The sequence below is a fragment of the Trematomus bernacchii genome, unplaced genomic scaffold (assembly GCF_902827165.1).
Source record: "Trematomus bernacchii unplaced genomic scaffold, fTreBer1.1, whole genome shotgun sequence".
Taxonomy (NCBI): Eukaryota; Metazoa; Chordata; class Actinopteri; order Perciformes; family Nototheniidae; genus Trematomus; species Trematomus bernacchii.
Genome location: NW_022987658.1, coordinates 174064 through 246152, shown reverse-complemented (window position 1 = coordinate 246152; position 72089 = coordinate 174064). Strand labels below are relative to the sequence as shown.

General features: G+C 41.1%; 3 protein-coding genes and 1 long non-coding RNA gene across 4 annotated transcripts; 2 read left to right on the top strand and 2 right to left on the bottom strand.

Moving 5' to 3' along the window:
* The first annotated feature begins 22487 nt into the window (after positions 1-22487).
* LOC117486823 (E3 ubiquitin-protein ligase TRIM39-like) lies at positions 22488-51260 on the top strand. The gene is made up of 2 exons (XM_034135395.1): positions 22488-22508; positions 49200-51260. The coding sequence occupies exon 2, from the start codon at positions 49287-49289 to the stop codon at positions 50673-50675; it is 1389 nt and encodes a 462-aa protein (XP_033991286.1). The 5' UTR covers positions 22488-22508; positions 49200-49286; the 3' UTR covers positions 50676-51260.
* LOC117486832 (putative nuclease HARBI1) lies at positions 38752-39651 on the top strand. The gene has a single exon (XM_034135402.1). It carries the CDS (start codon positions 38752-38754, stop codon positions 39649-39651), a length of 900 nt encoding a protein of 299 aa, XP_033991293.1.
* Positions 41016-42334, bottom strand: LOC117486824. The gene is made up of 2 exons (XM_034135396.1): positions 41745-42334; positions 41016-41519 (listed from the first exon to the last, which is right to left on the bottom strand). The coding sequence occupies exons 1-2, from the start codon at positions 42282-42284 to the stop codon at positions 41175-41177; spliced, it is 885 nt and encodes a 294-aa protein (XP_033991287.1). The 5' UTR covers positions 42285-42334; the 3' UTR covers positions 41016-41174.
* Positions 44300-45743, bottom strand: LOC117486826. Its single transcript, XR_004556328.1, has 3 exons — positions 45606-45743; positions 45152-45236; positions 44300-44688 (listed from the first exon to the last, which is right to left on the bottom strand). It is a non-coding gene; the product is annotated as an uncharacterized LOC117486826 (long non-coding RNA).
* Positions 51261-72089: the final 20829 nt, after the last annotated feature.

Here is a 72089-nt window from a genome sequence, read left to right as displayed (position 1 = left end):
TGCAATAGCAATGCTGATTCGGAAGCGAAGGCGGTTAAGAAGGATTGACAAAAGGATTGGACGACGACATGCACGCGCTATGCTACGTGTGAAATGAATAAACTGTGCCAGGTGTGTCGTATGCACACTAAATAGGCTCAGCAGCTAACACACCTTTATTATATATCCTCCTGAGAGCAACTGCATCCGTCTGCCATGAACCCTACAGAAACCTACGTGTTAGTTTTGGCCCATAGTGGCCTCCATTTGTGTCGTGTAAAATGGGGGAAATCAAAAGTTAGCAAATCCCCATGTCATGTTCATAAAAACATTTAGTTTTAGGTCAAATAATTATTACACTGCTCTGAAACTCACTACACTAACTCCTAAGATGTTCCCTTACTATAATTAATTAAAAATATTGAACTCACAACACTGGTAATAACAAACTTAACCATTTCTCTTTCTATAAATAAATAGTGCTTGTGTTGGACGCCATTTTGAAATACAATGAAATTATCTTTTTGAAAGCCACAATAAATAAAGCTTCGCCAGTTTATAACCGATGAAACATGATGGTATCAGAATAATCACTTACATGTGATGTATAGGATGCTACACAGGTCACTGTAAAGATAAAGTGTCAGAGGAGAAATAAGCAAGCTTAGTTACATGAAATGTAATGAAAAATGTAAGATACAGGCTCTGTTTAATCGCCATGTAGGTTCTCTTTTATTGCACACTCAAGACAATATCAATAACAGCATCACGCTGTCCCAGGTGTGTCGTACTGTATGCATGTAAATATAAGTTAACATTTTCAATATAAAATAAAGTGTCAGTAGTATCAAAACATATATATATATATATATATAATAACAATAGGTAGGCTCAGCAGCAGACACACCTTAGTGCAAAGTGAAGTGTCAGTATTAATAACAGTGGCATATATAATCACAATAATACAAAATTAACTGTCCCAGGTGTAGGCAATTTGGGGTGAAGTGTCTGGCCCAGGGACACAACGACATGCTGACTGCAGTGGGGTTTGAACCTGTGCTCCCCTGATCCGAACACCAACGCACCAGACCACTGCACCACACGCCTCCCAACAAGTCATTGTACAGTTTATCAACGACGACAAGTTTTTCTTTATTTTTTTATTGAAGGCCTGTTGGATTTAATCAGCTCGCTTTGCACTGCCAGAAGCCCAGCCTGAAAGGTATTTTGTTGCTCCACCTGGCGCGCCGACACCTCCACCTGGCGCGCCACCGAGTCAGCATGGCGCTGCATCACCATGAGCAGCTGGTTGTCCGATTCCTGGGCCTTGTGTGAATGCAGCAGCCGTTCGTCGTGCATCTCCTTGGCACGCAGGTCCTCATTCGCCTTGCTGACCATGGCACGGCAGTCCATCGCCATGATGGTGTCAAGGAAGCTGTCATCGCGTGCCCGCTTTCCTAAGGTGAAATAAGCAAGATACAAGATCAGTTTAATCGCAACAACGAGACAACATTGTCCAACATTGGACATGGTGCAGGCAGGGACAGTGTACAAAATGCAGGTGTAAAGTAGAAGATAAGATAGGATCAAATAATATCAAATAAAGAATAAATATCAAAGTGCCCTTATTTATTGTTTTGTGCTTAATGTATGCTTGAACTTTGTTTTATAGGGATTAGTGGACATCAGTTAGATGTGTAACCTTCTTTCAAGGCCAGAGTAGTTACAGTGTAAGTGGATTGACATCTAACATAACATGGCTGAGTACAATTATAACAATCAATAAAAAAAAGGAAAAATAAATAGAATTTCAATTACATTTCTACTTAAATGTGCAAAAATATTAGAACATCAGTCTTTGTGGCATGCAGGTAATCAACTGTTTAAGCTTTTACCATTAACATGTAGAATTAATGTTGCAAATGACTTGAAATTATAGCAACTACAATGTATTGTTAGAGGTAGCATTATGTCCAGCTAGCATGCTAATTGCTAACGTTATATTATCGTTTTATCCCGGAGGGGAAAACTAGTTTCTAATCCAGAGAGAAACACCTCGCCTGAAACACACGATTAGTGCCATGAGTTAGTGAAGCAAATTACAGAACATTGCACACTTATTCACAAGTCAAAACGTGTTCATAGCGGGCACGGCTGAGAATAGCTAGCTAGCTAGATGTTGTTAGCCAGCTTGGACCTATGATAGCAAGTTCTAGCATGGCTAGCTCGATCTACTGAGCAAATAAAAGTACATCTGAGACCAGTATTGTGCAGATTAAAACAGTGCAGTGCATGTATTTTATTTTACCTTCGTAGTCGTCCCGACATGACTTTGCCAGGTCTGCTAACTTTGCTGAGCCACGGAAACTGCATTCAGTAGAAGCTTCTGAATGCGGCGCTTCGCGTCCTCCGAGTAAATTGCCTGAAGCGCAGACACATCCTCATCACTCCACCGCTCCGATGATTTATTTAGTGTTGCTATAATAACTGCTTTCACAAAAGTAATCTCTTCGAGTGCGCTGGCCGAAGCGAGCAAATACAATGGCCGCTTACAAAAAAAAATTCAGAGTCAAACGGGCGTGGTTTGCATTCCGCACAGCCAATCAGACGTACAAACTATTTTCTCCCACAACAGTCCCTGCTCTCTAGCAGGGACTGAAAAGCGGGTCAGATGAACTTTCAATGAGCCCTTAGCAAAGACGGACTAATGCTATTTCTGCTCATAACTCACAAAAATGATCATTTATAATTCATACTTTCTGCACAAACAACACATCATCTGAAAGCTGAGATTCCACAGATTCCATGGGTATACACCCCATCACTGCAGGCAAGAATTCACTGAGCTATCAGCCAGAACATAGCAAATAAACAACATCAGTTTTCAAATCCATGACAATAATTAGCAGGTTAAATATTTGTATTTATTTTTTAAATTCTTTTTTTTTTTTTTTTTTTTTCTTTTGATGGAATGAATAACTATAGTGATGATTCGATGTTATAAAATGATTTTTACAGTCTGGTACCTGAAAAAGGTCAAATGGCACTGATGGAACCAGATGTGCCCAAATGTGCCCAAAGCTTAGTCCGCCTAGACTTTTTTTCCCTAAATCTCTCTAAAAAGAGATTTTTCACATTTTTCACATGTTTTGCCTCAATCTTGATACAGGGTACTTATTATATGTTATTCTCTGGATTCCTAAAGCTTTTAGTCTACTAACCCATCATTCAAGGGTGGTTTTCACTATAAAGGCCCCTACACACCAGGCCGATATCGGCCGTCTTGCGTTGTTGGGCGAAAACGGGTTCCTTGTCGCCCAAAGTCAATTTGGTGTGTCCCGAACCCTCGGCCGTAACACGCCTTATTTGGCCTTTCACGGTCGACACCCGGCCGATTCAACATGTTGAATCGGCCGGGTGTCGGACACAAGCTATCGGGCCAAGAAACCACTCTGATCAGCTGTTCAGCTAGCAAATGAGAAGCGAAACGGAAGTGAGGGACGTAAACAAACGATTTGGCACAAGACAGCAGCTAAACACCAGCAGGTGATACTTAAAGACATCAAACATAGCCCTTAAATGTCCTCTCTTACCTCCCACACATAGCAGGGACATCTCTGATATCGGCGGGAGCGTCCCCGGCTGTCCTCTGCTGAGAGCTCCGTGATTTGTTTGGTCAAGTCCGGTTTTTCATCTCATCGTAAATTTAGCAAGAAGTGGCCATTATTACATTGCTGACTCAATAAACTACACACCCGCCAGAACACTGCGATCATCAGATGCAGGTCTATTAACTGTGATTTGATAGTATGTCTGCACTTTATGTGCTCATTTCATCATGCATGTATTTTTATATTCTAAAACATGTTTTCGATGGACGAGAGGGAAAATGGAACGCACATGCTATTTGTTTGTTTATATCAGTCTGTTCTTCTTCTCTGTCTTCCGGTTGTTGCCTATTTTGAATGACGAATACACACTACCGCCGCCTGCTGGTAAGGAGAGTTATTGCCACTCACGCATGCGCAGTTCGTACGTGCTCGGCTGAAGTCTTTGCGGTGATTTCCAGTGCGACACACGGCCAATACGCAGGAGAACTCGTCGATGGAACTGTCGGTGTCGGGTGTCGGCGAGTTCTCTGGTGACTGCCTGGTGTGTCAGGGCCTTAAGTAATGGGGGTTTTTTAGGCGGAGGTAAGAATTTACACTTTTTTACTATGTTCCATCTGAATTTACTCTGACACAGAAACATCTATATTGATTCTGATACTTCTACATCCAACTCACAGATGTAACCTTGCTTTGAGAAAAAAGATTATTAATTTAACCCTTTTAGAAGTGAAGTTATAGTCATTTGTTCTGGTCATGTCATTTTCGAGCCTGAAACCTGAAAAACAGGCTTGGGGTCTAACAGGTATAAACCTAAAACAACCTTAACCCTTTGTTTCCACACAGCTTTGTTTTGTGATTGTAATTCTGTAAAGTATACAGAGAGAGCCCCTTAGTGTTCAAGGCAAGGAACCTGAAGCGTTGCAGAGACAAACACAGGACCAGAAGATCAGAATAATAGAATCATTACATGTATATGAAAGCTTCCTGTTATTAAACGTTGCTTTAAGAGGTGCAGGCTGTTAACAGATACTTTAGCTAAGTACAATTATTCACCATGTGCTAAACTACTCAACAAGTTTATTTTTACTTATTAAATTACACAGTTTCACTTTCAACATAGTCGAGCAAATGAATGGACTGAAATAGCATGTTAGGTTATTCGCTAATTTAGCATATAAAGCTGACTTCCTGTGGTGTACAGTGCACTCATCGGTCTGAAATATGCTGCTAAAGTAAAAAAACGTTGAAATACTTGAAGCACGTTCTAGACAGATGTTCCCAGAGGAATGAATAAACTTCAGTTTGATCACATTCGTACACAAAGCTGTGAGGAAACAAGGCGTAAAATAACCTGAAACAAGATATTAAAAAGAAGATAATTAAGTAAAGGTTTTGACAAGATTCACAAATGTCATGATTTGTTTTAATTTATATTTATTATATCCCTTAGGTTGCAGCTTTTGAAATTAATCATAAATAGTTTTTTCTTCGAATAACATATGTTCATGGTAGAGGATTACCAGACTTAATGAAAGTGTCACCAACCAAGGTTTTTCTTTAGTGTGTGTGTGTGTGTGTGTGTGTGTGTGTGTGTGTGTGTGTGTGTGTGTGTGTGTGTGTGTGTGTGTGTGTGTGTGTGTGTGTGTGTGTGTGTGTGTGTGTGTGTGTGTGTGTGTGTGTGTGTGTGTGTTAACCATCAGAGAACACAGTAAAGGTCTCACCAACATCTACATGAGGCAAAAACTGGTTCATAACCAGTTTGAATTATTTTCCGTCCAATTTGTTTGACATAAATCTGAGCGTTGTGTGAAAAGGCCTTTAATATCGATCAGAAATATGTCTAAAATGTAAGTATAAATATTATAATTGTACTTTTGTTTTGTTAAGAGTTCCCTTATTTTAAAAAGACCTGCATCACTTTCAATGATAAAGCAAAGAATGAAGAAATGCTGATGAAGTAAAGATGAGGGACATTAATATCGTAGATGAGAAGAAACACTTTATCAGATCTGGGTTTGTTGTAAACATGAATAAAGTTAAGGGGTCTCTGTGGTTCTCTGTGGGTTTGTAATGAGTTTCCCCAAGCACTTAAATGTAAGGTCAAGTAGATTTAATTTGCTTTAAACTCTCGTATTGTTTCAGTTTGACGTCTCCTCATAATTATCTCTTACATTTTCCCTGTTAAAAAATGTCCTGTAAATATTTGAGTATTACTTTTGTCTAGTTAGAGTTTGCTTATTTTAGAGAGACATGAACGTTTCTGCCGGGAAAAACTCTTGCTAAAGTAAAGACGTGCCTTTTTATGGAATATATTTGTATGAAACTCATGTTTTGTTAGTTGACGTGTTTTAAAAAGACATGCATCACTTTCTATGATAAAGCAGAGACTGAATCAGTCAGAAATGTTGCTGATGAAGGGAAGTTTAATGAACAGCCTGTTACTGGTATCGTGTAAAAACAGATATCTGTCTTTTTTTATTTTTCTTAAATGATCTTTATTTGTGTGCATGGAATGTCCATCACAAGGTGGTGTCTGGTTGATTTGAGAAAATGTCCTAAGTTTATCTGTTCTTTGAAAATTAAATCTTTTGCAATTTATAATTGTTTTGTCATTCTGAATTTGTTATTTGATTGATGTGCTAATGAATGTATTAAATATACGTATACAGGTCTGGGGATTATTTAACTGTAAATCATGTCGTTACACCACAACACAAGTTTCTCTCCTCAGTGAGAATTATTGAGGTGATTTCTTTAAGTTTCAGCTGAAATATATATTCTCTGTTTCTCTTTTCTTTACTCTCACACTGTGTAAACTAATGCTCCTGAACATATTATAATGTCAACATGCTGACTGTATTATCTGCCAAAAATGAACCTGTTATTGTTGCTGCTGTTTATAATGCCTGATGCACATTTAAGAAATGCACTTCTGCTTTTGTTAAGACAACTGAATAGGAATGACTTAACCCTGTACCTGTGTTATGTGACTGCACGTGTGTTTCATGTTTTATTGTACTGTGTTTGTTCCGATGCAACACCTGTCTCACTAAAGACTTTACAGACAAATGTAATGAATTTAATTGAGTTCGGTAAAACACAGTCATTAAAGTAATTGACTGTTTTTCAGTAATGTAGTAAAAACAAAACTCTGAAGACATACTCACACAATCTGTGTAAGATTTAAGCGTTTTGAGATACATGGCAACCCTCACATTAATAATAATAATACACTTTATTTATACCTTTCATGCAACATGCAGCCCAAAGTGCTTTACAGAGACGACACAAAGAGTGAGGGACATTATTAACAAGTTATAAACAAACAGAAAGGGTTATATTTCATTTAATTTGTTCCGTTCATGGAATGCAAAACTTCATGTATAATAATTGTTAACATAACTTGTCTCTGTAAACACACCGTTAACCTAAAAGGAGCAGGGAGAAGAAGATAATCTCATATGACCTGCCCCTTTCTGTCCTTCATATTTCTTTTTCAAAGCCAAACATAACAGTATTTTAGGAGAATAAGAGAAACACAAGAAAGACTGATTTCCCACTTGACAGTTAACGGAAAGAAACAAAACACACCAACAACGAAACCTCACATGAACAAGGAAAAGTGCAACCCCCTCATCTGAGTCCTGCTGGAGGAGAAGGGGGAGAGCGGCGCATAATAATAATAATAACAATAATAATAATAATGGGACCTGCAAATAAAGGACAGACATCACATCAAAGACATCAAACATATTTACCGAAGCAGGACCAGAGTACATCGACTTATTCACATTCTGCTTCATATAGTCTCATTATTCTTAATTTATACAATTCCTTTAACTGAAAAATACAGTTTGATATCACAGAGCCATCAAACATGATCAGTGAGACCAATACAATGACCCAAAACATGGGTCTTTAATCTACTTTAAAAACTCTAATGGGAAGCTGCTCCATAGAAACAGAAAGCAGCCTCCCCAGATCTCTGTGAATATATAAGGTTAGGAATAATAAGGTTACACTGAACATCCAGCACTCTATCTGAGCCACAGCCGCCCTAGTTGTTGATAGGCGTAAAATAACCTGAAACAAGATATTAATAAGAAGACAAATTAAAAGGTATTTTGAGAGCACAGGCTTTAACATTATGGCAAAACATTCTTGAAATATGTTTATATTTTATGGAGAAATATTAAAATATAATTTGTATTTTTAATTTGCAAACACCAACAAAGCAGATGTGTCCAGAGTGTTGTCTCTGTGTCTTCTCAGATGTGCTTCATTGTGTCAGGTTGATTTATTGACACCACAAACATCAATATATAAACGATGATACCATACGACTGAATGTGTGATTAATTTACAGCAGTGAAAATAGAGAACTACCTGAATGAAAAGTGGATAGTATAAATAAAAGCATCAGCTGAGTGATAGCGTTACATCTGATGTAAAGGTGTGTGAACGATCTGAGTTTCCTGAGTGTGAGGACATTTAGACCGCTCCTCAACCTGGTACAGACCTTTAAAAGCCTTTCTGAGGGGTTAAATTAGACTTAAGTTTTGTAGCTCCTGGTGCATTGGCTCAGATATTTAATATTAAACTCTCTAAACCCCACGGACCCGCCAAAGGGTCCGAAAATGCTACATCTGCTAGCACCAGTGTGATCTCTGAAGTGTCATTTATGAAACTGTTAATAGGCGCGTTCACACCAAGTAGTTCCCACAATAGTTCATGAGAACTTTAGTTCATGAGAGCTCCTTTAGTTCTGATGAACTAAAGCAGATCGCGTTCACACCAAAATGAGTTCCTGGGGGTGGATTAGGCAAATGAACCGCTGACGTCACTTCTTCTTCTTCTGCTTTGGGTTTACTGGCAGGCCGCAAACAACTTCACGGCGAGTACAGTAGGTGGCGGTATGCACCTTAAAGTTGCAATCCGCCAAAAAACCGAGAGAAAAAGAAGAAAAAAAAACTCCCGCGCCCACTTGCTGTAAATGAGGCGTCTGTTTACCTTCCGACCTCAGACATGAGCTTCGTCTGAGTTATTTAAGCAAACACAAATACAGATCGTCGACCAGTCAAATGCAATAGCAATGCTGATTCGGAAGCGAAGGCGGTTAAGAAGGATTGACAAAAGGATTGGACGACGACATGCACGCGCTATGCTACGTGTGAAATGAATAAACTGTGCCAGGTGTGTCGTATGCACACTAAATAGGCTCAGCAGCTAACACACCTTTATTATATATCCTCCTGAGAACAACTGCATCCGTCTGCCATGAACCCTACAGAAACCTACGTGTTAGTTTTGGCCCATAGTGGCCTCCATTTGTGTCGTGTAAAATGGGGGAAATCAAAAGTTAGCAAATCCCCATGTTCATAAAAACATTTAGTTTTAGGTCAAATAACTATTACACTGCTCTGAAACTCACTACACTAACTCCTAAGATGTTCCCTTACTATAATTAATTAAAAATATTGAACTCACAACACTGGTAATAACAAACTTAACCATTTCTCTTTCTATAAATAAATAGTGCTTGTGTTGGACGCCATTTTGAAATACAATGAAACTATCTTTTTGAAAGCCACAATAAATAAAGCTTCGCCAGTTTATAACCGATGAAACATGATGGTATCAGAATAATCACTTACATGTGATGTATAGGATGCTACACAGGTCACTGTAAAGATAAAGTGTCAGAGGAGAAATAAGCAAGCTTAGTTACATGAAATGTAATGAAAAATGTAAGACACAGGCTCTGTTTAATCGCCATATAAGTTCTCTTTTATTGCACACTCAAGACAATATCAATAACAGCATCACGCTGTCCCAGGTGTGTCGTACTGTATGCATGTAAATATAAGTTAACATTTTCAATATAAAATAAAGTGTCAGTAGTATCAAAACATATATATATATATATATATAATAACAATAGGTAGGCTCAGCAGCAGACACACCTTAGTGCAAAGTGAAGTGTCAGTATTAATAACAGTGGCATATATAATCACAATAATACAAAATTAACTGTCCCAGGTGTAGGCAATTTGGGGTGAAGTGTCTGGCCCAGGGACACAACGACATGCTGACTGCAGTGGGGTTTGAACCTGTGCTCCCCTGATCCGAACACCAACGCACCAGACCACTGCACCACACGCCTCCCAACAAGTCATTGTACAGTTTATCAACGACGACAAGTTTTTCTTTATTTTTTTATTGAAGGCCTGTTGGATTTAATCAGCTCGCTTTGCACTGCCAGAAGCCCAGCCTGAAAGGTATTTTGTTGCTCCACCTGGCGCGCCGACACCTCCACCTGGCGCGCCACCGAGTCAGCATGGCGCTGCATCACCATGAGCAGCTGGTCGTCCGATTCCTGGGCCTTGTGTGAATGCAGCAGCCGTTCGTCGTGCATCTCCTTGGCACGCAGGTCCTCATTCGCCTTGCTGACCATGGCACGGCAGTCCATCGCCATGATGGTGTCAAGGAAGCTGTCATCGCGTGCCCGCTTTCCTAAGGTGAAATAAGCAAGATACAAGATCAGTTTAATCGCAACAACGAGACAACATTGTCCAACATTGGACATGGTGCAGGCAGGGACAGTGTACAAAATGCAGGTGTAAAGTAGAAGATAGGATAGGATCAAATAATATCAAATAAAGAATAAATATCAAAGTGCCCTTATTTATTGTTTTGTGTTTAATGTATGCTTGAACTTTGTTTTATAGGGATTAGTGGACATCAGTTAGATGTGTAACCTTCTTTCAAGGCCAGAGTAGTTACAGTGTAAGTGGATTGACATCTAACATAACATGGCTGAGTACAATTATAACAATCAATAAAAAAAAGGAAAAATAAATAGAATTTCAATTACATTTCTACTTAAATGTGCAAATATATTAGAACATCAGTCTTTGTGGCATGCAGGTAATCAACTGTTTAAGCTTTTACCATTAACATGTAGAATTAATGTTGCAAATGACTTGAAATTATAGCAACTACAATGTATTGTTAGAGGTAGCATTATGTCCAGCTAGCATGCTAATTGCTAACGTTATATTATCGTTTTATCCCGGAGGGGAAAACTAGTTTCTAATCCAGAGAGAAACACCTCGCCTGAAACACACGATTAGTGCCATGAGTTAGTGAAGCAAATTACAGAACATTGCACACTTATTCACAAGTCAAAACGTTTTCATAGCGGGCACGGCTGAGAATAGCTAGCTAGCTAGATGTTGTTAGCCAGCTTGGACCTATGATAGCAAGTTCTAGCATGGCTAGCTCGATCTACTGAGCAAATAAAAGTACATCTGAGACCAGTATTGTGCAGATTAAAACAGTGCAGTGCATGTATTTTATTTTACCTTCGTAGTCGTCCGGACATGACTTTGCCAGGTCTGCTAACTTTGCTGAGCCACGGAAACTGCATTCAGTAGAAGCTTCTGAATGTGGCGCTTCGCGTCCTCCGAGTAAATCGCCAGAAGCGCAGACACATCCTCATCACTCCACCGCTCCGATGATTTATTTAGTGTTGCTATAATAACTGCTTTCACAAAAGTAATCTCTTCGAGTCCGCTGGCCGAAGCGAGCAAATACAATGGCCGCTTACAAAAAAAAATTCAGAGTCAAACGGGCGTGGTTTGCATTCCGCACAGCCAATCAGACGTACGAACTATTTTCTCCCACAACAGTCCCTGCTCTCTAGCAGGGACTGAAAAGCGGGTCAGATGAACTTTCAATGAGCCCTTAGCAAAGACGGACTAATGCTATTTCTGCTCATAACTCACAAAAATGATCATTTATAATTCATACTTTCTGCACAAACAACACATCATCTGAAAGCTGAGATTCCACAGATTCCATGGGTATACACCCCATCACTGCAGGCAAGAATTCACTGAGCTATCAGCCAGAACATAGCAAATAAACAACATCAGTTTTCAAATCCATGACAATAATTAGCAGGTTAAATATTTGTATTTATTTTTTAAATTCTTTTTTCTTTTTTTTTTTTTCTTTTGATGGAATGAATAACTATAGTGATGATTCGATGTTATAAAATGATTTTTACAGTCTGGTACCTGAAAAAGGTCAAATGGCACTGATGGAACCAGATGTGCCCAAATGTGCCCAAAGCTTAGTCCGCCTAGACTTTTTTTCCCTAAATCTCTCTAAAAAGGTCATTTTTCACATGTTTTGCCTCAATCTTGATACAGGGTACTTATTATATGTTATTCTCTGGATTCCTAAAGCTTTTAGTCTACTAACCCATCATTCAAGGGTGGTTTTCACTATAAAGGCCCCTACACACCAGGCCGATATCGGCCGTCTTGCGTTGTTGGGCGAAAACGGGTTCCTTGTCGCCCAAAGTCAATTTGGTGTGTCCCGAACCCTCGGCCGTGACACGCCTTATTTGGCCTTTCACGGTCGACACCCGGCCGATTCAACATGTTGAATCGGCCGGGTGTCGGACACAAGCTATCGGGCCAAGAAACCACTCTGATCAGCTGTTCAGCTAGCAAATGAGAAGCGAAACGGAAGTGAGGGACGTAAACAAACGATTTGGCACAAGACAGCAGCTAAACACCAGCAGGTGATACTTAAAGACATCAAACATAGCTCTTAAATGTCCTCTCTTACCTCCCACACATAGCAGGGACATCTCTGATATCGGCGGGAGCGTCCCCGGCTGTCCTCTGCTGAGAGCTCCGTGATTTGTTTGGTCAAGTCCGGTTTTTCATGTCATCGTAAATTTAGCAAGAAGTGGCCATTATTACATTGCTGACTCAATAAACTACACACCCGCCAGAACACTGCGATCATCAGATGCAGGTCTATTAACTGTGATGTTATAGTATGTCTGCACTTTATGTGCTCATTTCATCATTCATGTATTTTTATATTCTAAAACATGTTTTCGATGGACGAGAGTGAAAATGGAACGCACATGCTATTTGTTTGTTTATATCAGTCTGTTCTTCTTCTCTGTCTTCCGGTTGTTGCCTATTTTGAATGACGAATACACACTACCGCCGCCTGCTGGTAAGGAGAGTTATTGCCACTCACGCATGCGCAGTTCGTACGTGCTCGGCTGAAGTCTTTGCGGTGATTTCCAGTGCGACACACGGCCAATACGCAGGAGAACTCGTCGATGGAACTGTCGGTGTCGGGTGTCGGCGAGTTCTCTGGTGACTGCCTGGTGTGTCAGGGCCTTAAGTAATGGGGGTTTTTTAGGCGGAGGTAAGAATTTACACTTTTTTACTATGTTCCATCTGAATTTACTCTGACACAGAAACATCTATATTGATTCTGATACTTCTACATCCAACTCACAGATGTAACCTTGCTTTGAGAAAAAAGATTATTAATTTAACCCTTTTAGAAGTGAAGTTATAGTCATTTGTTCTGGTCATGTCATTTTCGAGCCTGAAACCTGAAAAACAGGCTTGGGGTCTAACAGGTATAAACCTAAAACAACCTTAACACTTTGTTTCCACACAGCTTTGTTTTGTGATTGTAATTCTGTAAAGTATACAGAGAGAGCCCCTTAGTGTTCAAGGCAAGGAACCTGAAGCGTTGCAGAGACAAACACAGGACCAGAAGATCAGAATAATAGAATCATTACATGTATATGAAAGCTTCCTGTTATTAAACGTTGCTTTAAGAGGTGCAGGCTGTTAACAGATACTTTAGCTAAGTACAATTATTCACCATGTGCTAAACTACTCAACAAGTTTATTTTTACTTATTAAATTACACAGTTTCACTTTCAACATAGTCGAGCAAATGAATGGACTGAAATAGCATGTTAGGTTATTCGCTAATTTAGCATATAAAGCTGACTTCCTGTGGTGTACAGTGCACTCATCGGTCTGAAATATGCTGCTAAAGTAAAAAAACGTTGAAATACTTGAAGCACGTTCTAGACAGATGTTCCCAGAGGAATGAATAAACTTCAGTTTGATCACATTCGTACACAAAGCTGTGAGGAAACAAGGCGTAAAATAACCTGAAACAAGATATTAAAAAGAAGATAATTAAGTAAAGGTTTTGACAAGATTCACAAATGTCATGATTTGTTTTAATTTATATTTATTATATCCCTTAGGTTGCAGCTTTTGAAATTAATCATAAATAGTTTTTTCTTCGAATAACATATGTTCATGGTAGAGGATTACCAGACTTAATGAAAGTGTCACCAACCAAGGTTTTTCTTTAGTGTGTGTGTGTGTGTGTGTGTGTGTGTGTGTGTGTGTGTGTGTGTGTGTGTGTGTGTGTGTGTGTGTGTGTGTGTGTGTGTGTGTGTGTGTGTGTGTGTTAACCATCAGAGAACACAGTAAAGGTCTCACCAACATCTACATGAGGCAAAAACTGGTTCATAACCAGTTTGAATTATTTTCCGTCCAATTTGTTTGACATAAATCTGAGCGTTGTGTGAAAAGGCCTTTAATATCGATCAGAAATATGTCTAAAATGTAAGTATAAATATTATAATTGTACTTTTGTTTTGTTAAGAGTTCCCTTATTTTAAAAAGACCTGCATCACTTTCAATGATAAAGCAAAGAATGAAGAAATGCTGATGAAGTAAAGATGAGGGACATTAATATCGTAGATGAGAAGAAACACTTTATCAGATCTGGGTTTGTTGTAAACATGAATAAAGTTAAGGGTCTTCTCTGTGGGTTTGTAATGAGTTTCCCCAAGCACTTAAATGTAAGGTCAAGTAGATTTAATTTGCTTTAAACTCTCGTATTGTTTCAGTTTGACGTCTCCTCATAATTATCTCTTACATTTTCCCTGTTAAAAAATGTCTTGTAAATATTTGAGTATTACTTTTGTCTAGTTAGAGTTTGCTTATTTTAGAGAGACATGAACGTTTCTGCCGGGAAAAACTCTTGCTAAAGTAAAGACGTGCCTTTTTATGCAATATATTTGTATGAAACTCATGTTTTGTTAGTTGACGTGTTTTAAAAAGACATGCATCACTTTCTATGATAAAGCAGAGACTGAATCAGTCAGAAATGTTGCTGATGAAGGGAAGTTTAATGAACAGCCTGTTACTGGTATCGTGTAAAAACAGATATCTGTCTTTTTTTATTTTTCTTAAATGATCTTTATTTGTGTGCATGGAATGTCCATCACAAGGTGGTGTTTGGTTGATTTGAGAAAATGTCCTAAGTTTATCTGTTCTTTGAAAATTAAATCTTTTGCAATTTATAATTGTTTTGTCATTCTGAATTTGTTATTTGATTGATGTGCTAATGAATGTATTAAATATACGTATACAGGTCTGGGGATTATTTAACTGTAAATCATGTCGTTACACCACAACACAAGTTCTCTCCTCAGTGAGAATTATTGAGGTGATTTCTTTAAGTTTCAGCTGAAATATATATTCTCTGTTTCTCTTTTCTTTACTCTCACACTGTGTAAACTAATGCTCCTGAACATATTATAATGTCAACATGCTGACTGTATTATCTGCCAAAAATGAACCTGTTATTGTTGCTGCTGTTTATAATGCCTGATGCACATTTAAGAAATGCACTTCTGCTTTTGTTAAGACAACTGAATAGGAATGACTTAACCCTGTACCTGTGTTATGTGACTGCACGTGTGTTTCATGTTTTATTGTACTGTGTTTGTTCCGATGCAACACCTGTCTCACTAAAGACTTTACAGACAAATGTAATGAATTTAATTGAGTTCGGTAAAACACAGTCATTAAAGTAATTGACTGTTTTTCAGTAATGTAGTAAAAACAAAACTCTGAAGACATACTCACACAATCTGTGTAAGATTTAAGCGTTTTGAGATACATGGCAACCCTCACATTAATAATAATAATACACTTTATTTATACCTTTCATGCAACATGCAGCCCAAAGTGCTTTACAGAGACGACACAAAGAGTGAGGGACATTATTAACAAGTTATAAACAAACAGAAAGGGTTATATTTCATTTAATTTGTTCCGTTCATGGAATGCAAAACTTCATGTATAATAATTGTTAACATAACTTGTCTCTGTAAACACACCGTTAACCTAAAGGAGCAGGGAGAAGAAGATAATCTCATATGACCTGCCCCTTTCTGTCCTTCATATTTCTTTTTCAAAGCCAAACATAACAGTATCTTAGGAGAATAAGAGAAACACAAGAAAGACTGATTTCCCACTTGACAGTTAACGGAAAGAAACAAAACACACCAACAACGAAACCTCACATGAACAAGGAAAAGTGCAACCCCCTCATCTGAGTCCTGCTGGAGGAGAAGGGGGAGAGCGGCGCATAATAATAATAATAACAATAATAATGGGACCTGCAAATAAAGGACAGACATCACATCAAAGACATCAAACATATTTACCGCAGCAGGACCAGAGTCCTGCGTGTGGCGCAGTGGATAGAGCCTTGGTGTTGGGATCAGGGGAGCACAGGTTCAAACCCCACTGCACTCAGCATGTCATTGTGTCCCTGAGACACTTCACCCCAAATTGCTCCTGTGGGGATTGTCCACAGTATTGAGTATGTAAGTCGCTTTGGATAAAAGCGTCTAACAAGTAACATGTCATGTCATGTACATCGACTTATTCACATTCTGCTGCATTTGAGCGGCCCTTAAGAATTGAATACTAAGCGTAACCATGGTTACGGTATGGTTGGAAAAATCATTGTGACGCTATAAACATCCAATTAATTTTGCTGCCCTTCTAAATACAAATGGAAACATGTAGCTCCTTTATATGTGGCCTGTGTGTGTGAATTTGTGTCTCTGCTCATGTTTTCCCTGCTCCATTTAAGAGCGTAAAACACCATGAGGAAGCAAGGAATATTTGACAAGAAATTAAGGATTTGTATTAGTCTTTCAGATCTCGTATTTAATTACCGATCAGGATAAATCTCAGGTGATGTCTCTGAGCAGTGTGTGCTGCAACTCCTGTATATTCAGTTCACATTAGTTATTGTTTTTACGGACATATCTATCTTCTTATTCTTTGTACCTAGCTAGCCAATAAGAATGATTTGAGTGGAGTGCAGCCTAATCATTCCCAATGAGCTCCATTTGGTTACTGGATAATAGGACTGCACCAGCGACGTGCAGGGGGGCAGAGCCTCACCTGTCATACTCCAATGTAACAGAAAAACAACTAAAGAAAAACTAAATAGTAATAATAATAAAATGTCTCCACTGATCTGTGTTGTAAGTGTGATTTCTGTTTGATTCCAATCGCTTTTTATAGTCAAAATCAGCAAATTGGCCGAGCTCCGCTACAACTACATGGGAGCGATGAGGAGTGAGGCAGGGACGAGCTCTGCCTCTCGTAAGCCCACAGTAACTTGCTGGAGCGCGGGCACTAATTTAGTGAGCGCGCTCAAGCCAGGCTCATTTGCTTACTTATGCTTACTTATTACTGTGGGGTGAGGTGAGGCACAGATGAGCTCTGCCTCACCTCAGAATGCGTCACCCCACAGAAACTGGCTGGAAAGCGGGCCCTAAGCGCATGCCTGTTCCCATCTCACTGTAGGTCACCAATGTAATGTTTGTAGATCCCTTTATTACATTTATCCTCGCCATCCATAGTCTCTAAATAACTTATTTCACGTATATATGATATTTAGGCTCGCTGGTCTCATCATACAACGGCAATGAAAATGCACCAGGGGAGGCAGCCATAACCTCTGCCGCACTGAAGGGGGCGCACGTGAGCCCACAGGTTCTTGTTGCTACTGTAATTCTACGCAGAGACGGTAGACGTAACAACAAACTAGACTTTTGAAACTACAGGAAGATAAGGAGGACTTTTACAAAACAGTAATAGAGATTGTTGTCCAGAAGGATAGCATGGACTTCATCTTCAAGTCAAGGTAAGACCACAACTGTAATGAAAATGGGATCTTACTAAGAAAGAACAATCCAATATTTAGATTTTGGGTATCCTTTTGTTGAACGGTCTGTTTGAAATGAATCGAAGCATCAGACTAAAAAAGCTTTTGAAAATAACCGAATATTTCGATTAAGGTCAAAATATAATATTTGTAAATCTGACTCAGTGCCTCACCAGCCATGAACCTCACCGCACGTCACTGGAGTGCACCATTATGGCCAAAATGATAATCACGATTATTTATTATTATTATTATAACAACATTAACATGACAAGTAGTTATCATGATTTTTCATTGATTTAGCAACAATATATTGTTGTATTGCACCTTCACATTTAAATAAACAAAGCATGGCTTGCACTTCTGTGGTGAGCTACAGTCCTGCTCATTTAGGGTTGCACAATATAGTTGAAAGAAAAACACTGCAGTGTGAACACTTGAATGTATTTAGCTGGGTTTGAGATTTGCCTAAAGTGCTTCTGCCTTGGCATCCCAGTCAAAGTATGAGGACCGGAGACGAGAGCCATTTAACCATTCATTTCCTTCACAAGAGTTTGTTGACTGCCACAGATAAAGATGATTTTAAGGAGAGAATATAAACACAAAAATAACAATCAGGAAAAACAAAACACTAAGGATCAATCAAATCAAATGTTGCTTTTACATAGTAAGCATAGACAAAGCCATCAATAACTATAAGACATATTGACGACTGACGACTTACTCAAAGAAGTATTACACGTTCAAATTAGCAACTTCCATTAGTACACAGGTACAAATGGAATTTAGTTTGATGTTTATTAAAGCCGTTTTACAATGGCTGTTAGCTTGTAGCTGTAGCATCTGCCACGTCGTGTAAGAACAGGTTTACCCTCCCTCTGGTCACCTATGAACATGTTTATACACCCTGTGCAGCTAATGCCTGCCACCAAGTTTTCAAAATGATATTGCATGATAAATATAAACTAAATCGAATGACATGAGAACAAATAACATAAATGGCTCCTAAACTCTGTGTGACCTGACTGCAAGACTTTCTATCCCCTTTGGGAGAATAGTTCCTGTTATTACAATTGATCTGTTTTTGTATAAGTTTTGATGTTCTACCTGTTCACAGCTGCCACTCCAAAGCCATCTGTCAGGACTCTCACAGCCACCGCAGACTGGTCTTATCTGCAGTGTGAGGTTCCTGGTGCTTCTCTAAACACTAAAGCAGAGTGGCAAAACAGCGATGGAAACATCCTGGAAGCTGAGGAGGAACGAGTCCCAGAGGAAGACCACGTCTTCATCTCTCTCTACACTAAGGTGACCAGGACAGACCTCTACAAGTGTGTGGTCTCTCAGGAGGACATCAAGCATCGGGTCTCTGCTCAGACCTTTGTGTTCATCTGTGGTGAGATGAGTTTATATATGAAGTGATTTCAAATGTTGATGTGTAATTTAGCTTTAGAAGATGTAGATGCCTTGAGTGATGTTGTTCTGTCAGTGTCCTGAACATGTCGAGTAACTTATATATTTTGTATGATGTTTTTCAGAGAGCAAGTGTGAGGACTCATACAGCACAGGGGCCATGGTTATTGCTGGCATAGTTTCATTTGTTTCGGGAGCTTTAATTCTTATTGCAGTTCAGAAGGTATTGCTTGTACATGGGAAGCCATAATACCATACGACTGAATGCGGGATTAATTTACAGCAGTGAAAATACTTGAATGAAAAGTGAATATAGTATAAATAAAAGTATCAGTCAGACTGCTGATGAGAGTCTGATGGTCCTCAGGGTTCATCTGTCAATCACACATTCATTCCTGCTGAAGAACATTCAGTCAATAACTAACACACAATACCAACATGGACATGTTTGGTTTGGGTTAACAATAATATTTCTGCATTGTATAAAAGTTGATTTATTTAAAATATATGTTTTTATTTTCTCTGCCGCAGGTATTCCTCTGCAGGAAAGAGATGAGATCTACGTCGAAAAAAGTTCAGTTAGCCAGACAAACGGCTCTGTTATAGATCCTTCAGAGGAGCCACTGAGGTCAGACGAAAAGTGTTAGCGTTTTGCAAATGATCTTGTTTTGTAATTCTGAATTTGGTAATTGAATTACTGCCTTGTGAATGTGTTGAATCTACTTAAACATTATTTCACTGTACATCATGTCTTGACTCACACATTTTATTATGAAAAAAAAGCCAAAGATTCATTTACATTACATGTATATCGCTCTCCAGCCTCGCCCCGTGTGTATTATTGAGGTTTAGTTTTAAAAGTTTCAGCTGAAACCCTTTGCCTTTTAATATTCTCACTTTGTCAAACACTGTGTAAAGTTTGAACTGGAAGTTTTTTAAATGTAGGCTGAAAGAGATAAATGGGTTCAAGTGTTATAACTGGGGTTACATACTGTAACCCAGTTTCTATGAGTATAGTCGCAGCCCTCTAAGGCTATCGCTATTGGGTAATCCCACTGCACATGTGCAGCACTGACAGACTTAATCCACGCCCACCTATGACGTGGGCCCCACCTACGGCCTCACTTCCGTATAAATAGGAAGTAGGCCCGACCATCTGCTCCCACGCAAACAGCTTTTCTTCAGCTATTCAGGGAGCCTGTGGGGCCCGAACCTTAGAGGGCTGCGCCTATACTCATAGAAGCTGGGTTACAGTACGTAACCCCAGTTCTACATCGTATATGGCTTCGCCCTCTAAGGCTATCGCTATTGGGTTAAGGGCGAAGCAGGATGTAGTCCACGCCCCACTGGTCCGTCCGTTACCAGAAGTACAAAAACACATCTACTCAATTAATAACCCATGTCCATTGCGCCATGCGTAATGGAGCATCACAGTCCCTGGAAATGTAGCATTTAAAATGAATATTCTCCATGAGGGAATGAAGGTGAATACCTGTCGTTATAAAAAGTAGAGACCAAAGTCCCACTTGTTACAACGAAAAAAGAGGGGAAAAGGGCAGCTCTTTGAGTGCCGACAGGCAGGAGAGAGGGCACACAGTTGAGTCCCCGACATTACTCACTCTGACAGGACATTCAGTACTGAGTGTGTCAGAGAGGAATGGAAGACATTCCTCAAATAAAAACGAATAAAAGAACAGGGGGAAGACCAAGATGCAACAGTGCAAATGTCTTCCACTGTCTTCCAATTGTGCAAATAAACTTTTCTAAGCTTTTTTGTTCGTTTCACTTTTATTGGTTCAAGCTAATTTTTCTTTGTACAAATGATATGCTTTGAAAAGGTGATCCAGACAGAATCAGATGTTTCCATCAAGCCACTTTTAGTGACATCTCTAACTCGTTATCTTTTCATTGACTTGTTGTGATGACTTGTTTGGCTTCTGTTGATGTTGTGAGACTCGTGTTTAACCAATATAAAATGAAAAGCTTTCTACATATTGTGGTGGAAATTCTTGAAATAAACTAGTCAAAGAGTTGTCCTTCTGAGTCTTTAATCATGTTTTGCAAAAGAGGCGCACCGCATACAGAGAGCAATGTCTCCACAGCCGAGTGCAACTACTCAGACTGAAGAGAGGGCTTTCATACAGTTACAATGAATACGCTTATTCATGAGATGACTGACCCCTGACCCTATCAAAGTGCAATAGAGCCATGATCACTGGTCATCCCCTGTGTGGTCACATGACTGATCATTTACCTGAGTGATGAGACACAGAATGTTATTATTTATATGTTATATATAACGTCATATTATTCAATTCTCTGATAATCATAAATTCAATTACAATATAAAATAGGCCTTGACAACAGTCCAACAAATCCAAACAATGATGCAAAACTCAAATAAAAGAATAAACAATTTCTTTCTTTAACTTTGCATTATATAACTTTAACGGTTATAATCTCTGTCTTGACTGTCTCTTAAAAGGCAGGTGCCGTAGGAAATGTAGTCTTTTAAAGTCTATTGACTACAGAACTCACCATTACGGTCCGTCCACACAGCAGCGTTAAAAAAATCTTGGAGGTGGGCGTATCTGAAGCTTGGGGATTTTTTGCGAGCAAGGCACCAACAACCAATCACATGAATCTCCCGCCCCCGACATACGAAGCAAAAAAGTTTGAAGTAAACTGGATATAAACTCCCCAAACAGGCGAAAACCTACCACTGTCTCTGCCACCTCCCTCCATGCCTGGCTCCTCCGGTTTGTATCCCGGTAGGTAAATAGGGACTGGTCATAAAGCACCGGGTGATTCCCTACCGCTAATTTCTCCTCCATTTTTTGGAATATGAGGAAATGACCTGCGGTATGTCTCTCCCAGCATACACGCCGTTTGATTGGCTAGCGCTTGAACTGTCAGATTTGCATACACGGGATTTGATTGGCTGACGCTTCCACCTCAGCTTCAAAAGTTGAACATTGCTCAACTTTGAATCCTGAAAATCCTGAAAATCTCCGCTCGCCTGCCCACAATGCAGTTCGGCGAAAAGTGAGGCAAAGTGACGTCACCCCATTCAAAGTGAATGGGCAGAAGCGTTTCAAGATTTTTTAACGCTGCTGTGTGGACGGTCCGTTAGGGGTGACAGTATTTTCCCTTTTTCTACTAAAACAAAAGCCTGGCTGTAGCATTAGTCATTTCATAAAGTTGTGGCATCCCAGTGTAAATCACTTTTGTATTAATACAAAAAGAAATACACAAATTCAAATTCAAAGGAGCTTTATTGGCATCACCATATCAAACAACTTCTTCAGAATCAAGATGAAATAAGAGTTTGAGAAATAAATAAAAACTCAGTTATGCAAAAAAAGAATGTGACGACGTGATTCATCAACAACATTAAAATAAATAAACAACAATAAAAGAAAAATTAAGAAAAACCAGTGTTCCTGAACGCAGCACACAGAACGAGATTTGATCACGTGAACACAGAGGTTCCACGATATTTAAAGAGGAGGAGCACAGGGTATATTTCACACACACAGCCGGAGCAGGAGCACTGACCGCGGAGTGGAGGAGGACAGCAAGATCCCCGGAGAACCAGCAGCAGCCTCGGACTCTCAGGTGAGTGTTCAACGCTTCATCCGGGGAAAAATGACTTTAAAACTAAACTAAAAACACGAGGAGAGGAAACAGGAAATACGAGAAGCGTTTTATTTTGAAAGTCAAAGAAACGTTCCTCTGTTTGCTTCGGGTCTACTGGTCTGAATTGTGAGCATTATTTATTTAAAGTTAAATGTGAAACCTTCTTTTAAAATAATGATAGTAATTGTGCATTGTGAACACGTGCTTGTGTAGTATATTTGAAATTTAAGTCACGTGTGTACAACGAAAAAGACACAGCTAAATTCAACCAAAACAAGGTAAACATTTAACTTTATATAATATTTATATATAAAGTGTTATCAAAGCTGGTAAAGGTGCAGCTAGTTTGAATGACTTTGTATACTGCAGGCTACCCAGATAGCAAAAAGTCATTGAATCAACATTGAGATATGGTCACGCTGAAGATTGAAATCAACATTGAAGTCAGACATTGAAAAAACAGTGAATGTGCTCGCTTTGATTAGCATTGAAAGAACATTGAATTTTCAATCAATCCCAACAATGAATCAACCTTGATTTAATTACGATATGATAAACATTGAAAGAATGTAGAATTGCAACAACATTGATTCAACTATATTATGAGTTGCATTATACATTGAAACAATGTTATTATCAGATAGCAAAAAGTCTTTGAATCAACATTGAGACATTGTCACGCTGAAGATTTCAATCAACATCAATGTCAGACATTGAAAATGAACTAAAATGAACAAACAAAAAAAGAGCCATTATTTATTCAGTTAATTATTACGATTTAATTCAATTATATGAACATTTTGTACATCTTTTGTCCACTTTAGCACACAAAACATTCACACAAAACATTCTCTCTTTTAAAGGTCCCATGTCATGCTTTTCCGGTTATTACCCGTCCCCTTGTGTGTTATGTAGCGTTTTCTGCATGTAAACGGTCTGCAGAGTCACAAACCCTCAAAGTACACCCTGTAGCGAGTAAAACTCAGATAAGACCTGTCTATGCTGCCCCAGAACGCCTCGTTGGAGATTTCTCATTTTCCATTGTTTACTTCCCGAGTACAGTGATGTAACGGATTTCCACACACACACACACACACACACACACACACCTGGCTGTGAGTGTGTGTGCTCAGGATGAGTTCCTCTGTGTCTCGCAGACCCCATGCCATCATCATTTTCTGTTTAAAGCAGCTTTGATAGATGTTGATAACATGCATTCTTCACATGTTGAAGATATGGATTTGAAAAAATGCACGTTTTGCAACATAACACAAGTTAAGGACATTTCTTGACATAATAAACATCTAGCAAAGCTGCTTTAAACAGAAAATGATGATGGCCTTTGAACACAGATTCTGAGGATGGTTTCTGCTTCTGCTTTTATCCATCAGGTCAAAATAGGATTCACACACCTGACATCACTGTGATAAATCAGGCCTCAGCCTCTTCAGCACATCACAATCAAAGAATTTAAGAATAAGAGCAGGTTTTACATGAGCACTAACCACAATTGTGTAGCTCTTGTATCCTCTCTTGCACTTTATATGTCGTAGCTGCTATATTGCATTACCATGTCATAAATACTCGTGTATGCTGCTCTTGCTCTTTTGCACTTTTTGCATATCATGTATTTTGTTTTTGCTATGTTTGTAAAATGTAATTTTCTTAAATATTTTATGTGAGGAACTGCGGATGGAAATTAGCTCAAAGCTAAATCCGGCACTGTTACGCTTGATACATTTAAATGTTTTAAGTGTTCATTACCGTGCATTGTCCCTGCCAAATAAACGATTAAATGAAATGCACTAGAACAGGCGAAACATAGGTTAAAGTCATGTCTGTCTTCCCCATTAACATTCACAGCAAAAGCTTTGTTTTCCGAGACCTTATGCGCTGCGAGCATCGAGAGCCAAGCTCGTAAAAGATAGTCTAAATGGCTTCAAAGGTATACCTCATCTCCTTTGGATAATCAATGTTCATTGCATAAAGTAGGTCAAAGAGGTATGCAAAGGCAGTAGAGAGGTCTGGTAGGTCATGCAGTACAATGGTCCCTGTAATGGCAATTTCCATGTTCCAATGTCCTATATATTTGCCATTACTTTCACAGGAGGTTTTTAGAGTGATCCGGACGCAGACACGAACAGATGTATTTCCGGTCTTTTGCTGCAGTTTAGAATGATGGTTTATTTTGCATTTTCATACCAAGGGTTTATTACACTGTGTCAATGATTGTGGTATAAGCATCTGCTGGGCTGGTGCCGTTCTGTTCTTGCTGGTGGAATCGGTATGCTCTTCCTCCTGTGTCCACGTCATTTCCTGTCACCTGTGACTGCTTTTATACACCCGGTGCAGCTAAACCCCGCCACCAAGTGTTCAAAATAGTATTGTAGTATAAATATAAATAAAGTAAACTGACATAACAACACCCCTAAATGGCTCCTACACACCGGCCCCTAATTGGCTTTAGTATGAAAACAAAAACAATTGCCAATAAATAATAAAGGAGCTATGTAAAATACAAATGGTGTGTTCTATGTGTTGGTATTTAATTATTAATACTTTTTTTCAGTTTATTTTCTTTTCCCTTATTTTAAGGGTCATCAGTCTTTGCTGTCCTTTTATTTTGAGTCCTTCGGCCTTGTAGAGCACGTTGGTCCACTTGATCTTGTTCTCCATTTCTTTGGCCTTGTCCTTTTCCCTCAGCTCGCTCACTTTTGTTTTTTGAGGCTGGACGCGGCCAAGCAGCTGCTTGTAGTTTTCCCGAGCAGGGGAGTTATCTGGCCCTTCACGCTCTGCTTCTTCTTCTGTATATTGTCCACGTACTCCTCCTCCACCGTCTCCACCTTGTTGAAGACGAGTGCCGTTACATCTCTTTTGTTCGCAGCGGGGGCAGGTTCTTTCTTGATCTCCACTGCTGCTTCTTGGCTATTCTCTTCAGCCAGTTTCTTCTTCAGGATGAACTCTTTCCTCTTCCTCTTCTTGCGCTCCCGTTCTATCTTTCGTTTTGCTCGCTTTGCCAACACGGCCTCAGAGAGTGCGTTCTTCGGGGTTCCCTGTCCTCTGGACTCCTCGATTTTGAATTGTTTGTCTTCTCTGGACATTTCCTCTGTTTCCTTGCTTGTATTTTCATTGAAATCATGATTGTATTGTTTGACCAATAGCTTCTCTAGGTGTACAATGGATATCCGATTGACAGCAGCAGCAGGGTGGCCATTAGCATCTCTGCTGTCGTTGCTTCCTTTTAGGAGACCATATATGACCCACCCCAGTAGGGTCTTTACAGCGTACGGTCCTTCTCCTTGGCTATTGATCAGCTCCCAAGGTTCCAATACCTTAGGAGAATTTGTCCCAATGAGTAGGTCAATGCCAGAAGCAATTTCATTAATTTTGATGTCCTTTAAGTAAGGCCATTTTTCCACATCTTCTTGTAGAGGAATATTGTGCTTGGAAACAGGCATGGTCTTATGTGTGAAGACATCGGATAGTTGAAGGAAATTGTTTTCGTCCAGACTCGATATTTCCAAACCTGAGATATGACGACTAGACACAATTGTCTCCTGATTCATTGTCTTTAGGAGAATGTTAGTCCTTTGTCCTGTATAGGGTTGGGTACCGAGAACCGGTTCCAACATTTCGATTCCAACGGCATCATTTAGGAATGTGAATTTCGGTTCCGCTTTTCAATGCCTGAGGAAATGTTTCTCGCCGCTCTCCGTAGCCTACTGCGGCGGGGCGGGAAATGTAGTGTTGTACCTACACTTCCTACAGCGTAACCTGGGACCAGGGCCGGCCCGTCGCACTGGCGTTATAGATGTTCGCCTAGGGCGCCAGTTCTGGGGAGGCGCTGCGCTGACAGCTCTGGGAGGGACAACAACATTTTTGACCGTTGGTGCTCATACTAATTTTCGGCCTTGATGTAACAACATTCATAATTAAGTAAATGTAACACCCTTTTCATCCCGGTTACACTTTTCATTTGCCCTGTACGATGGGCGCTGTAAGTGATGAAAATGGGGGATGTTGGCTTATCTGGCACCCGCCGCTCACAGCCAAAGTGAGAGCGTGGGAGCGAGCGAGGGAGAGCGAGAAGAGCGCACCGGTACCGGCGCTGTTGTTATTAGAATCTGGTGCTAGCTGCTCTAATGGATATAAGAAGAAGATGTTTCTACAATGATGTGGAGGAGAGCTCTCCTGTCAGACTGAGAGGCTGATAACTACAGCTCAGTGAGGTAAAGGACTCTGAGGGTTTAGATAGTTCACTTTAGTCTAAGTTATCTCCGTGGGTCTCAAACGTTTTGATCACAATTTATGTAAACACATATTTCCAAGGCACTCCTTTATAATTATTGGGTTAAAACAGGTTTGAAATCATTCCAATGTATACTATAGGACAGTAAACCAGACATATCGTTTAAAACTGGAGAGATAAAAAAATATGCATAAATAAAAAAGTAAAATAAGATATGAATGAACAACAAAAATAAAATACGTTACATTTATTTGTTATTGGCTATGGGTTATTGGTTATGTTCACATACTTATTTGATTATTGAAATGTAAACCGATCTTTTTCATATGGGTGTTTAGAGTTGTACCCCCTAGATCTAGTCTCTAGTAATTCTGCTTAAAGTGCACCAGATGGGGGGGGGGGGTTTCCTTTAAAAGTTGCACTGTTGTAGCTTCAGTGGTTCTCAAGTTACAGTTACATAGCAGTGAATATAAACAGACTGATTAATGTGAATATTACTGTAAACTAACCTGTGTAAAGGTTTCTCGAATAAATGTAATTTTTTTTGGTGGAAGAAGCATGTATCATTTTTTTACCCTGCCCCTCAAAGAATCGGAATTGAGAACCGGAATCGAAAAGTAGAATCAGAATCGTGGAAATTCAAACGATACCCAACCCTAGTCCTGTAAGGTTTAGCCTCCTCATTAAACTTTCTGTGCAAAAGGTAGATGAACTTCCATGGTCCAGAAATGCATACGTTTGTAACACTTTGTCCCCTTTGTGGCTCTTTACTTGTACTGGTACAATGGAGAAGATGGAGTTTTCATCACCGGCCCCAATGTGCCCACATGTATGAGGTGAGACAACACTATTACTTTCCATTGGTTTCCCATTCTGTTCTGTGTGTTCTGCTTCCTCTCGTTTGCCTTTTTGTTCAATGTGGAGTACTTCAGGATGACTTTGATTGCACACATAACATGTCAAACGACTGTGGCAGTGTTTGCTCATGTGTCCTATTTTTAGGCATCCAAAACAGGCTCCCCTTTCCCTCAAGAAGTCAATTCTTTCTCTGTGCGTTTTCTTCAGGATGTGTGGACACTGCTCCAATGAGTGATCACTTCTACTGCAGAACAAACACAAATGTAGGGATTTGGTGGTTGATGCAGGTATCTTCAGTCCATTTGTTGTTGCGTCTTGTAGCACTGGTGTTCTTGGGCAGGTAACAGTTATTGCAAAACTACTTCCTCTTAGGCTTGATTTTTCCCTTGAGAAGGTAGAGGTTTTGACAGTTGTAGATGGTTTATCATCTTGGATGTTTCCAAACAGAGGATCTGACAGTATCTTCACTTGCCTCTCTATGAAGTCGACAAGGTCAGGAAATGTAGCTCGATGCCCACGCTCTTCCTGTAGCTGACATGCTCTATTCCTCCACTTGTCTCTGAATTTGTAGGGTAGTTTTTGAAGTATGCTTTTCATGTTTGAAACTACATTCATTTCATCCATATAGGTAAGATGTTCCATTGCATTGCAACAACCTCTCAAGAACAGGGAGAAGGCTTGCAGTGCTTTCACATCTTCTGTTTTGATTAATGTCCAGGTAAATGCTTTGTTCATGTATGCAGTTGCAATCTTGTGCTCATTACCAAAGTGCTCTTTAAGCAGCTGTTTTGCCCTTGGATAGCCTTGAGCTGGAGGCAGATGTTGGCAGCTGCGCACTAGGTCATTTATTTTCATTTCATTTAATCGTTTATTTGAAGAGGGACAGTGCACATTGATAAACATTTAAAACAAATAATGCTTTAAAAACGTAAACATGCCGGATTTGAGCTTTGAGCTAGTTTCCATCCGTAGTCCCTCACATACAACATTTAAGAACATGACATTTATATACATAGCAAAATAAATACATGATATGCAGAAAGAGCATGAGCGGCATATAAGCATTTACCGCATGGCAGTACAATGTAGCAGCTACGACATATAAAGTGCAAGAGAAGATAAAAGAGCTACATCAAGTGCAAGAGGAGATGCCCCTGTGTTAAAGGGCATTTAGCGGTGATTGCACGTTTGTTTGTTTCTCAACCATTCTTTTAGTTGACCTTTAAAACTGTTCAAAGTGGGACAATCCCGTATCTCAGTTGGGAGGCTATTCCACAAAGAGCTGCCCTTAATTGAGAGGACATTTTGACAGAAAGTGGTCTGTCTACGGTGGACTTCACAGTCTCCTCTGGTTTCTGACCTAGTGCAGCGTCCAGTGTGTTTTTTGTGGATGAATTCCCCTAGGGAGGGGGGGCAGTCCATGTAAACATTTATAAATAAAACACATACTTTTAAAAGACTTAAAATTGTCAAAACTCAAGAAATTGTGTTTCTCCAGGATGGTACAGTGGTGGTATGAATTAGGCTTTCTGTCAAACACCTTGATAGCTCTCTTGTACAGCTGTTCTATGGGTTTCAGGTTTGTGGCACAAGCAAACGACCAGTTTGTAAAACAGTATTCAATGTGGGATAGAATCATACAGTGGAGGTATGACTTTGCAGCACTGAGAGTTAAGAAAGTTCTAATTTGTTTTGGTATTGGATACTTTCTTGATATGTTTCTTAAAAGTGAAGTTTGAGTCCAGTATAACTCCAAGATACTTGAAGTGGGACACTAGTTCTAATTCTGCTCCGTTTAAAAACACATTGGATCCTTCAATTTTGACTGGTCGTTTACTGAACATCATGCATACTGTTTTTTTTGCATTTAACTGTAAGCAAATGTTGTTCAGCCAGTGTTGAACCTTGTCCAAATTATTTGAGAGACAGGATGAGATCATTTCAGTATTTTTCACGTGTACAAAGATGACCACATCATCTCAAGGTTCAAGGTTCAAGGTTCTTTATTGTCAATCTGACATAGTTACAGAGTAATTATGTAGTTGAAAATCTTATGTCACAGGCTTCTCCAATAATGCAACATAATAACATAATAACAATAAGAGCAATACAAAAATAATAATAGTTATAAAATGAAATAAAGTTATGATGTGGAATAGTGCAATAGAGTCTATATACAAGTTATTGGAATGATATATATTAGGTATTAGATACATACTACTGAGTAGCAGATGAATGTTTGATGTTGTTTTAACAGTTCAATTTTTTAACAGTCTCACTGCCCGCGGGAAGAAACTGTCTCCGAATCTTCTTGTCCTTGCCAGGATGCTGCGGTAACGTCTGCCAGACGGCAACAGAAAGAACAGTTTGTGGCTGGGGTGATGGGGGTCTTTGATAATCCGTAGTGATTTCTTCCTGAGCCGCTGGGAGTAAAGGTCCTCCATGGATGGCAGCTCCGTCCTGGTGATGTGCTGTGCAGTTTTCACCACCCTCTGTAAAGCCTTACGATCGAGGTCGGTGCAGCTGCCGTACCAGGCCGCCATGCTGCCAGTGAGGATACTCTCTATCGTGCACCTGTAGAAGTTGCAGAGTATCCTGGAATCCATTTTGAACCTCCTCAACCTGCGGAGGAAGAAGAGCCGCTGTCGAGCTTTCTTGGTGATGGTGGTGGTGTGAAGAGACCATGTCAGGTCCTCAGTGATGTGGACCCCAAGAAACCTGAAGCTTTTGACTCTCTCCACCGTAGTCCCATTGATGGCGATGGGGGCGTGTCCCTCTCCCTGCTGCTTCCTGTAATCCACAATCAGCTCCTTTGTTTTGCTGATGTTGAGATGGAGGTTGTTATCCTGGCACCAAGATGTCAGGTTTTCGACCTCCTCTCTGTACGCCGTCTCGTCATCGTCTGTGATCTGGCCGATGACTGTCGTGTCATCAGCAAACTTCACGATGGTGTTGGAGCTGTGTGTGGCCACGCAGTCGTGGGTGAACAGGGAGTAGAGGAGAGGGCTGAGCACGCAGCCTTGAGGGGCACCGGTGTTTAGAATCAGGGTGGAGGATGTGATGTTTCCCACCCGCACTGCCTGGGGTCTGCCCGTCAGGAAGTTCAGGATCCAGTCACAGAGGGCGCTGTTGAGCCCGAGGTCTCTGAGCTTGATGGCCAGCTTGGAGGGCACAATGGTATTGAATGCTGAACTGTAGTCAATAAACAGCATTCTCACATGTGTGTTCCTGTTCTTCGGGTCCAGGTGTGAGAGGGCAGTGTGGAGGGTGAGGGCTATGGCGTCGTCTGTGGACCTGTTTGCTCTGTAGGCAAACTGCAGGGGGTCCAGAGAGTCAGGGAGGGAGGAGGTGATGAATGATTTGACTAACCGCTCAAAGCACTTCATTATGGTGGAGGTGAGTGCTACTGGGCGGTAGTCGTTGGGGCAGGTGATGATTGTCTTTTTGGGGACAGGAACGATGGTGGAGTGTTTAAGCATACATTTGTACATTCAAATCAGGACATACCTAATGTATGTCCTGATTTCAATGTACAAATGTATGCTTAAACATTAATTAATTAATTAAGAAAACAGTAATGGTCCAAGAATGGAACCTTGTGGAACCCCAACAGGGTTCACAAGGTAGGGGGATTTGGTACCGTTGACCAAAACACACTGTTTTCTGTTCGATAAGTAAGACTCAACCCACTGTATTGAATCTGCCGAAAAATTGAAATACGTCAGCTTTGTAAGGAGCACTTGGTGGTCAACAGTGTCAAAAGCCTTCCTGAGATCAAGGAAGACAGCACCTACATCAGAGTTCCCGTTAGCCGGTAATTACCGGACTATGACCGGTAAAATATGCTGAAGACCGGCAAATCTAAATCTCTCCGGTGAAAATGTCCGGTCAAAATAATTTCCCCTTTAGCGCAATACCGCTTCAGTTGCGCCACTTATGTGAGAGACAAGAATAGTCAATTCTAATGTCTAACACTTAATGTGGAGAAAGAGTGTCCTGTATGGGTTGATTGTGCGTTGATCTGTTGGTAATGCCTCGGGGTTCCGGTGGGCATGTAAACAAATGCATAATGCTGCTGCGATATACTTTGCGGCCTCACCCGGTTGCATAGCGACGCTTATTGTTTAGGTGTCTTTTAATAAGCAGGTAGTCATATCATTAGCTAGATCTGATCGATATGGACATAAACGCGAGTGAAGTCTAATCTGACGGGAGAGAGAGATCAGCTGCTGCTGACGAGTCGACATGCAGCTCTGCATGATCACCTGCAGCGGTGAGCGGAACAAAACACACACTTCAGGTTAGAATATCACACGTAGCTATTTTAATTACCTCTCAAACTACCTAAACTAGTTATAGATATGTTTAGTTTTACTGTCGGGTCCTTACTGATCCGCGAGCTGCATGATATTGGCGGGCTGTCAGGAGAGAGAGAGAGCACTCCGTTTTTTATTCCCGTGTTATTGTAAATTACTGTAAACTTTTGAATAATGTAGTTAATCTACTATAATTAGTTTGTTTAATATCGAATTATATCAATTTGTTTTAAAGCTCAATAAATAACAAAGAAGACCTTTGACCGGCACTTTTCTACTTTTGTCCGGAAGATTTCAACTTTAACGGACATTTTGACCGGCGAAAAAATATTCTAACGGGAACTCTGACCTACATATGGGCTTGTGTCCAACATACATTTAACCTTTTTCACAAAGACACAGTTAGCTGTCTCAGTGGAGTGGTGAGCACGAAAACCAAACTGCATTGGGTTGAGTGGAGCGAAACCTTTATCTAAATGTTTGGTGATTAGTTTTGACACCCATTCTCAGCTACCTTAGAGACACAGGGGAGGATGCCGATTGGTCTGTAGTTGGACATCATTGCCTTATCCCCAGATTTAAAGATCGGTGTCACCGTGGCCACCTTCCAGGACGATGGAACTTCCCTCGTGCTGATAGATTGATTTACTAGCATAGTAATTGGTTTTATTAGACCGTCAATATTTGACTTTATAAAGTTGGTGTCTAAATCATCTGCATCCCTAGCCTTAGAACCTTTTAACCCTAAGATTATATTTTTTACCTCCACCTCTGTGATTTCCTCCAGGTCAAAAACTGGGTGTGTATCCACAGTCGGGTAGATAGTCCGGATTTCAAGCTCTGCTTTAGTAGTTGGTCTCTGGATTTCATGAGATTCCTGCACTGTAGATTCAGCCAGGGAAGATTATGTTCCTTCCTGTCCCTAACTGACCCTCTCCTTGAGAAGGAAGACATTGCATCATTAATTTTAAATATAAACAGATTACTGTTTTCACCAATGTCTTCAGAGGACAGAGTGTCCCCCCAATTAATAATTTGCACTGCCTCCATAAAACGTTGTTGCAGGTTTTTGGGGATGAAGCGTGAACCCAAGGCAGGGGTTTTAGGTGTGGCCATGAACCTTTTTTTTTTGTGAGTTTCCTGGCAAAAAGAACAAGATTATGGTCAGAAAGACCAGTCAGGAAGTTGTAGGTTTTAACTATTCTGTCAGCTTTGTTTGTAAATAATAAATCTATCATAGTCTTGGAGGTTTTTGTTATTCTAGTCGGTTGATCCATTAGTTGTATTAAGTTGTGTTTATCCGTGATCCGTTTTAAGCTTTTTCTATTTTGTTTGTCATTCCAGTTGATATTAAAGTCTCCTACAATAATTAGCTCTTTGTTGGAGTCACAGGAATTCAGCAGGAGTTTTACATGGTCATAGAAATCCACCTTAGCGGTGGGTTGTCAATACAGGCAAATCATGGTGAGGGACATTTCCTCAGATAGTGTGATTTCCACACCAACACAATCAAACTCAATATTAGCTGGGAGTGCAATCTCCCTACAAGTAATGGTATCCCTCACATAAAGCAACACACCCCCTCCTTTTCACTTCAGTCTGTCCTTCCTAAACACATTATATCCTGACATAGATACAAGAGTGGATGGTGACGAATGTTTTAGCCAAGATTCAGATATTCCCAAACAGTCAATATTGGACTCAAGGAGGAGATGTTCTAGTCGTTCATGTTTATTGCAGATGCTGCGGAAATTTAAATGTCCACTGAATAGTCCCTTCGGCTTGCACTGAGGATCCCACACTATTTTAGCTTGATTCACTGTTTGAAACATTTTTGTGCAACGGTGTTTTTTGAACACAGGATTTCTAGGCTTTACCTCAGTGCCGTTGTTGACAGTGGAGCAGTCAAAGCTAGCTGGTGTTTTATGGATCTCTGCCGCTAGGCTGCTAGCCATCGGCGCGGAGCCATAGGCGCTGCAGTCCTCTGATGGTGTTAGGCCAGCAGCCGTCAGCGCGAGACCACCGAGACCCGCCGGCAGATCTAGCTGTTCAGCTAGCCGGCTTCTTCTGAAGCCAGTCCGGTGGTGTCCGGTGGTGCAAGAATCTCCGCCGCTAGCCCTCGGTGCGGATCCGTAGTTCTCCGGTGGTGTGGAAGCTATCCGTCCTCCTCTGAAGCCAGCCGGCGGTGTGTGGATCTCCGCTGCTAGGCCGGCAGCCGTCGGCGCGAGACCGCAGAGACCCGCCGGTTGTGCTAGCTGCTCGGCTAGCCAGCCTCTTCGGAAGCCGACTGATGGCGTGTGGAGCTCAGCGGCTGGGCCGCCAGCCGTCAGGTTGATGGAAACGACGCCGGAACCCGGACACAGGTGGATATCTCCCGAGAGCAATAGACACAGCAGAGCCAATAGCCCAATATTCTCCTCTTTTCGTTTTAAACCCTTTTTTTTGTTTGAGAGAGTCTGCCAGGAGTGCCAGATGAGTGAACTGTAGATAATATGCCGACCATGGCCGAAGTGCTTGATATTCAACGATGTTGCTGGTGCAGACAATGTCTCCTCAACATGTTGTTTTACCATGGGGGCAAGATGAGTGGTGTAGCTACACAGAGGTTTGAGATGTAGGACAATCATGCAGAGATAGATTGCTGCCACTGCGCCAGAACTGCCTGCCGCCATCTTGGGAAATGGGTCCTTTGGTTGTCCTCTGGTGTATTGCTCTAGGTAATGCAGGCAGTCACTTTCATCATCAGCCTTTCTTTCTACTCCTCTTTCAAATGCACGGATGAAGGCTTCAAACTGCAATGGGTCACCATCATAAACAGGAATGTGTCTTGGTGGTAAAGTAGAAGTAAGATGTTGTTGAGCCAGCATAGCAGTGATGTCATTTTGCCTCAGGATTAGGTTATAGATGTCACCTTGATTACCATAGTTGATTACAGGTGGTGTGATGTTAACATGTCCCTGCACATGTGTCTGTATACTTTGTCCGGACATAGAGGTGTGTGCTTGAGAATTCAGTTGCATCTGGATTGAATCTTGCTGTAGTTGTTCTGAGGTCAGAGTTCATCCCATCTGATACTCTGGAGGTGTTTCTTGATCCCATGCTGAGCACGTTTAGCCTGGCATTGGCTTCTGCCAGTTCAGCCTTTACTTCCAATTGCTTCTTCTTTCGTTTCAGCTGTTCTTGTTGTTTCTGGTGTTTCAACTGCTCCCCTTGTACATCAAGCTCATGTTGAATATCCAGTGCTGCAGCCCTTTCGATTAAAGCCGCCCTGTGCGCCTGGGCTTTAATTCGAGCAGAAGAGGTTGAAGATGCATGTGATGAACCAGTTTTGTGTTTTGACTGAGGGTATGATGTCTTTGAAACGCTGTCATCAGGTCTGATACTATCTGAGCTGACACTTTGTTGTATGGCACTTCCCACAATAGAGTGTGTGATTGACTGTCCACCCTCCGATAACCACACATTTACATCTTGCATAAATCCATCAAATATTTGCATCTTTCCTTTCAGCCACTGCCTTTGCCTTTCCATTTCTTCTTCAGGCAGTTGAAGGTTGGTAAATGATTTATGAATTTATTTTAATTCATCACACAACTTCATAAAGTCAACCAATTGTAACTGTATTTCCTTTGCATTGTCTTTATAGTTCATAAGCTCTTTCAGTCTTTCCATTAACTTCTTTACTTGTCTGTAGCTGAAGTTTCTTGCCTTTTGACAGTTTACAATTCCAATTCCAATCCTTTGGCAGTGTGAGTGGTAACCCTTTTTTCTCTCACAGATTGCAGTCCAACAGCGCCATCTTGTGACGTGACGTGACGTCAGATTTCACAGACATGATTAATGTTCACTGTTCCTTTAAAGGGGACCTATCATGCAAAATGCACTTTTGTACGTCTTTTCTACATGAATATGTGTCCCCGGTGTTCCAGGGAACTCACCAAGTGTCAGAAAACACAACCCTCTCTATTTTCCTCCATACCCAAATCTCTAAAAAAGGGGCTGCAACGGATCTGATAAAAACTGATCCAGATTTGAACACTGTCCTGACGTCAGGACGGTGGCGCTACGGCTATTGGGCCAACTCTCCACCTATCAGGGGAATGTGGGGTTGGACCACGGCCGGCCATTGCCGCTCGAAAGCGCTGGAGACGCTGTAGTACATATGCCAGGCCTGTAAGTGGCGCTGTAGTCTGCCACAAAAGCAGCGAAGAAGACTTCCCGCCCATAGTTACCATGGTTACCCTTCTGTTTATTCTCCGCTGTGGCTTTTTTTCTCCCTCCCCGAGGCAAGCGTTTGCTCCCGCTGCTTTAATTCAATGCAATCCCTCCCCGTCGAGGCAAGCACTGTAATTCTCTCCGGTTAGTCCACCAGCAGATGACAAACACCCACCTCTCCGCCTCTTCCAAGGAACGAGGGGACCGTGCGGCACAGTTTCAGTTTCAGTTTCTTTCGCCGGTCAAGATGTCCGTTAAAGTTTAATTCTTCCGGACAAAATTAGAAAAGTGCCGGTCAAAGGTCTTCTTTGTTATTTATTGAGCTTTAAAACAAATGAATAACGACTCTATATAATAAAACACGGAGGACGGAGATCTCTTTTTCTCCCCCTCTTCTGACAGCCCAGCAGCTGATCAGAGCACGGCTCCCCTCTCCTGCAGGGGGGCGTGGTCAGCAGAATCAGACCCGTAGACAGCAAACAGCACATAGAGCGAAATGAGGCATGGCTAAAATGCATGATCTGTTTGGTATTTTGAAAACAGAAACGTATAAATATACCTTATATAGGTATGGCCCTACAATATATCATTTAAATATAGCATGATAGGTCCACTTTAAGTTTAGTTTTCTCTTCTCCGTTTGCCGACAGCGCGCTGTTTCAAACAGCTGACATCGTTGCAGCATTAAATCCATTTACTAAGCCATTGTCCAATACAGCTTAATGTCTCCAATACAATCCACTTTTCATGCTGCACAGTGCACATACCCGGCCGCTTTCCCAGTCTTGGCTCTCGGCGTCTTCAGTGAGCGCAGGTGGTGACAATCTCCAGCTGATTGTGGCGTGTTGTCCAGCTGATCCGGTCTTTTGCTGCAGTTTAGAATGATGGTTTATTTTGCATCTGGCTGTGTGGATCTGGCTGTGTGGATCGATTCCTGACTTGGCGCTGCAGCTGGGAGGCTTCCAGCTGCTCAGAGCGGATCGTGACACGGAGCTCTCTGGCAAATCAAAAGGTGGAGGAATATGTTTTTACACAAACATTGGCTGGTGCAACGATGTGACAGTGATTCTGCAGCACTGTTCTCCCATTCTGGAAACTTTTATTATCAACTGCAAACCCTTTTATTCCCCCCCGAGAGTTCTCCTCATTCATACTGATCGGTGTGTACATTCCACCACATACGAATGTGCAGGAGGCACAGCGCACACTCGCCGACCAGATACTGTGTGTGGAGAGGACTTATCCGGACTGCCTAGTTATTGTTCTTGGTGACTTTAACAAAGGCAACCTCAGCCACAAACTCCCAAAATATAAACAGTTTATTAAATGCCCCACCAGACAGGGGGACATATTGGATCACTGTTATTCCACCATCAAGGGAGCCTACCACGCCGTCCCCCGCGCTGCACTGGGCAACTCTGACCACACCATGGTTCATCTGATTCCTGCATACAGGCAGAAACTCAAGCTGTGTAAACCTGTAGTGAGGACATTCAGGCAGTGGAGCAGTAAAGCTAAGGAGGAACTTCAGGCGTGTTTGGACTGTACTGACTGGGACATGTTTAGGACTGCAACGCAAAGTCTGGATGAATATGCAGAGGCTGTGACGTCATACATCAGCTTCTGCGAGGACAGCTGTGTACCAACACGCACCAGGGTGAGTTTCAACAACAACAAGCCCTGGTTCACACCAAAACTGAAACAGCTAATATTGCAAAAGGAGGAGGCGTTTAGGAGTGGCGATAAGGCACGTTTTAGAGAGTCGAAGTACGTCTTTGGCAAGGCGGTGAGAGATGCTAAACGACAATACCCTGAGAAGCTCCAACAGCAGCTCTCAGCAAACGACTCTGCTTCTGTCTGGCGTGGTCTCAGGCAGATCACAAACTACAAGACAAAAGCCTCCCCTTCCATGAACGACCGACGCCTTGCAAACGATCTGAATCAGTTCTACTGCAGATTTGAAGACAAAGAGTTCAGTCCTGACACCATCCCCCACGACACCTCCCAACAGCTTCAGGCGCCGTTTACACGAGGAGAAAACTGCTTGTATCTGCATAGTTTCGCGTGCGTATAGCCCTATTATTTACACGAGGCCGATAGAAACGGACCCCACAAACGATAACGGGTCCCAAGGTGGATAGATTTGCAAACAAAGCGCTCTGGGGGGGGTCAACCGAGTCCGTGTAATCACCTCTATACGAATATTTCCTGAAAAAATAACGATAGCCCCACCTCTCTCCCACCTCTCCCCGCCTCTCTCCCCGCCTCTCCCCACCTCTCCTGCTCACCCCCGCCTCATTGCTGATGCGTTTCAACAACAACAACGGCGGATCACAGGGTTGCTGTTGTGCTACTGACCATGATACATATGTTAGTGCTACATCTACGGTGCTTCTACGAAAACCACAAGCAACAAGTGGACATGGAGAACAACAGAAACTACATGTGGCTAAATCCACCGCGGAGAACAACCAGAAGGGCGACCAGGAGAAAGTTTTGGGTAAGACCGGGCAGAACTAGCAGTTGGTGGGACAATTTTGTCAATGGCGTTGTTGTGGACGATGAATGGAGGGAGAACTTCCGCATGTCCAAAGCCTCTGTCGTTGCCATGAGGGCGCCAATTGAGCCACTGAAAAGGGTTGCTTCAGTACTTTATTACCTGAGCGACGAGGGAAGGCTACGGAAGACTGCTAACGCCTTCGGAGTTTCCCGCCCGGCTTTGTCCTTCATTATTAGGGAGACATGCAGCGCGATCACCATCCACCTGGGTCCAAAATACATCAAGCTGCCTTTTACTGTGCCCGAGACCGCGGATCTGGTTGAGGGGTTCCATTGTGCACATCGCATGCCACAATGTTTAGGAGCAGTGGACGGAACCCACATCGAAATCAAGCAGCCATCTAACGACTCCACTAGCTACATCAACAGGAAAGGCAAATATTCCTTTAATGTACAGGCTGTCTGTGATTACAAGTACCGATTCATGGATGTCGTGGTAAAGTGGCCTGGGAGTGTGCATGATGCACGGGTCTTTGCTAATTCCAAGCTAAACATGTACTTGAAAACTGGAAAGATCCCTGCTCTGAAAAAACAGATTGTGGACGAAGAGGAGGCCATACCAATTTATCTTCTTGGTGATCCTGCCTACCCGCTGCTGCCGTACCTGATGAAGGAATATGCATCCGGTGGCTCCACAGCTCAGGAACAGTACTTTGGGCTATCTCTGTGTAGGGCACGTATGGTCATTGAGTGTGCTTTTGGTCGCCTCAAGGCCAGATTTGCTGCTCTTAGAAGGCCTATGGACATAAACATGGATGACCTGCCCCATGTAATTTACTCCTGCTTTGTCCTCCACAATTTGTGTGAGGCCAGTAAGGACGCTGTGGATGATCAGTCTGTGTTGGTAACAATTCAAGCTGAAAAGGACTTACAGCCTCCCACAGCTATCTCACTGACTGTAATGAGGGGGAGGGAAAGAGAGTGAGGAGAGTGCTTACGGCGTACATTGACCCTTAGGTCAACTACATGAAAGACAGACTGTAATTTTTTTTAAAGGTGTTTATTAAGATCTGATAAACATTCTTTGTTACATTCCCTGTCCTCACTGTGCAGCTCCTTCAGCGACAGGCTGCTGTACAATATTCATATACCTGGCTAGGTATATGTATATGTACCTGGCTGCTAAATCTGAGGACTGTTACAGGATTTTTTGTGTATATATACATAACTTCATAACTTTTTTTTAGTACTTTTTAATGCATGTGACATATGTGAAACTAAGCAAATAAATATGTGATTCTCCAATGTCCAAAGTGTGAAATTAAAAATAAAATTGGCTGCAACCACTTCCAGACTTTTCTTTGAACATAATGTGCAACAAATGTCATCATCCTCATGAATGAAGTTATATGGGCCATTCTACCGAATTGGACCAAAGTCAGGTTGGAAATGTTTAGAAATTGTGTATGTTTTTTCCCCAAAACTTTGTCCATATATATTTTGTACCATATCTAAATTACACATATAGTAAAAGAACCGTACATTTTGATATCGTATTTTCAGACTGTATTGGCATGTTCTTCCTCTACCAAAAATGGTCACTAGCGAAACATAGTACATACACTGTAGTAAAAAAGTATTATATTAACCTGTTAAGATTGTGTTACCTTCCCTTCTCTAAATAGTATTTTAACAAATATTTGAGGGTTTTCACAGTTAAAGTAATATAAGTGAATGTTGAATCAAAGTTGAATTTATACAATTCATAAAAATCATAATGCAAACTTTCTTTGTAAAATGCATAATACTGATCATATATATTCCAGAGTTGATTGTTGAAATTTAACATACATTAAACCAATCAGTATCAGCACTTTAGCAACAGGCTATAGAGGGGAATGAGGCTATAATGGGTGATCTTTTTGGTATTTTGAGCAAAACACTTCATAGACATGTTTTTTATATATCTGAGACCTATAATATATGCCTAACAATAGTTTGGGCTTTACCATTAAAGCCCAATGTGACATATCACAGTTCAGATATTTGACACTAGGGGGGGTTACTTTTCATAAATGTGGTGTATTTAGTCGAAATTATGTTTACAAGGTGAAAAGGACTTACAGCCTCCCACACACTGAAATAGATATCTCACTGACTGTAATGAGGGAGAAGGAAAGAGAGTGAGGAGAGTGCTTGCGGAGTACATTGACCCTTACATGAAAGACAAGACTGTTCTTTTTTTTTTAAAGGTTTTTATTAATAACTTTATTAAGGTGTACACAGTAAAAGGAAAAAAAACACCTTTGCTAGCTACAAAATAATATAAAAAAAAATGTGATTCTCCATTTGTGCAAAGTGTAGAGTTAAAAATAAAAATGTTTCCAGAGTTCCTTAGAACATAAAGTGCGGGAAAAAAAAACTGAAGCTCACTGCTTTATAGGTCCTCCTCAAACAGTGACTGCCTGAATGAAAAAGGAGGAGATTGTTGCTGTGGGGTGTCAGGGTTCATCCCATGCGTGTGTGGTAGAGAGGGGTTTGCTCTTGGTGTGTGGCCGGGTGTGGCCTTCGAGGAATGAATGGGTATGAGGGCACCTGGAAGTGTCCATATCCACTGTTGCTACTGTAGGGGGGTGCTTGCATTAAATGGCTGATCAGGGAAAGGCCATTCTGAATAGTGCCGTTAATGTTGTCCATGGTGGTATTCATCCGATCCATGCTGGCTGCGCTGCGGCTGGATGCTTGCTCCATTAGGTCCAACATCCTGTTTTTTACTTTGAGCTCTTCCTGCACCGCATGTTCAGCTGGAAGTTTTCTCTTCATGCGGTCACTTCTGTGGCCGTTTAGCCGTGCCTATAATAAACCAGAGAAAGTTTGAATTATTACACAATAGGACCATAGCCACCAGATAACAGAACACAAAAGGCATGTTGTGAAATAGCTCTCAATACATTTTACAAATACAACAGCTCTCAATACTTTCTAATTTTACAAAGCTTAAACCGGTTCAGTTTTTCAGTGGAAGGTACTGCATCATAGTATATAGCAAGCCCGTTAAGCTTGAAATCATGAACATACCTGGAGCAGATCCCTGCGATGCCTCACAACCGCAGCAGTTGGCAGACTTCCGTTTGATTCACTCGACTCTGGCGAATCGTTGGGACGCTCCAAACTCTGAGAGGAACTTGGTCCGGGCGACGACTCTTCCATGTCGAGCAAGTCCCCCGTCTCGACGCCGGAGCTATGGGGGTGCATAGCAGGCGAGCCACCCCAGATCTGCTCACACAGCTCGAAGAACATGTACACAACACGTCCTTGGCCACTCCGACGGCCGAGGTCCACCGCCTGCCTGTACTTAATACGTACTTGCTTTAGCTTCGCTGTAAGCTGGCCCTGTGTAATGGAGTTCTTCTCGTGAGGGAAATCTTTCTCTGTCGGGGTCCTCGGATATTGCGCCTGAAATAAGTCCCCTATCTCAATATATTTTGGCTTGCAGGACTCCCAGTCTACATTATCCTGTATTTTTGTAGTTTTGTATTCTAATGTCACATGTAGAAGAAGTTCCACCTCATCGTCAGTCCACGAAAATAGCTCCTTTCTTGCGCGAATAACAGCCATCTTCTACCTTGTTTGTTTGTTTTGTTTGTGCCTCACACACGTCCGGGGGGGATCTTATACTCGCTGCTTTTGGTGTATTTTGTGGCGGAAGTTACAGCGCCACTTACAGTCCCGGCATATGTACTACAGCGTTTCCAGCGGCCTCGTTTGAACAGACACGTTAAATGAAATGAATGCATGTGAACGGAAGACTTTTTTGAAAACGCATACTGTGCATAAACACAAACGTTCCCGTGTGAAAGCAGCCTCAGTCTCACACCTCCACATCCCCCTCCCCTTCAGTGTCCCACTCTCCTACGCCACTGCCCCCCCCCCCGACACATCAGACTCTCTCTCAATCAATGAAAGGGATGTAAACAGACTTTTCAGAAAACTTAATACCAGAAAAGCGGCTGGCCCTGACAATGTCTCCCCCTCCACCCTGAAGCTCTGTGCTGATCAGCTGTCTCCTGTGTTTAGCGACATCTTTAACACCTCATTGGAGACATGCCACGTCCCAGCACGCTTCAAAACCTCAACAATCATCCCAGTTCCCAAGAAAACAAGGATCACAGGACCAAATGACTACAGACCCGTCGCTCTGACCTCTGTGGTTATGAAGTCCTTTGAGCGCCTTGTCCTGTCCCACCTGAAATCCATCACAGACCCACTCCTGGACCCCCTGCAGTTCGCCTACAGAGCCAACAGGTCTGTGGACGACGCTGTCAACATGGCCCTTCACTTCCTCCTCCAGCACCTGGACACACCAGGAAACTACGCCAGGATCCTGTTTATGGACTTCAGCTCCGCCTTCAACACCATCATCCCGGCTCTGCTGCAGGACAAGCTCTCCCAGCTGCACGTGCCCGACTCCACCTGCAGGTGGATCACAGACTTCCTGTCTGACAGGAAGCAGCACGTGAGGCTGGGGAAACACGTCTCTGACACCCGGACCATCAGCACCGGTTCCCCTCAAGGCTGCGTCCTTTCACCCTTGCTCTTCTCCCTGTACACCAACAGTTGCACCTCCAGTCACCAGTCTGTCAAGCTCCTGAAGTTCAGACGACACCACCCTCATCGGACTCATCTCTGGTGGGGACGAGTCTGCCTACAGGTGGGAGATGGACCATCTGGTGACCTGGTGTGGGGAAAACCACCTGGAGCTCAACGCTCTCAAGACAGTGGAGATGGTCGTGGACTTCAGGAAGAACGCAGCCCCACCCGCCCCCATCACTCTGTGTGACTCCCCAGTCACTGCTGTGAAGTCTTTCCGCTTCCTGGGCACCATCATCGCCCAGGACCTCAAATGGGAGCAGAACATCTGCTCCCTCATCAAAAAAGCCCAGCAGAGGATGTTCTTCCTGAGGCAGCTGAAGAAATTCAACCTGCCAAAGACGATGATGGTGAACTTCTACACCTCCATCATGGAGTCCATCCTCACCTCCTCCATCACCATCTGGTACGCTGCAGCCACAGACAAGGATAAGGGCAGGCTGCAGCGTGTCATCCGCTCTGCAGAGAAGGTGATCGGCTGCAATCTGCCATCCCTCCACGACCTGCATGCCTCCAGGACCCTGAGGCGGGCAGGGAAGATAGTGGCCGACCCCTCCCACCCCGGACACGAACTGTTCGCCCCCCTCCCCTCTGGCAGGAGGCTGCGCTCCATCAGGACCAAAACCTCACGCCACCTGATCAGTTTCTTCCCCTCTGCTACCGGCCTCTTAAACAAGGCCCGGCCCCCCCGCTGATACTTTACCTCTGCCACATTATAGACTATATGCATTACATTAATGCACACAATGTTCCTACTCCTTTCTGCACATATTCTGATTTCACATTTCTTAGTTTATATGCAAAAATGCATTCATAACATTCTATTTCCATGTAAACTACTGCTTTATTTATGTTATTGCTATTTAACTGTATTTTATTACGGTGTAAAAAAGATTTTGTGTTTTATATTAGATTTCTTGTTTTTTATATTTTATGTATGCACCATGACATCAAGTCAAATTCCTAGTATGTGTGAACCTACCTGTTTCTGATTCTGATTCATACCAAGGGTTTATTACACTGTGTCAATGATTGTGGTATGAGCATCTGCTGGGCTGGTGCCGTTCTGTTCTTGCTGGTGGAATCGGTATGCTCTTCCTCCTGTGTCCACGTCATTTCCTGTCACCTGTGACTGCTTTTATACACCCGGTGCAGCTAAACCCCGCCACCAAGTGTTCAAAATAGTATTGTAGTATAAATATAAATAAAGTAAACTGACATAACAACAACACCCCTAAATGGCTCCTACAGTCCCTTCCAACACAACAGCCACGTCTCGCACATTTGGTGATATGGTGGCATCATCATCTTCAATGACAGTGAGGATGGCCACAGACACACCTCTGAGCAATCGTTCTTCATGGTCAGTGTCCTGAGGAAAAGTAAAATATGAATGAATGAGTGCTATGGAAAACTAAATGACAAAATACATATCCTCTGATTCTAACTTTAGCACCAAGCTACTGAGTCTTACCATTCAGCTTGTGGAAGTTATAATTGCAACTCAACAGCACGGCTGCTATCACCCACCAACCTTGTTGTGCCGAGTTCAATAAAGAAGTATTTTCTGACAAAGAACACCAGACAACAATGGCCAGCTGTATCGGGTTGGCTGTTGCTCAAACAGCGCTGATATTTATTTTAAATTTTGGGTGAACTCATCGCGCTCGGATTCATGAGGTGAAAACATCTCTGGGCTCAAAATTAAATCTTACACAAAGTGTATTATGCATAAAATGATTAGCATAAGCTATGAGGTCATAAAATGTTTAAGCTACATTAAGCGATATTACTTGTATTGTGTACGTTTATTTCCTACAGTTAGTATTACTTACCAAACACTCCAGAAGAAACTTGGTTGTGTCATCTCGGCAGGCCTCTCAGTGCTGCTGTCTTTCGGTGAGACACAATGTCGGATGTCTAAGGAGTACCCAGTGGAAACACACAAACATATCAATTAGTTTAGTGCCGTAGTGAATTTATACAAAATCCGATGTTCTGTATAGTAATGAGGAGGATAAAGAACAGGTCAGATCCCAGTAACATGCTTCAGTAAAAGACTGGCAAAAAGTTAAATATACTGTTATAGTTCTCAAATTCCACCGACTAAGAACACCAAGCAATGACTTTTAACATCCATTTTTACTGAAGCCTTTCCATCAAAGCGTTTTTGCTCCTACAAATGTTAGGCGAAGGAGCATTTCATATTTTCAAACGGGGGAAAAGGGCTTTGGTGGACCCGGCTCCGGCCAACTTTTGCATGCTCTTAGATTGAGGCACTTCACTCACTTGTTCAAGTTTTTCCAAGAGGTCTTCCATCTTCTGTCCAAAAGCTCCCTTCCTAGCCCGGTACAGTTTCAGCAGGCAAGGCACATGTTTGTCAAAGGCTGCACCGAACATCCCCAGGAGGTCTTTGCTGGTGATCCGATGAAATTCTTCAGATATCTGAAAAACACAATAACAAAACAATGTAATTTGATTGTAACCACAATGTCATGTTTTTTCTGTGCAGCAAATTCCTGGGTAGCCGTGTTGTTCAAAGTCTGCATCATCTGAAGGGGATAGTTTGGATGTTTTGAATTGAAAAAAAAACTGGTATTACAATTTTGGGGACTGATTGAAAAGTGGGGCGTAGTGTGTTGGAGGGGCCTGTAGTGGAGTGGTAGGACAGGGTATAGTATAGTTTGCCAATTGACTGACATACACAGTCAGTGTGAATACAGGGCCAGTTCGCACCTTTTCCGTGACAAAGGCGACAATGTTTTAGAAGAGTCTCTTGATTGGAGCTTGCAAATCTGCAAAATCTGCACTGCATGTGATCCACCCCTGAAACACAAGAGAAACATATAGGACATTCAGTTCAGTCAGCACTCGCAGAGATATCATTTTTGAAACTTTTAATTAGTTAGTTTTCATCCTTTCCTTATATACTTCGTAGGACTTAACAAAACAACTATTTAAAACTCAGTTAATGGGGTTAATTTTTAAATTGCTTCAGTTTATCATCGTAACAGATCAAAACGTTCGGATTCATTTTACAATAAATCAATAAATGGTATTCTTCTACAAACAAAAAACAAAACAATTAATACATTTAAACAAACCACTAATAGTATATTAACTACTTCATTCAAAATTAACATTCACTTTAGATAATAACACCGGTATAATAAACGGAGCGCTCTCTTTTCCTCTCTCTCTCTCCTGACAGCCTGTCAGTATCTCATGCAGCTCGCTACTCCAGTAATGAGTGACCCGACAGTGAAGAATAAACATGTATAACTAGTTTAGCTAGTTCCAGAGGTAGATAAAATAGCTAAGTGTGTTTGGTCTAACTTGAAACGTGTGTTTTGCTCCGCTCACCGGTCCGATACAGCGGCTGAGCTTCAGGTGATCACGGAGCTGCGTGACCTAAACAATAAGTGTTGCTTGGCAACAGGGTGTGGCGGCAAAGTATATATTTTTTCTCTCTCTCTTAATTCCCCATGCCCCAAAATTCACTCCATGATTAATATACCCGTTTTAGGAAAAGTCACGAAGTTTGAGATGTTTTTTACCCTCAACCAAACAAGACCTGTAACACAACAATGTCAGAGTCACCGGTGGCCGGCTACCCCAATAAACAGACGTTACTAACCGCTAAACAGCAGAACAACAATGTTTCTGTTTCTGGTTTAGTTTACGACGGATATATTCTGTTATTGTTTTGATATTTGTAACACAAAAGCGATGTAAATAACCCACAGCAACACAGAAAAGATGGTCTTAACATGACCCAGCGGTCTAGTAGTTAATAAAAAACAATAATATCAAAACAAATTATTACTACTAACTTTATTGTGAAATTAAAATAGAACGGTAAAAGAATAGTTTCCTGTCTATTCTGAGGCCCGATCTCTGTAGATAAATAAAGAACTACGACAGATGTGTAATGTTTAATGCAGCCGAACCATTCATTACAATGCATTCATGTGATGACTTTCAAAGAGTAAAGCAAGCACTGCTGAATAAACAAAAAATCCATAAAAAAATATCATCTGTGGAAGCCGTAGTACTGTAAAAAGCACGACCAATCATCTGAGCCGGCCCGGCTAAAATAACTGGATGGCCTACCTGCCTGTCAGCCTTCCATCTGTGCACAAACTTATCTCGTGCCCTCATTGGTCATGTGCGCGTTCGTGTGTGTTGGAGGAGGGGCTCTATAAGGAAGTGGCAGATTTTCTCCGGTTGTGTATTTTCAAATTCTAGCGATCTCGAGCCGGTTTCTCAAACTTACCTACCCTACCTTTAACGGTTAACTGAAAAATCCTTGTTATGCTGTGTTTTAAATACAAGTGAGGGGGAGGGGAGAGTTGGTCTCACGTTGGAACAATGTAAATTCATTGTAGGGAATTTCAACGTTGAAAAACCGGCATCTATATTAAATTGATTAAACAACATTTGTTCAAATGTTGAAATGGTATCTGTAATAACGTAATAATAACACATCGAATCAACATTTGATTTTTCAACCTCAACCAAAAATAACCAATTTAACCAAAATCCAATGTTGAATTAATGTATTTTGCTATCAGGGTAGCTTGTGAATTTACTCCAGGTGGAACTAAAGTCTGATTCAACACTTGATTATATTTCACATCATTCATCCAGATCTGCAAAGTAACTAAAGGGATTAAATACTTGTAGTGGAGTACAAGTACACCATTTACCTCTGAACTGTAGTGTAGTAGAAGTACAGAGTAGCATAAACTGGAAATACTCAAGTGAAGTACAAGTACCTCAGAATTGTACTTAAGTACAGTACCTGAGTACATTCAATTTCACCTAAATCAGGTTTCACTTTAAACCAATCACAGCCCTGATTTTACCTACATATGCAAATAACAATATACATATAAAAGAGACATCACACGCCTCTTTAAAGGTGCCGTGTTCTCAAAGCCCATGAGTGTCTTTACCCCTTTGTCTGCACTGATGAGTTGTTGACAACATTTTCCCTCTATACATGGACAACAATGGTTAAAAAATATCTTATCCAACAGGTTTTATCAGCATACATCTGGTTTACTCTCAGCAGTGTAAAATGTGTTGTTTTCCAATGTTATGTGATTTACACACGCCTATATGGTTCCAGAATTGGCCGCTCTGACGAATGAGTTTTGTACTTCTATACTATTTCTACTGTGGTGGAATTTAACCAATAGAAACTAACAAATACTAATAAAATGGTGAGGAATAGTTCCTGTTGTACTGAAATAAGACCGTCTTTTAAGTGATATATTCTGGCAAGAAGGTTAAAGATGACACAGGCCGTCTGCAGAGGATTTTATAGAAACATTTTGGACTAGATTGTCAAGAAAACTATATTTTAATTTAAATCCAGCAGCATCGCCCTGGTTTCCTCAATTAAAAACCAATTGGATTTTTCTGTTGGATTATTGCAGAAAATAATCATGTTAAACAAACGTTTAAGATACTTACACATTTTGTTCATCAGAATTATCTCCATATATTAAAACCACTTTATGATTTCTGAAGTAAAAGTTGGGCTATAAAGGAACTACAGCACGGTCACATGACTTCACGTCACCACCGCTAAGCTAAAAGCGGCTAATGTTCCAAGTCACAAAAAACTAAGGTAATTCCTCTGTGGAGCTGAAAGTCCTGCTACACTTTAGAAGCTTCATTAAGACTGTACAACTGAATGATACTCTATGAGCTACTTTAGGGTTAAAATGTCCCGTACTGCAGAGATGAAATGAGGTTAAACCAGTTTACAGAGGCTGATGAGTGGCAGGTGTTTGTCGAAGGAGACACACCTGTGTGTTACAGGTGAACAGAGAGACTAACCAGGAAACACTTTGTTATTCTTCCTCACTGCAGAGAGACAGACGGACTGAGAATCAGACGATCAGACGGTGACTGACTGTACTTCCTGTCTGCTGTGTTTCAGCTTCACTCAGAGACAACATGGCTTCCAGATCAGAGGAAGATCTCTGCTGTCCGATCTGTCAGGAAGTCTTTAGAGATCCTGTTGTTCTGTCCTGTAGCCACAGCTTCTGTAAAGCCTGTCTGCAGACCTGGTGGGATGGGAAAGAAGTAAAGGAGTGTCCAGTCTGTAAGACAAGATCATTGATGGATCATCCTCCCTGTAACCTGTCTTTAAAGAACCTGTGTGAGACCTTCTTACTGGAGAGAGATCAGAGATCTTCAGAGGCTCTCTGCAGTCTGCACTCTGAGAAACTCGGACTCTTCTGTCTGGACCATCAGCAGCCAGTGTATCTCGTCTGCAGAGATTCAAGAACACACATCAACCACAGATTCAGACCCATCGATGAAGCTGCTCAGGATCTCGGAGAGGAGCTCCAGAAGTCTCTGCAGCCCTTTGAGCAGAAACTGAAGCTCTTTGAAGAAGTTAAAGTGAAGTTTGATCTAACAGCAGGACACCTGAAGGTCCAGGCTCAACGCACAGAGACGCAGATTAAGGAGCAGTTTAAGAAGCTTCACCAGTTTCTAGAAGAGGAAGAGAAGGCCAGGATCGCTGCCCTGAGGGAGGAAGAGGAGCAGAAGAGAAGGATGATGAAGGAGAATATGGAGGCTGTGAGCAGAGAGATAGCAGCTCTTTCACACACAGTCAGAGACACAGAGGAGGAGCTGAGAGCTGAAGACGTCTCCTTCCTGCTCAACTACAAGGCTGCGGTGGAGAGGCTGCAGCGCCCCCTGCTGGAGGATCCACAGCTGCCCTCAGGAGCTCTGATAGACCAGGCCAAACATCTGGGCAACCTCAGCTTCAACATCTGGATCAAGATGATGGACATGGTGTCCTACTCTCCTCTCATCCTGGACCCAAACACTGCTTATCCAAACCTCATCCTGTCTGAAGATCTGACCAGTGTGAGACGAGCAGGAGGGAGACAGAAACTTCCTGATAATCCAGAGAGGTTTGATAATTACATCTCTGTCCTGGGCTCTGAGGGCTTTAACTCAGGGACTCACAGCTGGGATGTCCAGGTTACAGACTGTACACGCTGGTTACTGGGTGTGTCAGCAGAGTCTGTCCAGAGGAAGGGAAGCATGAAGTCTGGATTATGGGGAATATGTTTCTATGGAGGTAAATACTCAGCATGTTCACCACCAGGTCCACCCACTCGTCTCCGCCTGAAGAAGAAGCTCCAGAGAGTCAGAGTGGATCTGGACTGGAACAGAGGGAAGTTGTCGTTCTCTGATCCTGACACTAACGCACACATACACACCTTCACACACACTTTCATTGAGATGATGTTTCCATACATTAACACTGCGGAGGAAGTGAAGATATTACCACTGAAGGTGTGTGTGACAGTGGATCAGAGCAGGTAGAGATAGAGAGGATCATTAACTCCATATTTATTATCTCTTAAAGGGAAAATAAACTGCATGTAACCTCTGCAGCTGCACCTCCTGCTGTCTCATTATAACAAACATGTTTATTTTTGTTGCACTGGTTATTTAGTAATACAGTCATATTTCCGTTTATCAGAATCAGATTGTTTTAGTCCCACAGAGGGGAAATTGACTACAAAATCACCCTCTTCACTCATCAGTGCATATATGGAAATGCTCCCTCCTACATCAAGGACTCACCCCACAAACCTCCACGAGGAACCTACGTTCAGTAAAGGCAAACCTCCTCATCCCACCAAGGACAAAACTGAAGACCATGGGAGACCGAGCCTTCTGCTCCGCTGCTCCGAGACTGTGGAATGCCCTCCCAAACCAGCTGAGGACACCACAGACTGTGGATGCTTTTAAAAAAGGCCTAAAAACGCATCTTTTTAGAATAGCCTTTAACTAGATTTTTAAATCCCCCACATTATGCCATGCCGGCATGAATTTCACGGCTTCTATTATGTTTTTTAAAAAATTGTTTTTTATTGTTTTTGTTGTTCTGTTTCACCCTTTTTAATTTTGTAGCACTTTGAGTTTTGTTTACGCAAATGAAAAGTGCGCTTATAAATAAAATATATTATTAGTGTGTGTGTGTGTGTGTGTGTGTGTGTGTGTGTGTGTGTGTGTGTGTGTGTGTGTGTGTGTGTGTGTGTGTGTGTGTGTGTGTGTGTGTGTGTGTGTGTGTGTGTGTGTGTGTGTGTGTGTGTGTGTGTGTGTGTGTGGTAACAATGCACGTTCATTTAATCTATATTTACATTTAATATCATGTTTTCCAAATGTGCTAATAAACTTTTCTGAAGCTTTTTTGTTAGTTTCACTTTTATTGGTTCAAGCTAATTTTTCTTCCTACAAATGATATGCTTTGAAAAGGTGATCCAGACAGAATCAGATGTTTCCATCAAGACACTTTTAGTGACATCTCTAACTCGTTATCTTTTCATTGACTTGTTGTGATGAGTTGTTTGGCTTCTGTTGATGTTGTGAGACTCGTGGTTAACCAATATAAAATGAAAAGCTTTCTACATATTGTGGTGGAAATTCTTGAAATAAACTAGTCAAAGAGTTGTCCTTCTGAGTCTTTAATCATGTTTTGCAAAAGAGGCGCACCGCATACTGAGAGCAATGTCTCCACAGCCGAGTGCAACTACTCAGACCAAGGGCGCCGGAAGCGGCGGATGCCGCGGAACACTGTACAAATCCCGTTTCAATAATTCCCCTCTACTCTAAAGTCGCATCTAAAACGCGATCTGATCTAGCTGTGTATATTTTGTTATTTTTGATTGTTATATTCAATCTCATTAGCTACAGGCATTTTTTAAACTTGTAAAGGGAAGATGACAGCTCGCCTCTCATTCGCCACTCTGCTCTTCCACAGCGCCGCTTCCCCTCCCTCTGCTGAAATTATGAATGTAAGGCTTATAGTAATCATAGATAACACGGCAGGGTCTGTTACAGTTTGTTTTTATCTGATTTTAAATAAACAAAGTCTTGGCTTTCAGAATATTAAACTTCTTTCGGCAAATTCAGATGATAAATACAACTTTGAAGCTTGTAACGGCATAATTACAAGCGGAGAACGGAGTAACTTTACGCTTGCAGGCATAACAACAGCCGGTGTTTCTCGTGAGTGTTTTCCCCGGGAAACAAACACAATACACACAAACGCAAAAATACACAAACACACACACCTGGACCTTCATCAATCATAGAAACAGCGAAGCCAGATGAACCCAAAAGCAGCAGCTCTGCGGCCGCAGAGACTGTCAAAACCGCCGCCGCCACCGCCGTCGTTGAACCGAAACAGGCTGGTTCCGACTGCATGGAGGTTTGTTTTCGGGACATTGAGGCGGGTAAAGCTTCGACAGCTAAACTGTCGAAAAAAAGGAGACCGCTAGATTATTTGGGCAAAGAGAAAGGTACTTCAACGCAGAATGGTACAAAAACAGAGAGTGGTTAATTCTTTGCACAACCACTAAACGGGCCTTCTGTGAAATATGCAGATTTGCTGCTGTCAAACGGCTTGTAACTTTCTCAAAATGTGGAGATGATAGCTTTCTTAATACCGGAGTTAATAACTGGAAAAAGTGCCCAAGCCTCCTGGACAGCCACGAAAAGTCTCATTTCCATAGAGAGTGTATTAAAAAAAAGTGCGCTTTCTTCAGTCAAACACCAGTCAACATACAGCTTGTCAAACAACAGCGTATTGAGCAGGAAAAAAGAAGAGATGGAATGATGGAGCAACTGCGCTGTCTGCAGTTTCTAACCGGACAGGGCCTAGCAATCAGGGGGCATGCGGATAAGGAGAGCAATTTCCAAAAGCTAGTTGAACTCGTAGCTGAGAAAAACCCCACTCTGAAAAGCTTCATGCTCACCGGGAAATATGCATCACATGAGACAATTAATGAACTTATAAATCTAATGTATCGGGAGTCTCTCACCACTATATTAACTGAAATTAAAAGCAATGCAAAACACTATGCAGTTATTGTGCTTCCAGCAAACATCCACTGATAAATTGCGATGTTAACAACCTCATGATAACCTCATATTTTTTTTAACTTAGGATCATAGGCTACCTGTGTTTAGTCTAGAAAAAGGTAAATGTGTGCATTTTATTATAAAGTTGTGTATATTTACAGACTGTTGCAAAAACTAAGAAGCTTATAAACATCAGGTTTAAAACTAAAAGAGCTTTACAAAAAAGTAACACAATTAAAGATGTTTGCAGTTTTATTTGAGTTATTAATTTACATTTGTTGTCAAAGAGATGCTGATTTGAAACCGTTGTTACATACAGTTACGGCATTTCCTGTTTCTGCCGGAGAGAGGGGAGTTTGTCCCAAAGCTTGCCGCTGTATTTACTCCCTCCATCTGACAGGAGGGAGTCTCATGTGTCACTCCACGGAGTTCACTCCGTCACGGAGGGGGAGTGTGTAGGGGTAGGGTGTAGGGCGTGGTTTGGGATTGGGCCATACACACGCACTTTTTTGGCCGCCCCACTTCTAAAATGAATCCGGTGCGCCTGACTCAGACTGAAGAGAGGGCTTTCATACAGTTACAATGAATACGCTTATTCATGAGATAACTGACCCCTGACCCTATCAAAGTGCAATAGAGCCATGATCACTGATCATCCCCTGTGTGGTCACATGACTGATCATTTACCTGAGTGATGAGACACACAATGTTATTATATGTTACAGATGGAGCCTCTTATTTTGGACCCCAGCATACAGCTTCCTGCCGACTGCCAGCCAGTTGCCAGCCAGTTGCCTGCCAAAGACCAGTATTCAGGAATGTTAGGCCCTCCCACTATTCTCCAATTTCAGGGTTTAACCAGGAGATGGCGCTATATATTAAATAACTAAGACTTAGTTTTTCACAATAGAAAATGCAGATATTATATAAAAAACTAAAGTTAAAATCTTGTTTTTAATGCCCCAAGAGCAATAACATCTTGTCACAAGCTTTTTGGAAGAAAAAGACTGACTCAAGAGACCTGTAGTTGACTAATTACAGGCCTCAATAAAGTTCTGCCATTGGTTGTGAAAAACAACGGTGGACATAGTGGAAAGTGAAATTGACATTGTCGAATTTAATAAAAATACAAAATAATGTATCTGTGTACGTGTTTTACTATGTGATCTGCACTTATCAAACATCTAATTAAGGCGAGACACCCCAGGTGAATAGGGTATTTTTAACTTAAAGATATCAGCTAAATATTTCTCCAGTTAATTACTTACAATAAGGCAATTGTTTTTTGTATTACAAGTTTTCTGAAATAGCATGTTTAAATATCCAAATGAACCATTATCTCATGAAATATGCGCATATTTTAACACATTTCAGGAACCGAAATCTGAACTTTGGATAAAGCCAGGATCAAAATTATTGTTTCATTTTGTAGTCATATTAGTATCTAAGGCTTTTACAGAAGGGATTTTGGATATCTCTTTGTATCACTCCATAAATTAGAAAATACTGTCAACAGCCCTAAAATATCAATTTTCACCATGTTTTTAGGTATAAAATGTTATATAATTCAGGCTATGAATTATATATGACCAAACCCTTCTGTAAAAGCCTTCATAATATTGATAGGAATATAACTGGAAGGTTTGGTGTATGTAACTGCTGAGTGATTCTACAATTTAGGGTACATTCCATGTCCATTGATGTCCATTGATGATAATTATAATTATTCTAACTATTTTCTTCAAAAATATCATATTTTGCCTATTATTGGAAAGCATGTTATAATATCACACAAACATTATGTGCATCCTATGCTTTATTTAGCTTGAAATGTGTCATGATGTTCTTAAATTGTCAGTTTTTGCTATGTCCGTTTTTCAGTTGAGGGTGTCTTGGATTCAAAATAATGAATAAAAACCATTAAAGTAAATTTAAAAAATGATTCATTTATTTCAAAAGTCTAAATACTAAAGAATAATAACATATTTTTAATTGATTTCCCCCTTTAAATAATTTAAATATCTTAATATATGAATGTCCGCAAAAGTTCTGTCAACTATGTTACTAACAGAACTTCCCCCTTTAACTCAAAAATTGTTTGTCCCAATACCATGTCACCAGCATCACATGATGCCATGTTCCTCTTTGGCAGACATTTTGAACACACTGTGGTGATTGTCCTCTACATTTTTACAATATTTTATGTATAATAGCACATGGTCAATTAATATACTCATTGACAATCAACAATGTTACGTACATTGTTATGGTTTACAATTGTTTAATGATTTTAATTCAATTATATGTGCAAATGTGATGTTAACCTGTTCAAGAAAATGACATGTGGTCATCCAGGCAAGGCCTACCATTGAAATGATGGGTCAAAATAGGGAAATTGTCAACTAGGTTACCTGTCAACTGAGTTACCCAGTACTGTAATAACTGTAGTAACTTAGTTGACAGGTAACCTAGTTGACAATTTGTATGACATGTAGACGTCATTACACATCATTATCAATGGAATTTTGCACTTCTGCCTTGAAATTAACATAGTGCTGATGGTTAATAATGTGTCCAGTCAACTATGTTATTTGCGTCAAATGTTTGACTTTCATTGTCAACTATGTTGCACCTCATTTTTTCAAATTTAAAATATCTAAAATAGTGCTTCTGATATCCTTTATAGTATAATGTATATCTACACAGGTTGGAGTTTTACATGACATCTCTTAAAACTATCAAAATGACCTGTATGGTAGTTTTATAATACAAAATATCCCTAAACTTAATGACAGTGCTGAACATATCACATGAAAAAACAAAACTTTAATACAATTATTTTTTAAACTTTAAAAAATCTTTGGATATATGGTAGAATAGACTCAAGAGCCTTTCAAATTTGATTTTACTTGAAGTGCAGGACTTAATCAAATGATTGTAATGACATCAAGTTTGTCCGTAACATAGTTGACAAACTGAGTAGTGAAAACATCCTTTCCCTTAAAATAAAAAAATATATAAAAATGTTTAAGCTTTGCAACTAGTGGATATGTTACACTGAGGAATATACTAACTTGAACCACTGATTGTTCTATTGAGAAAGAACACTTTCTTTGTACTGTTTGTTGATGTGAAATGCACCCTAAATTATAGAATCAGTCTGCTACTGAAGTGGACATTTCGAACTCAGAGTAGGAGAAAAAACTCATTTTGAGAAAACGACCTTTAAAGATTGCAGGGTGACGCTAGCTAAACCCTCCTGTTATCTGGATGATAGCTTGCGCATCGACGCACTCCGTGAAGGTATTTCATGTTCGGGGTCATTTGTTTTTTGTATAACCTTGCTTTGTGCAAGTGACAATTGTTGTCGTCTTCTCTGTGAACGTTTTTTCCCCGTTATTTTGCCATTTTCAGATTTAAATTTCGAGCGGAAAGCTAACCAGGAAGTAATAATTACTTAAGCGGAGAACGGAGAAAGTAAACGTTACAGCAGGCATAACAACAGCCGGTGTTTATTTTATTATAATATATATCATTTGTTTTAAAGCTCAATATATAGTTTTATTATAATATATAGTCGTTATTCATTTGTTATAAAGCTCAATAAGGAAGATTGAACTTTAAACTTTCACACACGTTGACCGGCGAAAAACTCTGCCCGGTTCACCGACCCCCCTCTGAGTGAATACCCAAGATATCTTGGTTTGATTTGGAGAAGGCTTTTAAAGTATACTAACTCTAACTCTATTGTATACTAACTCTTCCCGTCAAGAATATGAATAGAACTTAGATAGACCACTTTACATTTCTGCGAATGAATAGCTTAGCTACTTGGCACTAAGAGTACAGATATGTCTACCCTTTCTTTTCAGAGTGTAATATCTGCATTTTCTCTTTTGGTTTGAATAGGAGAAGGGCAATGGTTATCGATGGTGCTTTTAATGCCTATTGTATACGAACTGTGTGATTTATATTGCTTTTCAAATGCATATAAGCCCCCCATTCAATAGCACTTAGTTAGATCACTTTACAGATCAGGTTGGACCAGCCCTGTCGCTACTCTCTGCATTTCCTACTGCAGATATAAAAAAAAAGCTACAAATATGTATTTCTAAATAGTATTCTGTAGATAAATGTAGATAGTAGATAGTATTCTGTAGATAAATGTAAACGTAAATAAATGTAAACGTTCACCATCCCCCACCCGCCCACTGTTTGTTGCTTTTTGACATGTAAATGGTAACTACCCCCCTCTGAGTGAATACCTGTTGTACCTGTCCGGGGCTAAGCCCATAGGCTCTCTCCCCCCTCCCCCGTCGCACCTTCTAACAGAACCCCCCCCCCCCCCCCCCCCATATCTGGATTTGGCCCACAGACCTAGAGAGTAGCAAAATACAGTGAGTCCTAAACACAAGTAGTCAGGGTTCATTTATAACGCTTATTTTGATTTATTTTTCTCAAATGATGCTGTATGTTTCACTTTCTGAAAGCGTTAGAATCGCACATGAAAAATATTGAAAGCTGCCAGCTGCCCTCGGCCATGTCTTTGGCGGTGATCCAAGCTTCGGTACCACAGTGGATAAAGTTAGTAATACATTTATAGGCTCCGGATCAAATGTCAATACATTACATAAGTCTTATTCTCATTCATACTTAATTTATTTCTTCTTCTGTCAGTATGAACACAAAAAACTAACCGGTATTACATTTCATTCTAAAGTTTACGGTCTAAAAAGGTATTTAAAACAGATAATTTGTCGTTGCTTTTGGCATAAGCAGTCAGAGGAAACATAACGTTCTCAGTAAGATTCACGAGCGTCTAACTCTCTCCCCCCTCCCCCTTTTGAACTTTTCGTGAAGATGGCCTTATTCATTTTTAATACAACTGAGATGTTGGGAATCTATTTATAGACAATTTATTGTGGCTCAGGTTAAGATTCCTCAAGTGAGAATCTCTCTAGTGATTACCTTGATGCCAAGGAAGTGCTCAGTGTATGTCTCATGACCATTTAAATAGTTAATGTGTTGTCTTGTGTTGACCTGCAACCGCATCTTTACACCTCCATGTTCACATTTCCCTTACCTAGAGCAGGGGGTGTCAAACTCAATTTCATCGCGGGCCACATCAGCATTAAGGTTGCACTCAAAGGGCCGGTTGTAACTTTAAGACTATATATAAATAATGTTTTATATAACATTATTGCCTCTGCATTGGATTATTATCGGATAAAGTAATAACTTAATAATTAACTATGTCTGAGAGCAGAAGTTTAGGGCAAATCATTTCAAATAATTGCAAGTCTCTTCAGTGCGCATGTCACAAGATGCATTATGGACATTGTGCCTTATTCTCATTCATACTTAATTTATTTCTTCTTCTGTCAGTATGAACACAAAAAACTAACCGGTATTACATTTCATTCTAAAGTTTACGGACAAACTACAGACTGCTGGAGAAGAGATATCACAGGGGGGGGGGTTGGGACACACACATTCCGATGGCCAATTCGTTTTAAACAAAGAGTAGGCTATACTCAACATAGTGGGGTGGGGGCTGGTGAACGGTATGGTCAATGTTTGTAAACACTGTGACATTTTAACTTTATTTGATCATTTCAGTTAAAAACTAACGTTCATATTTCATATTACTGTTTTGCCTGGCTGGACCTGTAATTTACAGGAAAGGAGTGCACGCTACTAAAGAGACACGCTACCATGGAAACAAACAATGGTGTTGCTGTATTGAAGTCCGAGTGGAAACAGTCATATTTGGAGCGTTATGTTAGAATGAAACAGCGAGGTCGTGACTCACAAAAAAAAAGTGTTACTTCACTAACTGTAAGCTTGTCACTCAGAGTAACCTACAGTTAACTTAACTGTTGGAAAAGAAAGATTAGGGGGGGGAGAGAGCTGTGATGGGCCATTAGGAGTGTGAACACACAGCTGAGAGCTGCCGTTTCATTCTGACTGTTTAAAAAACGGTAACAACGGACTATTTTTCTTAGCGGATGCATGTAAATTTAAATCAATACATACAACTATTTTTTAAATCAATAAAAATATTTTCTAAATCCATAAAAGCATTTTAATTAATATTGGGAGTCATGTCGTTACTTTGTGGCCATGTAATAAGCGGGATAATTTGCAGCGACTTGGTCATTATGGGGAAAAATAACACCCAGGGATCAAGATCCCTCCGCGTCGCGTCGCGGAGGGATCTTGATCCCTGGGTGTTATTTTTCCCCATCAATTTAAGTAATTTTTAGTGAATTACTGAGAATTACTGAGTTTAGGCACGTTAATAACATTTTAATGAAGTTGAATACAGTATATTCATATTTGTCAGTGATTTCATGTCAATTCGGCGAACATAAACGATTAAATTAGGATTAAAAATCGAGAGCCGGCTGCTGTTCGTTACGGCAACCCAACTAGGACACTTGACACAGTGGCTTTTGGCAAAGCACACAAAGAAAACAAAAAAAACCGAGAGAGATGAGTTATTGTTATTACAACGTGACATCTCGCACATGCGCATAACAACATGGTGATGTTTTGTAAATTATTACATGTCTTATTTAGCACAGACTATGATCCTATCCGTGACATATGGATGTTAACAAAGATCCGCTATACATTAGTACCAGATATACTGTACACGGACATTTTAGTAAACCAGACCAGCTGTTTCCGCCGGGTCTTCGCTTCCCGGGCATCACGTTGTTTACAAGTGTGTTCAGATGCTAAATAAAAGTTTAGCTTGTACTTTTGATACCCCGCCTCTCGGCACCACAACATCCAGTTTACTGTATTTCACATGAGCGATGTCGAACATTGAAAAGTCCTTATAAAATCTCTGTTATTAGATCAGTACTTTTCTTATATGACTATTATTGACTTGAACACTGAGAATGTATTTATTAACTTCAGACATTTGAAATATTTGAAATCAGATGAAAACAAACTAACGGACCCTGCCGTGTTATCTATGATTACTATACATTCATAATTTCAGCCGGAGGTAGGTGGTAGGCGTTGCGGAGGAGCAGATTGCGAGTGAGGTGCCTGTTCTAAACGAACTATTCCAGCTGTTATAAAGCATTAAATAAAAAGTAAGCAAGGAATACAGAATGTTTCGTTACGTAACTTTGTTGAGAATGTGGCCATGTACATGTAATACATGGGATCATTTGCAGCGACTTGGTCATTGTGGGGAAAAATAACACCCATCCTGATCGTTTCAATGAAGTTGAATACAGAATATTCATATTTGTCAGTGATTTCATGTCAATTCGGCGAACATAAACATCAATGATGATGATTAAATTAGGATTAAAAATCGGGAGAGCCGGCTCGTTCGTTTTTTCCGACTAAACAACATTATTAACAACAAAGAAGTTGATTTCACATGACTCCAGTGTGGAACCCCACTGCACCCCCTGGTGGATCAATGATCCATTGCAGCTGGCTTCACAATAATTAAATGTATTTATCATGGGGGCGGTATCAAGTCTGACTGGGGGCCGGCCGGCCATCACGGAACGTGCACGAACCGATCACGACCCTCGCACTTTAAACTGTCCAAAATAAGACGCTTCATCTGTATGTATAACATCATAGTATTCAATTCTCTGATAATCATAAATTCAATTACAATATAAAATAGGCCTTGACAACAGTCCAACAAATCCCAACAAAGATGCAAAACTAAAATAAAAGAATAAACAACTTATTTCTTTCTTTAACGTTGCATTATATAACTTTAACGGTTATAATCTCTGTCTCGACTGTCTCTTAAAAGGCAGGCGCCGTGGGAAATGTAGTCTTTTAAAGTCTCTTGACTACAGAACTCACCATTAGGGGTGACAGTATTTTCCCTTTTTCTACTAAAACAAAAGCCTGGCTGTAGCATTAGCCATTTCATAAAGTTGTGGCATCCCAGTGTAAATCACTTTTGTATTAAAGCTCATGTCATGCTTTTCCGGTTATTACCCGTCCCCTTGTGTGTTATGAAGGTTTTTATGCATGTAAACGGTGTGCAGAGTCAAAACCCTCAAAGTACACCCTGTAGCGAGTAAAACTCTAACACAGAAAATACCTCCCCAAAACGCCTCGTTGGAGATACGTCACTGCCCATTTGAGTCTTCCATTTAGTTCCGGGTACGGCATGATGTCATGCGGTACCCGGAACGAAATGGACCAATCCCGAAGAGCTATGGCCACACCCAGCGGCGCTAGCCGCACCCTCTGCCAGCCTAACATTTACTGTTGGAAGCTCTGGTTCAGTTCACAATCGATCCAGTCATGCCACTGCCAAGGACCTGTTTCCTGAAATGTGAGGAGAAATCTGAGCTGTTTGTCCTACCGACGGAAGAACCACGACGAAGTCAGCGGTTGAAATGTCTTTTTAACACTGTTCCTTCAGAGGTTCGAAGAACCGGCATTTCACAGACGAAAGCTTCCAAAACATTGCCCAGTTTGAGGCCGGATATGCACAGCATTTTAAACTGAAGGACGATGCTATTCCTAGTTTGTTTGGACCGTTTGGAGCAGGGGAAGATTCGGGTACACAACCTGTAAGTTTGCATTGTTATTTGTGTATTTATCAAACAAGGTATCTACCACGACTGTTTAAATGTGTAAACATGTTTCGGACTGCTAAGCCGGTGCTAACTGTGCTAACTAAGTTGCTAGCGTTTCCATATCAACTCTAATATCAGCAGATGGCCTTACATACATGTATCTCATAGCAGGAGAATGTCTGCATTCACACACCAAATACTCATAGACAGTATACTCCGGGTGATTTGCCATACGGTCAGTCGCGAAACGTAATTACATTATAGCTGGCGTAGCGTGTATGCTACCGAGCTAACCAACGGAGCTAGACATGGGTTTGCTCGGGAAAACATTTGTGTTATGCCAGCTACAATGAATGTAGCAGACTACCCGTATAAGATTGCAATTGTAAACACGTTCTTGCTAGCCTAATATGAATCACTAGCTTTTGTTCATAGTGGTTTTATTACACTAAACAAGCCCAGCTTACTGGGCTAACGACGTTGCTAGCGTTTAAATATATCAACTACAATGTCAGCAGATGGCCTTACATGTTTGTCATGGCAGGAGAATGTCTGCAGTCACACACGGAATACTCATACAGTATACTCCGGGTGATTTACCATACATTGTGACAGTACATGTACATACTCAGGGTTGCCAACTTTGGGTACCTGGCTGGAGTGAGATTTTGATATCATGGGTTTAATTCGGTTTAATTACACATATGCGCACGAAATGACTGCTATCGTGTCAGCAGCGAGACCTTAGCATATATATAGGATATATATACAATATATACAAATACACAATAATGGACACAGACTATAAAGGGCACACAGTTTCATTCACTAATGAAAGTCAAACATGTTTGTTTCCACTGTTTTATTGTGTGCCTGTCGCGATAAACAATTAATTGACTTATCGTACGATAAATAAAAATGAACTCGATAACTTTTCTGACCTCGATAAATTGCCATTTACATGAGGATGTGACTAGCAGTTTGAAAGGATGTACTTGAATTATTATTATATATTATCATTATGTCAGTGGTCTAAAATGGTCATACAACGGTGCCGACAATATTATCGTTTATCACAATAATTTCTGGGAAAATGTATCTTAGCTAAAGATATTAACTAAATTAATTATCGTGAGAGGCCTATACATGAAACACACACACAAACAAATCTACAGACTTACTCCAAACTGCCAAATATATTAATTAACACACTCTCACTCTCATATACTCTTTGACTCTATTTTGGCCTAGTAGAACAATAAGCAGCAGACTTTTACTTTTTTATCATTTCTTCTGGATCTTAGATCTGCGCATGTGCAATACGGGTCGGCAGTTGCGGCTCCAGAGTATTTTTGTTGCGTAATCTATGGTAGGGCTAACCCATACAGTGGTGGGGCTCAAGTCAGTATTTGCAATGTAATTACATACACGCTCCCCCCGACAGTGAAACGCCACGCGTGAGGTTTAGATTATTTCCCTGTCTCAATCCAAATTGAACTGTATGAAATAAAAAGGCACATTTGTCTTGTAGTAAATAAAAAGGACGACCTGGAGCCAATCCTGCAATTTCCCCACAGGTGAAAGAGTTGACATGCTGAAGACCCAACCCCTGCAGGGGGGTCTGGGGGATTCTCTCCCAGGAGATTTTTTAAAATACTAACATAAAATACACATTCTGGTACTCTCTTGAGAAGAAAAATAAATACATCTATTACTACACGACATATTAAAAAAAAAAAAAATGAATGCCATTTTAGTTTTGTGTTACTTCGTTCTGAAAGCTGAACCTGCTGCTCCTCACAGAGAGAAGAGGGAAGAGGCTGTGTGAATTACTTTACATTGTGGATAAGGGTGGATAGCCCCCATTGTTCTGTGTGTCAAAATGAAAGACAGCCCACACACCTATCAATCATCAAACCGTGGGGTCTTATTTCATTACGTGTTGATTTCTATCAACACGTAATGTTGTATCGATGTATAGAGATGTACTACCGCAAAAGTATTCTCCGTCGGGACTTCCTGCAACAACACCACGCCGTTATCGTGATTCTGATTGGCCAGAAGACATTATCAAAGATGTTCTATTGAGAAGACGATCACTACGTGACAAAAGTTTTCAAAACCGTTTCTAGTCTTCGGTATTCTTGTTTTTGGCGTGAGAATAGTTTGGGCAGGGTGAGAGCGTGAGATTGAGAGTGAAAGCGTGTGTCACACGCCAGATGCGTGAGAGTTGGCAACCCTGACATACTGCATGTATAGCTAACGAGGCTAGCTATACATGCTAGCGCAAAACAATGTATTCATGCAAGTTACAATGAATGACCGAACGTAGCAGAATACCCGTATAAGATTGCAATTATAAACACGTTATTGCTAGCCTAATATGAACCACTAGCTTTTGTTCATAGTAGTTTTATTACACTCCATTATAGTTGCCGTTCCTCCGAGCTAACGTTCATATCGTGTTTGCTAAGGTAAACAAGAAAGCTAGGTTAGCATATTAGCTGGCAAGCTTACTGAGTTGATTATAAAGATGGATTCGATAGATCCACACTCCTACCACAACTACTACTAACGAATCGAAAACAACTAAGTTTCTCTAATATTTTGTGATTTGCATTTGATTTCGTCCAGCCAGATCCTGGCGGAAAATACATGACGGGGACGGGACTACCACACTGAGGCACTGCTATAGGCAAGATGCCGACAACGGGGAGGAATGGATGGTATACCGTGTATATATGTATATTTATGTTCATTTTGTACATTTCTAAAAATAAAGTTTGATGGAAATACTTAGTAGGCCTATCCTTTCTTCCCTGAATTATTTGCTCCTATAACATATCATTCATATATAGCAAACCATGATTTGATTTCTCATCAAACAGTAGTAGTTTATTACAGGTAAAAATAACTTACTCTTTGTTATGACCGGCTCGTAGGCCACAACGGAAAGACAAGGAGACATACACGAGTTTACAAAACCACGGCACATTTATTGTGGTAAATGCAGAGATAGGTGGTCGAGGGGAGAGGATCGCCGAGTTCGTCCTTCTGCAGCCGCTTTGGAGAGAGACTCCGGGCAGCTGGGCTTAATAGCACCTCTGTCGAGGTGTCCGTGATCGCGCTGATTAGCCTCTTCAGCTCCACCCCATCGTAAGACCTGCAACACACCTGCATAAAGGCCCTGGGGCCATCACACTCTTCTATAACAACAGTTGTAGGTACAGTTTGGTTAGTTAGCGTATAAAATATACGGCTGTACCGACGCAATTATAAGACTGATGTTCTGAGAGCGAGCCGAAAAAAGCGGGCGGAGCCTCTCTGGTGGTTGACTAATCAGAACAGAGTGGCCGAGCTGACCAATCGGAGCACACTAGGCTCAGAGGGAGGGGGGGGCAAGAGCTCCAACGAGTCGTTTAGTGGAGAGAGTGAATACTGCTGAATACACATGCTTGACAGAGATGCTGTATGCGAAACCAATGTGAGTTTGGAAAATTGCACAGTATAAATCTATTTTAGTATACCTCAACTATGTAATTATGATCAGTGGAAATGGCCATGACATGGGCCCTTTAATACAAAAAGAATACACAATTTCAAAGGAGCTTTAATGGCATCACCATATCAAACAACTTCTTCAGAATCAAGATGAAATAAGAGTTTGAGAAATAAATAAAAACTCAGTCATGCAAAAAAAGAATGTGACGACGTGATTCATCAACAACATTAAAATAAATAAACAACAATAAAAGAAAGAAAGTAAGAAAAACCCGTGTTCCTGGACGCAGCACACAGAACGAGATTTGATCACGTGAACACAGAGGTTCCACGATATTTAAAGAGGAGGAGCACAGGGTATATTTCACACACACAGCCGGAGCAGGAGCACTGAAAGCGGCATGGAGGAGGACAGCAAGACCCCCGGAGAACCAGCAGCTGCCTCGGACTCTCAGGTGAGTGTTCAACGCTTCATCCGGGGAAAAATAACATTAAAACTAAACTAAAAACACGAGGAGAGGAAACAGGAAATACGAGTAGCGTTTTATTTTGAAAGTCAAAGAAGCGTTCCTCTGTTTGCTTCGGGTCTACTGGTCTGAATTGTGAGCATTATTTATTTAAAGTTGAATGTGAAACCTTCTTTTAAAAATAATGACAGTAAATAGTTGTGCATTGTGTGCACGTGCCTGTGTAGTATATTTGAAATGAAGTCACGTGTGTACACCGAAAAAGACACAGCTAAATTCAACCTAAACAAGGTAATAAACATTTAACTTTATATAATATTTATAACAATGCATCAAATACTGAGGTGGGAGAAGTACTCAGATCTGGTTCTTGAGTAAATGTAGAAATACTCAGATCTGGTACTTGAGTAAAAGTAGAAGTACACAGGTCTTGTACTTGAGTAAAAGTATAAGTACACAGATCTTGTACTTTAAAAAGAAATTGTATTACAGGCTACAGACAGAAAACATGGACATAACAATAACAAAAATAGGAGACATTCCTATCTCAGACAAAAAAAACAAACAAACAGAACAAATAAAATACAGTCAGTAGGTCATTTCAACATTTCATACAAAAGAAATAAATAAATAGGTTGACAGTCCAATATCATCAAAAGCACATATCATAAAATGGCAAGCATATTTATTGTTCCTTTTTATCCCACTCTTTGCTAGTGCTGATTGTTTCCCATTTCATGGTGTACTTTGAAAAAAAGGTTGATGATATTCGCTCTTCTTTTTCTGACTCACCTTTACTCACCGCTGGGTCACCAGACCCTCTAACCTCATTTTCCCCTCTCTCTCCAAGTGAGGTTCTTACCCTCATTACCTCTGCCCGTCCTACCACTTGTCCTCTGGACCCTATCCCCTCAAACCTCCTTCAGACTATCGCTCCTGATATTCTACCGTTTCTCACCCATTTCAACAACACTTCTCTAACTTCTGGTCACTTTCCAGACAGTCTCAAGGAGGCAAGAGTAAACCCTCTCCTAAAGAAACCCACTCTCAACCCATCCGACGTTATAAACTACAGGCCTGTCTCTCCTCCCGTTCCTGTCTAAAACACTTGAACGTGCTGTCTTTAAACAACTCTCCAGTTATCTCCATCAGAAAAGCTGGGGAACAATAGTCTTGCAAGGGGGGGGAGAAAGGAGAAGAAGGGGGAAGAAGAAAAAAGAGAGGAGAAAGAAAGGAAAAAGAGAAAAAGAGGAGAAAAAACGATTCTCTTGCTCCCTGTTTCCCTTCTGTAGCATGTAAAAGTATTTATATACAGAAGTACTTTATAGACCAACAAAGTGTGCGTTTGTTGACTAATACACCTGTGTTATGCAGTTAACTATTAACACATTTCTATTAAATATTATATATTTCTAATAAATATTAAGTAAAACGTATCTACTTCTTTCAAGTTTATTACATACAATTATTATTATTTTCTTTATCAGGGATAGTTTTGAAGTAACCAATATGGACCTGTATTGAAGCTCATGGTTTGTGTGCTGTGGATAAATAATGAAATGTAACCATTACATGTAATATGAACTAAGAAGGTATTGGTGTTATAATGTATGTCTTTTAAACAGAGTTGGGTGTAACGCGTTACTGTAATAATATTACTTTTGTCGGTAACGGAGTAGTGTAACGCGTTACTTTTATAATTCAGCAGTGCTGCATAAACATGGCAGAGTCAGCGATAACTTTCGAGGGGTGGAGGTATGCCCATTATTTTGAGTTCGTCCGAAGAATAGACAGGAATGTGACGGTGAGGTGCAAACTGTGTCCAGGCCAGAAGCTGTTATACACTGCTGCAAACACCACGTCAAACCTCAACAAACACCTGCAAAGAACACATGCTAAGGTGAAGCTAATAGCTAAGGACCCCCGAACCCAGAGTGAGGATGTTGTGAGTGCGCCGCCGCCGACCGAAGCAGCACAAATTAGAATTTGGAGGACCGGTAACCAAAGCAGAGATGGACAGGCTTGAAGCATCCTTCATAGTAGAGGTAATGTTGCCCATTTGCACAGTGGAATCACCATCGCATCGTTCAGAGATATACTGCGCAAAATACAGATAGCAGGAGACAGAGGACAGCCCTAGTCAGAGCTATCTGGATCAGTCTTATGCGACAATGGAAACTGAACTAAAGAGAACATTTGAAACTTTAGCAGTCTGCGTGATCTGCCTGTAGGGAGGGGCGGGCCGGCCCTGCGAGTAAAGTAACGAGTAAAGTAACGAGTTACTTTATGTAGAGAGTAACGAAGTAGTGTAATATATTACTTTTTTTTAAAGTAATATGTAATATGTAATATATTACTTTTTTTTAGTAACGACCCCATCTCTGCTTTTAACAAACAAAGAGAAAACCTATAGAAATTCTAAACATAGCACTCCACTCAATTATTGGACAGTCACATACTTGATAGAACCAAACCTTTATTTTAAAGTAGTTCAACTTAACCTGTTACGCACCGCCCCCCGGTACCGGGCGGATAAACGCGTCATTTGCAGGAAACAACGTCTAAGGAATCTTAATATTTAATAAACTATGAATGTTTTATATCCATGTAACGGGAAGAAACTCAGCTAACTGATCTTTTAAAAAAAAATTCTCCAAAAAAACCCCACAATGCTAACACTCAGCCTCTGAATTAACCACGAGCGAAAACATTTAACCTATCTCTGCACCTAAACTCACTCCTAACTCCCTTAATACTTATCCTAGATGCACAGCCAACCCCTCGTTTTGCATCTACTGGAGACACAGAATCTGTGGGTGTCCACCTCAACACTCAGTGATAAACATTTGCGACGCTATAAACGAAAGCGTACATCATAACATGTGGAGCTAGGTAGCTAGAAACGCTAACATGGCTTACCTTGGTCAAAACTGGTCTTCAATGGCATTAAAACGATAAAAAAACGATGCTGCATTTAATCCATAGGTTCATCCAATGTGTCTGTGTCCTCTTTGAAATGATTTCTGATAATCCATAAGCAATAAAACTGCTTTTTCGTTTCCAAATGTCAGAGCGAGAGATCGGTCCACTCTGCTGCAAAATTACATGCGCGAAGCCTCCACCTCTTCTCTTCACAACGTGTGTGTGTGGGGGGGCCTCCCCCTTCGATTCTATTGGCTCTAACGGTCAGAAAGAGGTGTCAACCATCAAAATCGACCAAGGGGGGCCAGAGATATGGAAAAAAAAAACATTTTCACCCAAATCACCTCAGAGGTGGGGTGGTTTTGGCTAAACCTCTCTAAAAGGGTAAAATGTCACTTGTTTTGCATCAATCTTGACACAGGGTACTTATTATATGTTGTACTTTGGATTCCTAAAGCTTTTAGTCTACTAACCCATCATCCAAGGGTAGTTTTCACTATCTGTAAAAAATAATCTTTGGACGGACACTATAATTTACAATTCTTTACTATGTAAAATCTGAATTTTCTTTAAAATAAAAAACATCTATATTGATTCTGACACTTCTACACCCAACTCACAGATGTAACCTTGCTTTGGTAAAAGAAATTATTCATATAACCCTTTTAGAAGTAAAGTTGTAGTCATTTGTTTTGGGCTTGTCATTTTCGAGCCTGAAACATGAAAAACAGGCTTGGTGCTTAACAGGTTAATAAAATGTAAAACAACCCTTAAAAGTAAGTAAGGTGCAGTATAACAAAATAACACTCTAAATGAGTTTTAACATAAAATAAACATTATCATAAACTTAATCAAATATATACATATCATATATATAAATAAATATCAAACTATACACCGAACTATATACATAAATAAGTGTCCAGTGTCCATGCCTCTGGTGGGGGGGATATACATGTTGTTATGTCCTCCAACCACTGCTCCTTTGGCACAATGTAGTTCACTACTCCCTGTACTGGCTGTGTCCAGTGTCCGCTGTCCCAAACCTCCCACACCTTCACACGTGTTAGGCAGTACTTTGCGGGTCAGTGTGTGGCTGTATGGAGCAGGAGCAGGACTAGGAGCAGGAAAAGCAGAGAGAGGCTGGCATTCAGAGCCTGTGGAGCAGCGACCAGGACAGGAACCTGTGAGCTCACTGGTGTAAATATCATGGAGCCCAAAGGTGGAGCAGGGAAGAGCTGCAACACCACCTGTGGATCTGAGGATGGAGCAGGGAAGAGCTCCATCTCCACTCGTACATATGTTTCTATACTTTACCTTCTGACAGAGGTCACGTCACTTCCGTTTCCTTGGAGCGGGTTTATCCCTCCTGAAGGCCAAAGCCCGTCCATTCTGCATCTCCCATTTCTTTATGGCTTATAGGTTTAGTGATCATCTAAACTTTAAGTAAAATAACAATGCAAGTGTTAGAGAGAACTACACTGCAAAGCGAACAACACTGATACCATGTTAACCATTATTTATACAGGTTATCTACACATATAATCATGTATAAACACATCATGTTCATAAATGGTGAAGTTATCCTTTTATCCATAAATGATTGATGTATGTATATTGAATTACAATTAATGTAATGTTATATACAGTATATAGCTATCTTTAATATATATTCAACAATATATATCCTTCCTGGAGCATATAACACACTTTATCATATCATACTGAGCAACGATCCCTTATCTCACATAAAGATATTTATATCATATAATATATGATATACTTTAGGTGTCTATATGAACAAATAAACTGATAAACATAAACTCATAAAACGCCACCAGTAACCAATAGGCATCTTAACCAAATCTGTGAAGTAACTAAAGCTATTAAACACATGTCGTGGAGTAAAAGTACACCATTTACCTCTGAATTGTCGTGGAGTAGAAGTACACAGTAGAACAATATGGAAACACTCAAGTGAAGTACAAGTATTGTCACAATCTTATGAAGGACCCAAATGCAGCACTCAAGAAACCAAGGAGTATTGGTAATGTACTTTATTGGTAATAATACCAGAGCAGAGGGATACCAGCAGAACAGTATCAGCCGGATGATGTGCAGGCCGACGAACCAGAGGACAGCGGGCAGAAGGTGAGTCAGGGCCGGGCAGAGGGTCAGGGAGCAGGCGAGGCGGTCAACGTAGGTACAGGCAGGGTCAGACAGCAGGCAAGGCAGGATAGTCCAAGGACAGGCAGGATCAGGGAACAGGCAGAGCAGGCTGGTCAGGGACAGGCAGGGTCGGAACCGGGTAGGCAATCTGGTAACAAATGCGTGAAAGACTAGCATGAAGGCAAAGTACGATCTGGCAACGGGTGTGTGTCAGGTGTGGGTTTAAATACTGGCAGTAAAGCTAATGGGTGCAGAAGAGAAAGAGAGTGAGCAAAAACGTGGGTGTGGTTAACAGGTGAGACAGGTGAATGGAAAACTACTGGTGAATGATGGAGCAGACTGTGACAAAACCCCCCCCTTAATGGACGGCTCCTGACGTCCCTAAACGCTAATCTACAGAGGAGGGTGGGAGGTGGTGTTAGTACTCATCTGAAAAAGTTATTTCGGCCTCCTTCTCCTGCCCCCTGTGGGAATCGGCGTCCTCATCAGAAGCAGGCCCCTCACTGTCCTCCTCGGAAGAGCTGACAGTATGTGGAGAGACTCTCCCTGTGTCTCTTCCCGTCAATGTGATGGCCTTAGAAGGTTGCCCGGGATTGCGCTGATGGAACTCTCTGATGAGCCGGGGGTCCAACACATGACGAGCTGGAACCCAAGACCTCTCCTCAGGGCCGTAACCCTCCCAGTCTACAAGGTACTGGACTCCTCTCCCTCTGCGACGGGAACGAAGCAGTCGATGGAAAGTGTACGTAGGTCCGCCGTCAATCATCCGGGGGGGTGGTGGAGGAGGGACCGCAGGAACCAGTGCACTCTCTCGGACAGGTTTGATCCTGGAAACATGAAAGGTGGGATGGACCCGCAGAGTCCGAGGCAGTCTTAGCCTTACTGCTGCGGGATTGATTATCCTTATAATCTCAAATGGTCCAATGAACCTCGGTGCAAGTTTTTTCGATTCCACCCGTAAAGGAATATCCTGGGTGGACAGCCATACCTTTTGGCCCACCTGTTAGACGGGTGCCTTGGAACGTCGGCGGTTGGCAGAGAAGGCGTACCGGTTGGCCGAACGAAAAAGAGTTATCCGGGCTTGATTCCAGGTCTGGCGACAGCGACGAATGAAAGCCTGGACGGACGGACAGGTAACCTCCCTCTCCAGGGCCGGAAACAGAGGGGGTTGGAACCCGTATGCACACTGAAATGGGGACAGCTTGGTGGCCGAACTGATCAGAGTG

What these genes read in the sequence shown, in the direction of transcription:
- LOC117486832 (XM_034135402.1), top strand. Translation starts at nt 38,752, where the DNA reads ATGTCCAAAGCCTCTGTCGTTGCCATGAGGGCGCCAATTGAGCCACTG.
- LOC117486824 (XM_034135396.1), bottom strand. Translation starts at nt 42,284, where the DNA reads ATGGCTGTTATTCGCGCAAGAAAGGAGCTATTTTCGTGGACTGACGAT. An exon ending in ATCGCAGGGATCTGCTCCAG is followed by an intron (nt 41,520 to 41,744) that starts GTATGTTCATGA and finishes GGTTTATTATAG; the next exon opens with GCACGGCTAAACGGCCACAG.
- LOC117486823 (XM_034135395.1), top strand. Translation starts at nt 49,287, where the DNA reads ATGGCTTCCAGATCAGAGGAAGATCTCTGCTGTCCGATCTGTCAGGAA.